General features: G+C 39.6%; 1 protein-coding gene across 3 annotated transcripts; it reads left to right on the top strand.

The window, feature by feature from the left end:
• The first annotated feature begins 41,581 nt into the window (after positions 1–41,581).
• Positions 41,582–65,301, top strand: VEGFA (vascular endothelial growth factor A). Of its 3 annotated transcripts, XM_015817949.1 has the most exons (9): positions 41,582–41,591; positions 42,833–42,980; positions 49,113–49,164; positions 55,077–55,273; positions 57,139–57,215; positions 58,504–58,536; positions 61,524–61,595; positions 62,730–62,861; positions 64,777–65,301. In XM_015817949.1, the coding sequence occupies exons 2-9, from the start codon at positions 42,915–42,917 to the stop codon at positions 64,796–64,798; spliced, it is 651 nt and encodes a 216-aa protein (XP_015673435.1). In that variant the 5' UTR covers positions 41,582–41,591; positions 42,833–42,914; the 3' UTR covers positions 64,799–65,301. The 3 variants fall into 3 exon arrangements, with proteins under 3 accessions (XP_015673435.1, XP_015673445.1, XP_015673452.1); XM_015817959.1 differs by lacking the exons at positions 41,582–41,591; positions 61,524–61,595 and having other exon boundaries at positions 42,813–42,980; XM_015817966.1 differs by lacking the exons at positions 41,582–41,591; positions 61,524–61,595; positions 62,730–62,861 and having other exon boundaries at positions 42,813–42,980.
• The last annotated feature ends 6,788 nt before the right edge of the window (positions 65,302–72,089 follow it).

The raw sequence follows: 72,089 nt of genomic DNA, 5'->3' as shown, positions 1-72,089 counted from the left end.
AAGAATGTTGAATTTATAGCCAAAGATCATCTGACGTTATTTTGCAGACATTATCCATTCTCCCAGGCACCTGATTAAACCACAGAAGAGTTGTGGTTTTGGAACTGAACTCATTGAGTGAAACAGTTTCTCTTTTAGGGAGATGTCAGTATGGAAGAAGGTGCATGCATGCAGTAATTGAAGAGATCAAGGCTGAGTACACTCCACTGACTGACAAAGCCAATTACTTTCCAGGAATTCCTACTTTTGAGACTCAGTGATCACAAAATTGTAATGATTTAAAAATTAACTATCGGAGGGATTGTTGTTGTTGCAGGATTTTCCCAGGCTTATCAAATACAAAATGCATCTACAATATACACAACAATCCCACTCTGATGCATTGCACATTGCTCTCCTCGATTCTTCAACTATATCAAGAGCTAATTATATATTGTAAAGTCTATTAAGTATCCAGTTTGGTTCCTGTAATAGTTTTAAGAAAATGATTCATTGGCCACATGAAATAAACTTGTGATTTCTAAGTTAAACAAGGGTGGGTACCAGCATATAAAGTATAGACAATGCAAAACCAAGTATGTTTCGTTAAAGAGAAAAAAGACTATTAGGCTTGCAAAAATTGTGTTTGCAGACATAGTAATGGCCCTGTTAGCACTGTACCAATGTCTATAATTAAAAATTGTCCAGATAGTCAATTTTTCAGATTTCCAGAAATAGTAAGGGAACTCTCCCCATCCCACATTTTGAGATCAGTAAAATCTTTAGAAGGAAGTACATGTAACTATGGGGCAAGAATGGCTTGTCTTTTAAAATCTAGCACCCAAGCCATGATGCATGATTAATCTCTCTTGCCAGTTTTCACACAGCTTAATTGCAGATGCTGAGTTAATGGATTAGTCCTCTTCGTGACAGATGCATTAAAATGCTTTCCCCCACTCATTGAGGTGACAGAGAAATATATTGGTGTATTTTGCACTGTCCCATTGCCAATTTCAATTCTGCCTCACTAATCAGCCCAGGGAAAGGTGTTGACCTTAAGGTTTTGATGCAGGACCAGTTAAGGGAAATAATTGGTGGGTTCCCCTGCATTTATCTTCCTTTCCACCAAGCATCACCAGTAGGTGAGAAGACTAATCATTCTCCCCAATATGGACTGGAGCTGAGATGAAGGCTGTGTCATGAGGATATTAATTTTAAAAATGGCTAAGAAGGCAGCATCTTCATGCTGCAATTAGAAAGATGTGCAGATGAGCCCAAAGACAAATAAAAGAAGGGCTAAGGCAGTCCTATGTTTTGTCTACTTTCAAGGTAACCTGGTTACCCTGATCCAGGGTGAGACATGTTCATACAGTATGTTCTCTTTTATCTCCAAAGCACATAGAAGGTGAGCTGGATAAACAAAGTTGAAAACATTTCATGGTAATAGACAGACCAGCTCTGTTTTGGGGATGGTAAATTCCCATCCTGGAGATTTCCAAACATCCAAAACTGTCTAAACTTGCACTGTTGGCAGCAGTTGGGGGGGAGGAGGGGAGAGAAATAGAGATAAGCATTTTTCTTTTCTTCTTGTTCAGTAGAAGACTCCTCTTCTTTTCTTGAGGGAAATGAAGCACACCAATTTCAGGTTTGGTATAATTCCTTCTGAGGGCAATTGAGGGCCATGCCCAGACCATCTAGGAATCTCCAAAATGCTTCCTTTTTGAAATGTGTAATGATTTAGTTCCAAAGTTCATAAACACACACACACTCTCTCTCTCACACACACACAAACACACTTTCACTGAAAAAAAACCTCACGCCCCCCCCAACTGTTCAGTTGCTGCCCAAGATACTTTGACTCATCTCTTTGGACTAATGACAGATAAATTATAAATTGCAGCTTGGACATTTTCTTGGCTCTGTAGATTTTGATGGTCTCATAATGAGCTGCCAAGATATCTTCCAAGTACAACATGTCAGTAACTGATTTCTGGAAATACAAACATTTTCAATTTGAATCCTGAACTTATTAACTTAATCAAATTAGCTAACTAAATTATTTGATTTTTTATAGCCACTTTGTAATTTTTTTTGTAAATTAAAACATAAAAATCATTAACATTAGACTTAATTAATTCCCTCTCCCTTGGTCAAAAGTTTACCCTCTTGTGGATCTGCCCCCCCCCAATAGAATATTCCCCTTTAGGTGGTATATTTTATTAATTCATTAGATTTGTATCGCACCTTTTCTCCATATACCTAGTTGGGTGGTGTACCTGCAGTTTCATTGCCATAATAATCTTGGAAGAGATGCTGGCTTGAGAGGTGGGGGACTAGCCAAAAGGGAGCTTCCATGTTTGAATATAACCTTGAACATGGATTTCCTTCAGCTCTAGTCGAAATATGCTAACTATTAAAACACACATGTATAGAAACCTGAAGAACAGAAGTTCTTTTTTTTTAATGACTTAAAACAAATTCCAGTCTTCTTAACCAAATTCAATTATTCTCAGGCCCTAAAGCCACTTATTCTTCAATCAAGTCAAGGTTAACTCCCTGCCAAATGGTTCTTAGAAACAGGATTCTACATCCAAAACCCTGAGCCTGCATATTTGGTTCCAAACCATGAGGTAAACTGGGTATGAAGTACAGCTGCACGTTGGATAATAAGCCTGGGTTAAAGCTGCTCCAAAGAGGTTACAAGGGTTGGCAAAGATGACATTACAACTGGAGGCAGGCAGTCAATGTCGCAGTCTTTATTGTTTTAACTCTAGCTTGTAGCAAATTTGATTGATTGTGTCATCAAATTGCTGACTGACAATTTAAAATATATAGTATGGTAATAATAAAAATGATAAAACCCCAAACTGCAGCTGATAAGTTTACATAAGAGATGATCGGACAGAGAAGAGAGACCTCCCTATGTCACTAAACACAGCAACTCCCCCTCCCCCCACCACAACATTTCCTAAGCAGTTATTTAAAATACAGCACTCAGTTACAGATGTGTGTTATGAACTGTCATTACTGGAGTTATTTAACCATTGATTTTGCATAGCCTTGCACTGCACTGAAAAGGACTACGGTATTTTTGCTTTAATGAAAGTTGAGATTCTTTCACAAGAGTTGCAGACAAAACTTACGTTTTTACAGCTATCTTCCCGTGCACCTTTTCTCTTTTAGAAATAACTGCTTTCTGCTCTCGAAGGAAGAATGCTTCAAGATGGCTCCCATATTAAACAGTCTCTGTCTTTTGTACTTCTCGCATCTTCTGCACCTTTTCCCTCTGTGGGGTATTTCTTCCATGCTACAAGGTCTCTACAGCTCTTTCTTGTGCAAATGTATTTGTTCAGAAAATATTTGCATTGTTGGGCAGTATGCACTGATTTGAAGCAGGAGATAAGAATTTGCTTGGGGCTCTTCCTGGCTAGGTAGCTATTTATTTTAAAATGTTATATCAGTGAACTGTGAACTCTATGGTGCTCATTCTCTGTTCTTTCCTTTTCCAACAAATTTTTCTGAGCTTGAAGGAGTTACCCATCAGACTGAATAGGTGCATCTTTGGCCAATGCAAAGAAAAAGTGAAACACAATATTTATTTATTTATTTTTCCAGCAAGGGAATCTTTTGGCAAAAGTTAAAGATCTCAGCACTCGAACCCCTTGCATTGTTGGTGATAGCACCAGTGCCCTTTAGCTCACATCTTGCTGGAGATTCTCAGTGCAATCATGTGTTAGACTAGCATATCCAACCCTGGGGATCTAACAATCAGTTGAACCAGAGGTTCTGCTATTATTACATACCAACTGTATGGAAATAAACACCATCCCCTCTTGCTCTTGTGCTTTTTAAACAGTTTGTATAGTTTTCAATAGTTGTTAATAATGACTGTTTTTTTTACATATTTATTAGTTTTCTTTTTCATAACTGTTGTGTGTTGCCCGGAGTCATGCTCTTGTGAAATGGGCGACCATACAAATATGATAAATTAAAAAAATAAAGAAGGAATCTATTAGATGTCATAAAAAGAGGCCCTTTTTATTCAGAAAACCAAACGCACCAGAAAATGCCTTTGATAGAGGGTGGATCCTGTTTCCTGCATTTTTACTTTTGTGGCCAGTCCCTAAACTGGGATCAGTATCAGATATTCTTTTAGGAATTGTTATGCTTTAGGAATTCTTTAAGAACCACTAGGGCCACAATTTACAAAGAACATCTGTGCTGCCTGTAATCATGGAGCTTGTGCTACTCAGCTCCTCTTTTCATCTTTCTATACTTCCCTCTTGAATGGGAAAGAAAGTAAAGCATGAGGATATGATCCTGTGGTCAGAAAGCGTCCCATTTCCACAATCCAAAGCTGCTCCCTTTGCTGATTACCCAATGTAATCAATGTAAGCAAATAACACAACTGGTCTTCAGAAATGTTACAAGTTTCCTATCTCCCTTTCTGTTGTAGAATCTGTGGCTTATAATTCACCAGCCTAGGGCACAGCTGGCCGTGGGAAGGTAAGTGGCATTCCTGATGACTTTTTAAAGGTAGATAATGGGCTTTACTATGCAGTTAAGAGCAATTTTAAATAGAAAAGCGGAATAGCCCTATGTTCATTCAAGATGGATATTAAATAAAAGCAACATGAAATTATAACCTTGGAGTGACTTTCTATGAGAAAAGAAAAATTGCTGAAAGGTGCCAATTTTCTTGGTGCAAATTGTTTATACTGTAATTCTTACTTGTCCTCTGAGCATGAAAATTATGCCATTATGCATGGGAAGAAGCCTGGTGACTTTTAAGTGCAACACGCAAAATACAGCTAGAAACTCAGGACTTGTGCCAAAGGAGAGAACAGGGCAGAAAACTGGAAAGCATTATTGTCTGCATTGTTTCCAGTAATGCAAAAGAGAAAAAAAAGAAGAAAGAAGCTCTTTCCATAGGTTCAACTTGTGCCAATGTGAGATTGGCTCTGTGCCCTTGTGTCTTACGATATTGGTGTTTTTCAGCAGCTGTTTTGCAGCTGAGCTAGTTAATTTCCAGCTCAGCTATGCTACAGGAAGAAAAGTTGTGAAGGTGGTTTGCAGAATGAATGCCAGACCTTCAAAGAGACTAGTTTCCCTTTGATAGGAACTTATGCTTTGCCCCATCTCTAAGCTCCCCTGGCTGTCTCCCTCTGTAGCTGGTAAGGCAAACTCAGTGACACAACACCAAGGATGGATGAACGACATTGGTACTCCCTGAGGTTTAGGGATATAGAGGTAGTCCTCGACTTACGACCACAATTGACCCCAAACTTTCTGTTGCTAAGTGAGACATTTCTTAAGTGAGTTTTACTCCATTTTACAAACTTTCTTGCCCTGGTTGTTAAGTGAATCGCTGCAGATGTTAAGTTAGTAACATGGCTGTTAAATGAATCTGGCTTCCCCATTGACTTTGCTTGTCAGAAGGTTGCAAGAAGGGATTACATTGACCCTAGGACACTGTAACCATCATAAATATGAGTCAGTTGCCAGGCATCTGAATTTTGATCACCTGACTATGGGGATGCTTCAACAGTCAAAAGTGTGAAAAACAATCATAAGACACTTTTTTCAGTGCCGTTGTAACTTTGAAAGGTCACTAAATAAACAGTTATAAGTCGAGCACTACCTGTATATTTGAAAGTTTTAAAAAACCGAATAAACATCAATTCAAACTAAGTAAGTAAGAAGGGAAAAAGAAAAAGGAAGAAATAGAGAAAGATAAAGTGCAAAAGAAAAAAAAGTCCTCTAAGCTTCAGACTCCATCCAGTGTCTATCTATCCTCTCCCCCACCCCACCTTTTTGCAGTGATGTTGCAATTTAGGTTTTAAGTCAGCTGTAGGAAGGGCTGGTTAGTTCTTGACAGATAGTGAGTATTGTGTGGAAACTAGTTTGTGAGAACACGTGCTGGGCAATGCAAAAAAGGTTTCTGAGGGTTTGGGATATGTGGGTGGAAATGGCCTGAATCAAAGCACGTATACAAGGTCTAGATTAATGAGTATGCTCTTCCCATTTTCTCTCTGCATTATGAATGAGGCATTGAGGCTGTCTAGGCAACTGCAGCATTAGTGAATCATATCAAATGCTGCTGAAGCAGTGGTCATCTCTTCCACAAACTGCCTTGGAGCCATGGGCAGCAGACAATAATATTTTTGTAACTGGAGCAATCAGCCCCTGGCTGGGACAGGAACAATTACTAGTCCAGCTATATACTTCAACACACACACACACACACACACACACACACACACACACACACACACGTTGTTCCAAAGCTGTTTTATGCCATATTTTGAATTGCTGCTTTGATTTAGGATTTTTGAGAGGCAATGAATCTTGACATGGGGTTTGTCTTAAACACCATGGAGACATAATGCTTTGGGGTTTTCCTAAAGTTGTGGTCAGTATCAACGTATTTGTAAATATAGCTGAGATTCTCAATTCAGGTATAAAAAGGCACTTTGTACTAATACTGCCCACTTAAGTTTGAGACTATTATGATACTTCCACCACCAAATTTTCATCTATTTAAACAATCCCATTCATATTAAATGGCAGAAGGAATTACTACTCAAGGTCATCCAGCTGGCTTCATGCCCAAAGTGGGACTAGAACTCAGTGTCCCAGTTCCGAGTCTGATACCCTAACCACTACACCAACTGGAAATGACAGACAGACAGATAGATATTTCATGATGTATTATCCAATATATATCCCACAATTATTCTATCAATTTTGCCTACTTGAGTTAAAAGTAATTGAATGCTAGCTATGCAAGAATCATTCAATGTTTTAAAAAGCCAGGCAACAGAAATTATCTGTACTGAAGGAATAATTTCAAAATGCAGTGGGTAATTGGCTAAGTACTTAAAATTGCAATGGGTTCTTAATTAAATTAAATACTTTTCATGATATAATTCAGATTAATCCAATAATATTAGACTGATCCAAAGAACAGAAGAAAACAGATACAAGAAGAAGAAATTGGGGTATTCCCTGGTTAGCAGGAGTCAGAAATTGGTGAATGAGTTATCACCCACCATTTTAATTTGCATAACGTAGGTTACTGAATCACTAGATCCAGACAGAACACACTCAAAATTTCTTGAACATCTCAAATGTGAGGTTGCTGACTTTCTAAGAAAATATGTAACTTTTCCCTTAAACTGTCATTTACTCTTGATGTCTAGAAATGTTCAATGTGACTACGTTTTAAAGAGGGATCATAGGAAGGTCATCAAGAATCATAGGTCAGTTAAATTTACATCTGTTCTGGGTTGATTAATGGAAAGTATTACTAAAGAGAAAATCATCAAACATCTAGAATAGTAATGAGCAATTTTTTTCCACACTGAGGGCCAAACTATACTTGGTCTTTTAGAAGTGGCTGAAAGCTGTTACCCATGAAGAAGATTCTAGAAGAACAAGTCTTGCTGAAGAAGAACCCTCATGGCATCTGCAAAGGTAAATCTTGTCTCACCATATTTCTAGTCCCTTCTGAGAGTGTCAATAAACATTTAGATGTGGTGACAAAATAGATGCTATATATTCAGTTTCAACAACCTTGTGCCAAAGTTAAGTCAGTAAAGAGAAGAACAAAGTGAGACCCACAAAAGATTACTGGGCTGGAGTTTTAAATGGCTGAAACCTGGACTTAGGCTTGAACAATGAGGGAGCAAGGCAAGACAACTTGATGGCATCAAGTTATTTAGTTTGTTAAAATAAGAAACAGATTGTGGAATATGCCAAAAGAATCTTTCCAATAGAAGACAATAATTGTAGGTCAGGATTGAAATGAAGGATTCTTAGTGCTCTCTGGGCTTGCAGACATTTCATTACCCAAACTAGGTAACATTATCAAGCACATCCAAATGGAGTAATTATCAAGACTGAGATAAGCAAATAAAGCACGATGCACATTTAAAGACATCTCTACTCCTGCAATTTTACACAAACAGTATTGGGATCATAATAGATGGCTTTACAAAATTTTCAACTTAGCTTCTCTAAGAAAGGGAAATCAATGTTAGGAATTACTGGCTAAGGGAAATAAAATAAAAATACCCTCCAATGAGTATTTTAATCCACGGTGCATTAACTGTAAGAATATTGTTTATGAAACCTGGCTTTTTAATAAGGCATGGAAGTGGGAACATTCTGGAGTGCTTCTGCCTGCAATATGGAGTTTAATAGAGCCGTACTCATTTTTGGTGATGTACTTTGTATTATATCCTTATTTGTGTTTTAGACTTTGTCTTCTTAACTTCAGGAGTGTAAATACACTGGGTAAACCATTCAGAGTTGGATTTGGCTAGAGCAGCATATAAGCCTTTTAAATAAATAGAATAAATACATAAGCTCTGATTACTGAATCTCAAAAAAAAGAAAAAAAAAGTTATTGAGTAGTGGAAAAGATGCAGAAAAGGGCACCAACATGATTAGACGGTAATTTTCATGTCTTGCTTGTTGGATTCCTGTGTTCATCTTTTAGTTAGCCACATTGTGATCAGTACTGGCCTACAAATATTTTTTCCAAACAGAGATATTTTTACTTTCTTACAGGGCAAAGCCAAGAGATGGAATAATACAGCATCACATCCAGTGAGACTAAATCACACCAGATAAATATCAAAGATAGACATGATCATTCGATTTTGGGCACTTCAGACCCATTCAAAATACTGTCTTCATTAAGACATAAGCTATATTAGATTATAATGAAGGCCTCTTGAAAGAGTTTAATCCTAAATTTGCCAGATCATAATCTTGAGAGCAGATCATAATCCTGGAGTTTCCTACATTAGAGTTTAAAATTTTAGATGGCACCTGTTCTTTTAGGGCAGGAGTGTCAAACTGGGCTGGATGTGTCATGCGTAGGCCACACCCACCCCAGCTCCACAAAGGCAAAAAACATCGTGATACGCCACGATACATCCTGTGACATGGTCAAGTTTGACACCCGTGTTTTAGGGGATACTCATAATACAGCAGATGCAGTTTTCTAACAAAATAGGAAGGATGTAAATAGCTTGTAGATATTAGGTCTAGAAAATGGATAGAAAGATAAAACAATTGCCTCAAATAGATTGAAGTAGGATTGTTCCAATACGTTGTTGCTTAAGGCAAAAGAGAAAATGGATGCTCTACAAGTAGTGCTTGACTTACAACAGTTTGGTTAGTGACTGTTCAAAGTTACAATGGCACTAAAAAAAGTGACTTACTACGGTTTTCAACACTTATGATCATTGTTGCATAATGTGATCAGAATTCAGACACTTGGCAACTGACTCATATCTATGATGGCTGCAGTGTCACCTTTTGCAACCTTCTGACAAGCAAAGTCAAATGTGGAAGCCAAATTCACTTAACAGCCATGTCACTAACTTAACAACTGCAGTGATTCTCTTAACAACTGTGGCAAGAAAGATCATAAAATGGGGCAAATTCACTTGACAAATGTCTCACTTAGCAACAATAATCTTTGGGTCAATTGTGGCCATGAGTCGAGGACTTGCCTGTATTTGATATACAGAAGCCAATAGATTGGTATTATTTTAGGCAGAGGTGGGATAATTTTTCAGGTCACACCTGGTTTTCCAGTGACATGTAGGGCTGCATTAGAAAAGGGGATAGGCATGGCTTATTTTAAAGTTCAGTAAGTTGACTATTTATGGTGGTTCTTCATGCACTGCTTTCTAATACAAGACAGCAGAAAAAGAAGCCTTACTGGGAATGCTCTTTCCCTCATAACTTTCAGCATCTTGCTCTCCTGATGTGATGATGGGTTTACACAGCCGAGTGAAAGAATTGGCCCTGATCCAGCCCTGGCTGAAGAGGCACGAGGTAGAGGAATGTCTGAGAAAAAGAGTGTGTCAGAAAGAAGGAAGGAGTGGATTTATTTCTCTTTAATGCCGATGATTAGCTCAGGGCACAGACTCAGTCAGTGTAATGCATGAAGAGACAAGAAAACCAAAATCAAATAATACCGGTATATACACCGAAAACTGAATCTAGTGAAAGATCACATATGCCCCTTTGGCCAAAATTTCTTCTGGTGTAAGTAGGTTGAACTCCACTGACCTCAACTAGTGAAAGATTTAACATGTCATAAGGTGGGCTTTTGTCTTCCTAGGAAAAGTGAATGTCAATGAATGGGATCTAGGCTGGATGAATTAGCTGCAGAAGGGGAGGAAGGGATCAACAAGAAAGAGTGAAGGCTGAAACCATGGAAACCATCATTCTGTCTGACCCCCTGCTCCACCTCTATCCCCTTCATTCCCCCCCCACTTTTCCTAGAATAGACAGTGAACTCTAGATTCTTTTGAAGAAGCAGACACCAAGATGAATGCAGCAGGGATAAAAGTGGTCAGTGAGGTAATCTAACCAGGGGAGACAGGCAGAGCATCAGACCTGCCCCTCTAAGCTGCTGTGCTATTCTCCAGGAAGGCAAAACTTATTATTTCCCACAATCCTACCAAATCAGAGGGGGAAAACAAACTGGGAAACAAATGTTCAAAATCTTCAATTTCCTACAGCCCATACTATCTTCATTTACCCTTTAAAATGAAACAATCTTTGGGGGTCTTTTTTTTTTTTAACAGGAAAATGAGATAGGGTTATTGTTCATATCTCACCCGAATCCCAATTTTTGAAGAATTTTTTTTTTTGCTCACTTGATATTTTTTATATGTTCTCTTATGGCAAGTCTTAGCTTGCACTACATGTGCAGTTTAAATTTAATCTTCCTGGGTAGAGTTTACTAAATTTGGCAAACAATAAATAAAATAATGTGTAGTCTGTCTGGCCCATCCAATTGTACAGTTTGGGAACAGTATTGACACATTGGTCAGCTGGAAGTTTAACATCCATTCACTTTTTTTGACTTAATGGTAATTTAGGACTTAATTTGACCAAAAATTCAGAGATCATCCTCATGGTCCCCTAACTGTGGCTCAAACTTTCCTTGGGACTCGGTATCCATTTTTAAATATTATGTCCTCATGAGGTTGCTTCATTTCATTCCCAATTCACAGAGGATGAGATTGAACATTATCTTAGCTACTTAAGGCAGAGCATTCTCATTCTCTTATTTAAAGCAGAGTATTTATTGTGGATCTAATCTAGCACACTTTATCAACATAAGGTCACCCAACTCCATACCAACTCTGTCCAATGTACAATAATCAAATCATTACCCAAAGGGTTATAAATAGAACCACAGGCATCCAGAAAAAGAGAATCCATTAATTCTAAAAATAATATAATTCACAGAATCCACAACTAAGTCTAATCCAGGTCCTGGGAGAAAGAACCAGGTTTTAAAAGTTCTTTTAAATGTTGTCGTGTGTACAGCACACAGACACACAAACACACTCACTCATTCAATCAATCAATCGATCAATCAATCAATCTCAGCCTAATTCCATCACCAAAGGATGAAGATCTCTTTGGCTGCTTTCTAATTGACACACTACAAGTCATTTTTCAGTTCACACCTTTGAACTGAGTACTGTATATCCTCCACTCAATATTTCTTTGCGCATTTTCTGGGTCTTTTAAGTTTGATCGGCATCTGTTTAGTATGTTGTGGACCAATATCAATTCGTTCATTGTGCACTATGAGCCTACCCATTGCCTTTTCTGTGAAGTTACTTACTTCATTATGTCACATTCTATAGTTCATCCTTCTGTATTGCTTTTGCATAAATGTGCAAGTTTTACAATCATGTACCAGTGCAGTGTATGCACAAAATTTTATATAATAATTTCAATAAAGAGCGTATTTTATTACAATTGTCAGTTCATAATCTATGTCTATAAGCAACTCATTTGTAAGTTGCAAGTAGCATCTGATCTTAAATTCACTCAGTAATTTAGGCTATAAAACCTAGGCAAATTATAAAACCTAGGTGAATCTAAGGAACTATGGGTTGAGGAGAGTCTTGTTACATTTTCAGATCCAAAATGCTTGAAACTCTCTGGAAAAGAGGAGAGAGATAATCAGAGCATCATTGAAATCACATGAAAATAAACACATTTTCAAGGCTTACTGGGAAGAAGATGAAACTGAGGAGCACTCCCTAGGCATATATGTTTGGCCAGTTATTGACATAAAGAAGATGCATCTTGGGATCCTTAGGGGCTGGCATTTCATTTAAGAGGCCTTGAAAGCATGTAGTCTTCTTTGTGTGTTGTGTGTGCCTCCAAGTCAATGATAACTCTCAGTGATGACTCTGACTGCCTGGACTAATCCCTGTAGCTTTTTGATGAGGCTTTTTGGAAGGCGTTTACCATTGCTTTCTTCCTAGGGTTGAGAGAGAGTGACTGGCCCAAGGTCACCCAACTGGCTTTGTATCTGAGGTGCGACTAGAACTCCCGTTCTCCCGGTTTCTAGTCTGGTGCCTTCACCACTATACCAAAGTGCCTCTTAATGATTGACAGTGATAATTGGTATTTACATCATACATGGAGGAGGAGGGGGAGGACGGAAGGGAATATTACTCATAAAAACATAGCAGGAACATTGGTATCAAGGGAGAGCTTCTTGAAGGGTGTGTTCCTCCAGGATTTTATGATGAAATTAAATGGGTCAGTCCTTTGTTTCATTATAAAATTTGGAATGATTTTGCACTGCAATTACATAAACAGGTATCATATTTGAAAGAACAGAACACCCTTTTTTTGTTTATCTCTTTGCATGTGTATTTGCGCACGCACCCTCTTGGATGCATATGTGCGAGGATAGAAATACTGAATAACTTTGTTTCTTTTCAAACAAAGGTTGATCCATGAGAACAGCTTTGCTCCTGACACTAGTAAGTATATCATTCACTCAGACCATTCTTTGACATGTTTGAAATAGTTTCTTTGCTAAAGCCTTGTGAGCAAAAATCATATAAAAATGCCCAGTGCATAAATTGAAACAAATTGTTCACAAAAGGCATGCAATATATATATATATATATTAGGGAAAGTTATACAAATAACACGGGTATTGAGGGAGAGTTTCTTGAAGGAGGGGTTTCTCAGGGTTTTTGTATGGATGCGTATGCACACATGCATGTATGTACACATACTTTGGGGAGGGAGAATGCAATAGGTTACAACTTCAGAAAGAAGCAAGAAGTAAAGGCTTTTACAATCCTAGCATTCCCTGCATTTTTCAAAAGTTATTTAAAAGACTTAATTAAAGTTTATTTCAAAACTTGCAGAGGAGAAACCAAACAAAAATAAAAGAGAAGCCTTATTAGAAAAGTAGTTTTTAAGAGAGGAGACATTTTTTTAAAAAAAATATTTTGAGACATAGTCTGCTTCCTCAGTGAAGTTAGCATCATTATGGGATTCTTCCCATTTTTTTTCCAGATTGATGGCTTTATTGAGCAACCTTTATCTATAACTTACAATTGTTCTTGTTTAGAAAGAAGATATCATCCCAGAAGTGCTTAAATTTCAGATGTCAGATATTTCCTGATTCTGAATTTATGCATTACGGGAATAGAATATAAGTCAAGAACAGCCAATTTCACTAGTTCAGGACAGCTTCCTAAACTTTGATTGTAGAGATCACACTGCAATTAAATAAGATTTGTGCACGTAATCTAATCCTCTGAATAAAATGTCAGAAGAACATAGTAGAATTAAGCAACTCATATTTCTTAAACAAAAAGAGACTCATACACGACATAATATGGATAAAACAGATAGTATGGATAAAAAGTCACCCCAAAACAAACTTCTTACAATTTTCTTTCAAGTTAAATGTGTTGTTCATTTGAAAGCATGATAAAAGAAATATGAAAACATGTATATGTCCTTCTGTGTCCTGGTATTAAGCCAGGCTAGGCCCTTCCTCTGTCCAACAACTGTTACCCTTTATATGATGTCATATGTCTAACCCAGTAGAAAGAACAAACAAAAAGATCACATCTTGAATTGTGTTCTTTAGAAATTCAGGTTTCCATCAGAAACCTAGGAATGATCCAAGTAATGTTGTAAGATACAACATGTGCCTAATGAAATGTTTTTCTTTATAAACCTCAGCTGATATAGCCAAAATATTTAACTCTTACAAAAATTTGTTTAATCTGTTACTATTTCACCTAATATGCCAATAACTATGGGGGATGTCTTTGCAAGATCTTTTCCATAATGTAACATTTTTTCTTACTTTAGCTCTATATTTTATATATTTTTCCTGAGGAAATTCATTTTCCTCATTTCTGCTGTTTTCAGATATTGCAATACCTACAGGCATTACTTTTTTTTTCTTTTCAGTCTCTTTATATTAAAAATCACATAAATGTTAATATTCTTATTTTCAATAATTTCCTCAATTTCATGATCAAACCACATTTGGGAAATTTGGAAATGACTATGCACAGAAACATATTTTTAATAATTTCTTGATTAGATTTTAATATTCATACTTTCTGTCACATTTTTATATAGAAGTTAAGATCTTAGAACTCCTGCCAAGTCCATCACCTGTGGTTGTTGGCTTAAATTCTACTTTTAAAGCCACTCTTGTTCTGAGCCACAGATAAACTTGATTTAAGATTGAAACATCCTGGAGTAGATAGATCACTGAAAGTTTTCTGCAAGGATTGGCTATTTGGGGCTATAGCAAATACCTTCCTACTTTATCTCTCTTAGACATCCAAAATGCTTGTCAGCATGGTTTTACAAGTAGGGCCTCATTCTTTGAATCTCACATAAAATCCATACTCTTATCTACAGATATGATCTAGCTGAGACATGCTAGGTCAATCTGGTCATGACCTTTCTATATGGTTAGTATACATGCACATAACAGTTTGTATTATCTCCTTCTACAACGTAGTGTCTCCAGGAAAATAGGATTGTTCTCATAAATAAATGAGCCACAAAGATTTGAACTGCTAGGAAAGCTGCAGTTTGCATACTCCCTGTATTAGCTTTATTTTAAACAAACAGAACATCCATACAGTTCGTTTACAGCCAGAGGAAGCTAAGAGAATATTGGCAAATCCATTTGTCTCATCTAATTCTATGCAGGGAGGTAAGGAACAGTTTTTTTTGTCCTTCCCATTTTAATCAATGGAAGGGGATTAAGTGTTCATGACTTTGTCTTGGCATCTTAATATTCACCAGTGAGTCATCCAAAAACATCCTTCCCCCCTTAATTTTATGAATAAGATCTGCAAAATATACAGTATGTGCTAACAGAGCAAGGGTGTTACCTGCTTTTGAACCTGATGTTAAACCCATCATCTTTCTCAGGCAGAGACAGGGGACCTCCATGCTCAGGCTGAACAGACAGAAACCATGGTTTCCAGCAACAGGCCTAGGGTGCTCACTGGTGAGAGAATATGAGAAGCAGGTAAATAAGTTCAGTGGGTGTGAGAAGAGACAGCCTAGTCCAGATGTGAGGCTATGGGAAGGAAGTGTTTCAATGAGATGTTGCCTTAACTGGCTTGCTATAAGTCCATCTGGGAAATCACTTTTACAATTTCCAAATTTAGATATGAATTTGTGAATTCCATATGGTTGTCATTTTCTTTGGGCTGGCAGCTACATGGGGCTTAATAACACCCTCACTATCTATGTCCCTGCTGGTCACCTCCCCTGAGAGAGAATGACCGGCCCAAAGTCACCCCGCCAGCTTTCATGCCTATGGTGGGACTAGAACTCACCATCTTCTATGTTCTAGCCTGGTGCCTTAACCAATAGACCAATTTGTCTCTAGGTTTTTTGATTTTTAATCCTCTGTGCTGTCTGGAGTCACTCTCATGAGAAGGGAAGCTATATACCTTGTATCAATCAATCAACCCATCAATCTACCAATCAAATTATCAGCACATTTCATTGGTCTTAGATTTGGCTGCTATAACAAAATAATACTTTTGCTTTCAGAATGAGTATCAAATTGTATAATGACAAATATTTTGTTACTTCTGCACAAAAGAAAGTAGAAAGTCCTCAAATGTCTCAGTTGCTTCCAGGATCCCTTATACAACAACATCCAAATGCTCTGGGATCAATAACATTTCTCTAATTTGACTGGCCAGGTGTTCTTGTCATTTTCAAATAGGATGGTGAACCAGGAGTAAGACAAGTAATTGCAATGAGAATAATATGGGGTGCTTGCAACACCGTGCTGTCTACCCTTACTGGTGATTAAAAAAAATCTGTAAAAAAATCTGGATCATTAGATGTGCAAACAAACTTCATTCCTGATAGGAGACAGTTTCAAATAGCTCTCACATTTCTTTTATCAGATCACACAAACCAAAGAGATTGTGTGCTCCTTATCCTGAAAGTAGTTTGGTTTTCTAACATACTTGTTGAGTACTTGAAAAGTTTTTCATTCCTTTCTTCTTCCCAGCCAAGTTGTCTCTCCTCTTAATAAATTGAGATACCATGGATTCCCCCCCCCACTTTTTCCCCTCCCTTTCTGTTTCTCCCTCTACAACTTTATTTCAGGTTTTGCAGTTGCTTTTATATAGAAATATGGTTGTGATGGGGGAAGCCAAAGCGAATATAATTTAGATATCCTGGATTTCATGCGTTCAGTCCTAAACTACAACAACAAACATCTTCATCTACATAATTTGAATTCTGTGCTTCAAAGGAGTCTGAATTTCTTTACACATATGCATTATTGAGTTTAACCAAATATGCATATTTCATGCATAATATATCCCGATTTTGCATAATTTAAGTTTTCTGGCCATATGAAAAAGGAAAAATAAAAATAGGACATTAAAGCTATAGCTATTACTGGAAACCCAACTGGACAAATCCCATTTGTTCTGGCATTTCATCACACACATTCAAGGACATCTATATACCGTAGCTATCTCTTAATGACTAGTAAGGTTTTTGAGGCTGACTTGAGAACTGAATTCTCTGTCTAATGTATGTTTTTTGCATCCTGAAAAATAAACAGAATGTACATAATGAAAATATAATAATTTTGTACACTATGTATGATGGGGAAAAATGGATGCCTGACAATGTAGCATATTTGTGGAGAAGAGTTTTCCGCCATATGTATATTGCACATCCCTGATTTCCTTCTAAAGCAAATAACTCTTTTAAAATTAAAACAGAACAAAAAAAAAGAAACCCAGAGTCTTGCTTTCCTGCAGATCTATTCAGGCACTCCCAAAGAACACCAGCTTGTCAGGTACAGACATAACAAATATTGCCAGCAATAGACACAAAGTTCCTTGTTATGTTCTTATTTTTGAAAATGCTGTTCTGAGATCTTGCATTTGATTTATCCTTCTAATCTTACATTTTCAGAAGTGGACAATTAAGAGCAATTCTAAATTGCTGTTTTTGTCTAGAAAATATACTGAAAGTGCTTAACATATTCAGAGTTGTGAAGAGGACAAAACAACGCATAATAAAGTTCAGAGTCACATCTGTCAGAAACAGTATAGGGTTAACTGAAGACTGTGTAGCTCATACTACTAAAACAACAGTATCTTCATCCTTCCTTGCTCAACCATTACTACAAGGGACAAAGTTGCAAATCTGTATTGAGACTGGGAACACTTGAGAACTTGACAAAATAACATAATAAAAATGTTGATGGACCGAATCAATGATCTATTTAGTTCCATATCTTTTTCCAACAGTGGCTAATCAAGCTCCTTTGGAAAATTTGCAGATACAGGCATAGTACAGGTAGTTCTCAACTTACAACAGTTGATTTAGTGACTGTTCAAAGTTACAACAGCATTGAAAAAAGTGACTTATGACCATTTTTAAAACTTATGACCATTGCAGCGTCACCATAGTCATATGATTTACCTCGGATGCTTGACAACTGACTCATATTTATGACAGTTGCAGTGTCCCAGAGTCATGTTACAACCTTCTGACAAGCAAAGTCAATGGGGAAACCAGATTCACTTAACAACCATGTTACTAATTTAACAACTTCAGTGATTCAGTTAACAACTGGGGCAAGAAAAGTCGTAAAATGAGGCAAAACTCACTTAACAAATGTCTCACTTAGCAACATAAATTTTGGGCTCAATTGTGGTCGTAAGTTGAAGACCACCTGTATTATCATTTCATTTATGCTTCTCTACAACTGGTAAAGAGAGGCAGATGACTCCTAACACTAGAAAATCCTTGTGATAAACAATCATTGATGTCTTCTTTTTCATACATTTCACTCTTTTCCTTTTTAAAATGGACACTTCCACTTCCCCATAATTTTTGCCTTCCAAGCCATAGAATTGCACTTGCAACACTGCACAAATATCCCCATGACTGCTGGCCAATGGGGGGCAGAACACAAAAATCAATGCTCAAAATAATGTGCTTTCTCATCATTGCCTTCTATGCTTTTGGGCAAGAAAAAAAGCCAAAACTGCCCCTAAGATACAACTGAGAGGATGAGGACTTAGTACAAGGGACCAAGGGAGAATCTGAATAGTTAGGTAGATGATAGATAGATGATAAATGGGTAGTTAGATAACTAGATAGCTAGATAGATGACAGTTAGATGAGAGAGAGAGGGAGAGAGAGAGAGAGAGATGATGGATGGATGGGTGGATGGATAGACAGATAGATATAGACAGACACACAGATAGATACATATAGACAGACATACAGATAGGCAGACAAACAAACAAACTGACTGATCGACAGGCAGATAGATATAGATCAGTTTTCTCCACAGTAGATTTCCCCAAGAGCAATGGTGACATGGTGACAGAAGAACATGATATTGGTCATGGATGAGTGCAACTGTATGTGTAATAGAGTCTATCTTATGATAGTAAGCCTTGCACTTTCACTAGGTGCCATTGAATAAATATTTGTCCTAAATGTCCCCCAACTGGACTAGCAGATGGTATGTTTTCTAAAGGGATACTTTTTCATCTCGTCATGTAACATTTTATACACCTCTATGAAATTTCCTTTTTTATGCATACATAATCTAACATGTACAGGGGTGTTGTTACAGCTTTTGGAGTAGCTCCATGCAAAAATGAAGTGGGGAAAGCAAAGGCTCAGAATGAACAAACACTTGCAACAGAAATCAAGAATAATAATAATAATAATAAAAAGTTTCTTTCAACATATTAACAACAACAAAAAGTCAAGGAAACTGTAGGTCCACTAAAGAGAGAAGATGGCAAGGAAATAACAGGCAACACCAGTCCAGGGCCCCTACCAAGAGTTCACCAAGCAGCACGGCTCCCAGGAGACCAACTGCAGCAGTACGGATTGCTGCAGGCTCTCTTAAATCGGCAGCGACCCATGGAAGCCCTTCCTTTCAAGCCCACGTTTGATGGTGACCCCGAGAAGCTAACTTTCTTCTTGAATCAAGTGCGTTCCCACATGAACTGGAATGCCAATGCCTATCCAAACCCTGCCAACATGGTCAATGTGGTAGCGGCAAACTTAGAGGGGGAGGCAGCGGAGTGGTTGAACAGCTTGTACAATGAGCAATCACCTGAACTATGGAACTTCAGCCTGTTTATCCAAGGACTAAGGACCAGGTTTGAAGATGGTTCCCTAGCCTTGCAAGCTGAAAAAGACATTCAGTGAATGTCAAGGAATATGTGTGTGAATTCTGGAAAGTGGCTGGCAGAATTGTGCAGCGGCCTGAGCGATCACTAGTTCATCATTTCAAGTCCGGATTGGATCCAGATCTGTTCCAGGCATGCGTCTACAGGGGGATCCCTGATCAACTCCATGAGTGGTATCGTTTGGCTGTGAATTTAGACATCGAGTTAAACTGCTACAGAAAGCCACTGGCCCCTGGACCTAGACCGAAACCAGATCTGGTGAGGCATCAGTTCCCACGACGAGCCCCACCGGCCATGACCACTGGAGCTCCAAAAACATCGGCTGGACCGCTGATCAAATGTTTTAGATGTGGCCAGCCAGGTCACTGAGCAGTTCCTTTCCCTCAGCCAAAAAGCGGTTCGACCACACCAGCAAAAACAAAAGGGAGCTCGCAATCCACCAGAGAAAAATCGAGTTGGATTAACCAAGAGCAAGCCACTCAAGTCACCTCCCCTACTCAAGAGAAACCCAGGGCCTCATACACGCAAAGCAAAGAGCTGCTTAACTCATATTTTGCATCAGTCTTCACACAAAAAGAAACTATAGCCCAACATACTAAAAAAAACCCATTGCAAAAGACAAACTAGAAACAAAAATTAAAATAAGCAAGAAAATGTAAAAGAATACCTATCCGACCTTGACAAATATAAATCCCTGGGACCCAACAGATTACATCCCACAGTTCTGAAGGAACTGGCAGATGTTATCTCAGAACCATTGCACCACACCTTTCATAAATCCTGGAGCACTGCGGAAGTACTTGAGGATGGGAAAAGGGCTGATGTGGTTCCCATCTTCAAGAAAGGGAAAAAAACGGATCCAGGAAACTACAGACCAATCGGTTTAACATCAATACATGGGCAGATCCTAGAAAAGATAATTAAAAAACAGATCTGCGAACAACTAGAAGCAAATAAAATTATAACTAGTAGCCAGCACGGGTTTGTTAAAAACAGATTTGTTTTTATTTCATTCTTTGATAAAGTGACTAAACTAGTAGACCAGCAAAATGCTGTGGATGTAATATACTTAGATTTCAGTAAGGTATTTGATAAATAGACCACAACCTACTCCTTGGTAAGCTAGAAAAAGTGAAATAACAACATCAACACCAGATGGATCTGTAGCTGGCTGGCAAATTATACTCAACGAGTAGTCCTCAATGGCACTACATCCACATGGAGAGAAGTAAGCAGTGGGGTACCACAAGGTTCTGTCTTAGGCCCAGTAGACTTATATATCTTCATCAGTGTCTTAAATGAGGGAATTGAAGGGGAACTCATCACATTTGCAGATGACACCAAACTGGCAGGAGTAGCCAACATTCCAGAAGACAAATTCAGGATCCAAAAAGATCTTGACAAACTTGAACAATAGGCCCTATCCAACAAATTGAGTTTCAATGTGGAGAAAAACAAAGTTTTACATTTAGGCAGGAAAAATCAAAGGTACAAGTACAGATTGGGTGAGACCTGGCTTAAAAACAGTAACTGTGAGAGGGACCTTGGAGTCCTAGTGGACGATTACTTGACTATAAGCCAGCAGTGTGCAGCAGCAGACAAATCCTGGGTTGTATAAACAGAGGCATAGTATTAAGATCACGCAAAGTATTAGTACTGCTTTATAAAACTGTAGTAAGACCACATCTGGAATACTGCAGACAATTTTGGTCACCATATCACAAAAAAGATGTTGAGAGTTTGGAAAAAATTCAGAGAATAGCAATAAGATGATTAAAAGCCTGGAGACTAAAACATATGAAGAACAACTGCAGGACTTGGGTTTGGCTAGTTTAAAGAAAAAAAGAAAGAGGGGAGACATGATAGCAGTATTCCAGTATTTGAGGGGCTGCCACCAAGAAGAGGGGGTCATGTTATTCACCAAAACACCAGAGGGAAGGACAAGAAACAATGGTTGGAAACTGACCAAAGAGAGAAGCAACCTGGAATTAAGGAGAAACTTTCTGAAAGTGAGGACAATTAACCTTGGAACAGCTTGCCTCCAGAAATCATGAGCACTCCATCACTGGAGATTTTTAAGAAGAGGCTGGACAGTCACTTGTCTGAGATGGTATAGGGTTTCCTGCTTGAGCAGGGGGCTGGACTAGAAGACCTCCAAGGTCCCTTCCAGCTCTATTCTATTCTCCAGACGCTTATCTTTAAAAAAAAGCCTGGAAAACAGAATATGTTCATAGACCCCAAGATTATTTAACAGCCACAAAGGATCCTTTTTGCAGTGGAAAGTTAAGATCTGGCTCACAGTATCACTAACTGTGCAATATATACAAAATAAATCAGTTGAATCAGTATACAAGCCTGTGGATTCTCATGAATTGATTCTGAAATCCAGATAAACTGTTGAGTCATTCCTCTATTCCTTTCCTCAGTTATTCCTGCTTGAATAAATCTTTTGGAGTTTCAGGTAGTCAACTCCTCCTATCTGATATCTAAATCCACTCTGAAAACCATGGGTCATTGTCACATACATTTGGGGAAAATATTAATTTCTTCTCCCCGCTGTTGAGTTTCTTGTGTGCCTGAACATATGGATTAGGAAAGAGCTCGGGATGAAGGAAGGTTCAGCCTTATTAGAAACTTACTCTCAGTGAGAATTTGTCAGTAAGGAATTCTGACACTAAGAAGGACATACCATTTTGTCACGCGACATAAAATTACTACAAGGTGTCTACTGGAGACATGGGCAAGGCCAAATATGTCTATAAAGACACTAAGAACTATGTCACTCGTAACAGAAATTCAGGCCTTGGGGTGCATCTGATATTTCACGAGATTAATGATCCCCCCCATATTTATCTGAAGTGTATCAAAGGATTGTTTGTTTGTTTTCTGTTTTTTCTTCAAATAGTGTGGGCATGACAGGCATGGTCTCCCAGGATTTCTCCCTTCTAGATGATGCCAAACATTTTCTTTTAATTCACAACTTGCAGCAGTATCTTCCTGGGAACAAAAGGTGGCTGGAGAGGCCAGGGCCAACCACTCTGAGGAGAAAATTATTAATGATCCTTATCTTCTGGAATTTGAATAGGTTTCACAGATTGGCTGTCCTGAGCAGAGAAATTACTTCTATCCTGCTGGTCTTGTCTTCATTTCATCTACCATTCAGTGTGATATGCTCAAATCCTTTGGGGAATGAAAGCCTAAGGCACAGAGAATGCAAACACAAGAGAATACAGTTACGCTCAGTGGCGTGTGAAGACTTTTCTTTATTTTTGAAGTGCAGGACAGTAATCAGATAAGATTAGTTTTTATAATGACTATTTACTTTCTTACTTCTTTTTTTTTTTAATATATATATGACAGGGAAGACTGAAGAAACAGAGCTATAAAGAGAAAACCTGAGCTTTAAGGCTACTTTTCTGTCTATGAGCAATTGCTTGGAATAATTATGTAAAAGTCCAGAAAAAGATGGGCTGGGGGCCAGAGGGATAGAACAGACAACCAGCAATTGTTCTTTATAAATGCAGTTTTTCTTTTCCAAGATACACATACCACATTATTTGAATCACTGTGTGTTCAACAAGTGATGTCAAATACGTTTAGCATAGCTTCAACTTCATGTGATGCTTAGAGGTAGCATAAAGGAAAGTAGTCTTAAATTGGGAAGTGGACAGGCTTTTGTATGTCTTTCTAAGATCTGGGCTATCTAAATAATGCACTTGAATTTGCTGTTGCCTCTAATTCATTCTCAGCCAATCTCACTGGGCTAGCTTGGTCAAGAGGCTTTATGTGATTTCCTCAGAGCAGCTAACCTTTCTTTCAGAGTGATTCCTCAGCTGGTGATGGAGAAAGTCACCTCCTTTGAACTACATGGATCACACTGGCTTCTCCACTTGCATGTCTCTTCACTGATCTCAGGGGCCTCACTATCATGCAGTTGGACACTAATGCTGCCCAGTGATCAGAGAGGGCCACAAGTGATGTGTTGGCAGCAATAATGTCCAGTGGGTCTAACAGCTCTGGCTATAGAAGGCCAGCTGCTATAAGGAAGCTATGTGGAGACTTATAAGTGGATTGATCTAGAGGTATTCATGATAACCGATTAAGGAGAAGCAGCAGCAAATACAGGTACATTGTGCAGATAACCTTTATGAGAAGAAAACGGTAGAAGTGATTGTGAGAGGAAGAGGATAATGGCAGGTTCTAGACCTAAATTCCCAATACCCATAGACTCAGGTTTTCATTATTTATAGTTTTGTAATGCACAGCTTTATACCGGAACAGAGCTCCTATGAATTACAGATATATACAAATAATATTCAATATCTGAAACCTAAATAGGATTGATTCTCAAAGATTCAATTGTTGGATGATTTCCTAGCCAGTATTTTATTCCAATTAGTGTTGAGTTGGTTTTTTCTTAATTAGCAAAAAGATTTCAGTTGCCTCTAACCTCAGACTACTGCTCATGCCCAGCTGTGGGCAAGCCAACTAAAAGAAAATAGCATCAAGCTATCAAACAATCTAGCATGAATTGTTCCCTTCATCTACACCAGGGATGTCAAACATGGCCCATGAGCCGGATGTGTCAAATGCAGGCCACGCCCACCCTGGCTCTGCAAAAGCAAAAAATGTCACGATATGTCACAATATGTCACATGACGTGATCAAGTTTGACACCTGTGATCTATATCATACTAAGGTTAATGGGCCTTAATCTCAAAGGTTCATTCACTTGTCAGTGGTGAAGTTTCTAACCACAATTAATGAATAAGTGCTTATTTTATAGTAAAACCTTCTAGAGCAGACATGTCAAACCTACAACATCACGTGATGTCATGCAACATATCGGAACCTTTTTCCCCATTGCAGGCAATGGGGTGGGCGCGGTTTCCTTGTGACGCATCTGGTCTGCGAGTTTGACGCCCCTGTTCTAGAGTATCTCAAGAAATATCATTAACATTAAACTATATAAAAGCCGAGCTCTAAGATACAAGTTTAATGTACTTAAAACAGATCTTGTTCCTTGTGATTGTATTAAATACTATGGATTCAAATGTTATGATTTTATTGACAACAACCATGGTTTGTAAACCACAGTGGAAAGCTTTACATAACATGTCAAATCAGATCTACCCAAATCTTACCTGCAAGATGCCAGATGACCACTAAATGACAGGAGCAAGACCTGAAAACTCTTCAACTCCTGGATTAATTACATTTTAGAGTCTTCCACAGTTCAACAGTCCAGATCTGGAAGCTTTAATCAAACAATATTGTGTCTTACCATGAAGTCTGAACCCTATGATATGGTCTTAAAACATAATAATCGAGTTCAAGCATTGTAAATCAAAAACCAAGTCTGGGAGACTTAGCACTTCCATGAAAGACTTTTTTTAAAAAAAAATGTAGATGTCCAACAAATCAGAAAAAAATATATGAAATTTCTGTCCCAGTGTGCCCCATTGTTCACTACCATGCTTCATACACTCTGAATGATGAAAAGGTTAATTTGTAAAAGGCACAGCTTGCTTGGCCACAAATAGATTGCTTGCCTTTGTTATAAACTACCACAATATTCAAATTCACATGATGACATTGGCAATAGCCCAAATCAAACAGTCTTATGAAATCAGATACAAAGATTTCTTTCCATGCTACCATTCAGGTAGGGTTATGGTAGGGTTGTGCCTGTGTATGTGCTTACATAAAATAAAATGCCAACTTTCTATTTGCTTCACTTCTGGTTCTTCGGAATGTGGAATATTGTTTGCTCCAACGGCGAGCAATTATTGCTATTTAAGAAGCCTAAAGAATGTTCTACTGGGGGTTTTGCTACTTCCTGCCGAGATTACACTTAATGTGGGATACTGTAATTATTTCTGCATTATTTCAATATCTATTTAGGCATTATGTAGTGGATTATTTAACTACAGGAAATATGTATTAATATGGAATACTTTGGTTAAACTATTAATATTTTTGTGGCTATTTAAATGTTGGGGACATGTCTAGCTATTATAAACACACTACTTTGAAATATTGTGATATTCATTTCTGGAATAAAAACTTTTTCTGATCTTATCATAAAATAGAACATAAATAATACTAAACTTTTTCAGGGTGACCCTGAAGATATAGAAAGCTCCTATTCTATAGGCATTCTGAAAACCAGTCAAAATTGGCTTGTTCCAGTGATTCTTGGTTAAATTTAGTGGTGCGTGCAATGCATTAGATTTCTATTATTGATATTTACAATTGATATATACTTTTTTAGTGTCCTGTTCTTGATTTGTGAGGAGTATTCAAAAATACAGAAATAGCTGACTGTAAAGCTATCTAAGTGATTCTGGGCCTACTTCATGGGGTTCTTGTGAGGAAAAGAGAAGGAGGAAGGAGTATTTTATATTTTACTGACTGTATAAACTACATAGTCAGTAAAACCTTACTCTGGGATTTTACTAATAAGTATCATATTTTTAAGAGAATAGCAACAAACACTACCCAAAATAAGACAAGAAAAGCAATTGGCTATCTCTATAAAATCCCCCCTTGCTTTATAATTTATGTCTTAATTCCCAGGCACAGGATTTGGAAAAAGAATAATGTCCATACTAGTTGTTTTAAGCAGCAAGCCTTTACATAGCTCTCCAATTCCTTTCCTCCCTTTTCATTATGTTGTTATAAATTTTTGTACCTTGTATTGTTTATACAATATTAACTGAAGATTATTGACATTCAGATAACTCAGGGCAGGGGTATCAAACTTGCAACGTCACGTGACACGTTGAGACATATTGCAACTTTTTTTCCATTGCCGGCAATGGGGTGGGCATGGTTTTGGCATGACGCATCCGGCCTGTAGGCTGGCAGTTTGACACCCCTAACTTAGGGTGTTAAAAAAGAAAAAAGTATTCTATTAATATTAATTACAATTTAGGATGTCTTTATTACAAGTATGAAATTATTTTACATTTTCATCCAAAGTTGACTGTATACTCCAGTTCATTAATAAATATGGAAGTAGAATAGTGTGGCCAAACTGTTGAAGAGAAAGAAAAATTATGGTCCATGAAGGATGTGCCATGAAAGGCAGCAAATATTGGTCCACCAAGACTGTCTATTAGAGAGATTGGCCTGGCGGTGTATTAATTAATAAATGAACTCTTTAAAAGCCAAATAAGTGGTCAGGCACTGTAGGATGTAAGATGTCAACTCCACACAAAAGTTAGAGTGATCCGAATGCTGTTTTCAAACCAATGGAAAAACTGAAACTTTTGTACTAGTTATACTTAACACAACCCCATTTTCAAAATGATGACCAGATTAAAAAAAAAAATTGACCATGAAGACCAAAGACAGGAGGAGAGAGTTGGTCTAGGTATATTAGGTGTCCTCAAGGGAAATTGCAGAGAGCAGGATTAAATTACTAGAATTTAGCAAATACCTCAAGTAGCAAAAGAAGTGAATTTATCAATATAATTCACGATGAGGTTAATTAAACTGTTTTCTGGTTGTTAGACTCATACAATATAATCTTAGCACATGAAGGAAAAGGAAAACAAATAGACACCTTGATATGCCTCTTTGGTATTATGTATCTAAAGTCCAAAGCAGTTGGCTTAAGGATGAAATATTATCTAAGAGTCCTTTATAAAACTATTCATGGGTTAACCAGAATATATTGACAGCTTCCATCCTTCCGAGGTTGGTAAAATGAGGACCCAGATTGTTGGGGGCATTATATACTGATTCTATAAACCACTTAGAGCAGGGGTCCCCAACCACGGTCCATGGACTGGGCTGCACAAACAAGCAAAGCCCCATCTGCGGGATGCAGGCAGCACATAAAATCATACACCCTCCGGGCCACAGAAAAACCTCTCTCCATGGAACCAGTCCCTGGGGACCTCTGTCTTAGAGAGGGCTGGAAAGAACTATGAAGCGGTATATAAGTCCAAGTCTATAGCTATTGCTATTTGTACAGAGCTACTGAACACACTGTAGATTCTGATACTTTTGCTTCTACCTGCTAAGTATTAATGTAGAAATACTTGGCTGGCCACTTCATGCTATAGGCTGAAAGTGGTTCCAAGAGAAGAATTGATAAAATGACATTAGGAGAAGCTAGGAGGTAAAAAGGCTACAAACCAGCCTTGTGCAGAAGCTGCCTTTTCAAAGAATGTGGCTGATGTTACAATTGTGTCTTTTAATCTGAAGGATAGATTGCTTTGATTATTGTAACATTCCAGCAATGATTCTAGTATTTTTTATTAAATTGTTTTATTAAATGTGTGAGGCGACTCAATTCTATAGCAATTCTGGGCAGCATACAATAAAACCAATAATAAAATACAAAGAAAACCCCCAAATATCCAGAAGAAGAACCAACAAATAAAACCATTGCAAATAGCAAAATCCCTAGGACCCAGACTTAACTCTAATTCAAACTTGGGGACGGACCCAGATTTTCATGGTTCTTTTAAACACAATCAGGATGGGGGCTGGATGAATCTCAGAGAAAATGGTGCTCTAGAGCAGGGGTCCTCAACCTTGGCAACTTTAAGACTTGTGGATTTCAACTCCCAGAATTCCTCAGCAAAGCTGGCTGAGGAATTCTGGGAGTTGAAGTCCACAAGTCTTAAAGTTGCCAAGATTGAGGACCCCTGCTCTAGAGGAGAGGTGGTGTAGTGGTCAAGGCACCCTTGCCCAGGTGCCTGCTTAAAATGGAGGTGATTTTTAGTCTTCCTACTCTGCCTGATCATAGTGGAAGGGCAGTGATGGTACCATAAGGGGGAAAAAGGGTCTGCACTACTGTCATAGGAACTACTGTGGGAAGCAGGGAAGGCATCCATAAGTGTAAACATGAGACAAACACCTGGCAGTATGGCTGCAGTATGGAAATTCAGTTCATTTTTCCAAGTGGATGGAATCAGACTGTTGCCCTGAGGAAGATGCAGTAGCCTGGCATCTTGCCACTAACCAGTCTCATGAATTTAATTCCAAATGTAAATTGATTTATGGTCTGTCCCCCCTCCCTCTCTCCAAATGTCCACTCAGAATGATTAGCACAAATGTTCTAAATAGATTATACAGCAATAAAGCAGCTATGAATTGGTGTTGCTGACATTTCCTCCAATTAAACTCTAAGCAGTAGCTAATTGAAAATGTGGTTTTAATGCCATTGTCTGCTCTACCACATAGCTCCCAAGCTGCCAATCAACTATTTGAGATGCAAAACAAGTTCACCAAACAGCTGATCGGCAGCTAGTAGCGACTCACAGTAAAGAAGAGGAGGCTCCCCCCACTTTATGGTACAACCCCCCCAGCTGCTGATTGGCTGCTCAGTGAGCTTGTTTTGACAGCGCTTTTAACATTTTGAAATCTGCTAAAGCCATAGTCAAAACAATGGCTGGAGCAGCTGGGCAGTAAAATGTGGGGTGCTGATTCTCTCAAAGTCTGAATTTTGATAGAGATGGTTCTCCTGCTTGACCATGAAGTTCCATCAGTCCACAAATCTGCTTCCTGGCAAGCTCTGGATGGGGTGTGTGTGGAAATGTGGTGGTAGACAACAATGCTTAGAATCTAAGGGCAGGCTGTGGGCCCGCAACAGTCTGAAGTGGTCTATAGGTGTCAGCTGTCCCCAATTTTATGGGCAGCACTGTCAATAGAATATCTGACAAAGTGCATCAGCTTTTTTTCTTCTTCTAAGTGTTGCTGAAGGGGGAAAACACTGTTTTAAGTTTGGAACAACTAAGAATCGCTGAAGCCTTTCTCACATACAGGTTGAGAATGAGATGAAAGCAGCATCATAGAAACTTGGCAGAATAGTTGCCAGGGCATGTTGGTAGCATGAATAGATGGCAAGTGAGGAAGCTGACTAATGTTCCTTGTGTGTTTGTCCAGTGCTCTTCTCTCCTTCCTCCACATATCCAAGTCACATTAATGTATTAGTTGTGGAGAACAAATAGACACAGTGAAAATACGATTTTCAAAGGGTAAGAAACTGATATTGAAATCAGGATGGCTGATCTCGAAATTGTGTTTCCGAAGTATATGTATAACTAAAAACACATTCATTGTTTCTGCCTACTTTTAACAAGTATGTACCTCCTCCTTCTAACTGGTTCAATTTCTGGTTGGGTCTGGAAACCTATGTGTATGTGTATTCCATAGAGCTTGTGAACATTGTCTAGTGGTAGCTCATTTATTCATCATGTTTCTATAAGTGCATTGCAAATGTGGAATAAAATCACCACTGCTCAGTGAGCACCACAGGTTCCCAGTAGGGTTCTGGGTGCAATTCAAGGTGCTGATTCTCACCTTGTAAAAGCCTACCTGGCCCAGGGCCAAGCTTTCAACCAACTGCCTATCTTTGATTGTGTCTGCTCATCCCATATTTTTAATGGGCTTAAAGCTCTTCTTTTCAAATTTTGTTGTTGGGTTTTCTATGTTGGCTTTTAATGTGTTCTTAGCCAACCAGAGGTATGGCAATGAGATGGGTGACATATAATAACAATATTATAACACATTACAATCAGTTATAAAATCACAGTGCAAAATACAGAGTCTATAGACTCAAGGTCCCATTATGTGTAATGTCAACATCTATGCATTAATATGGGAAATAGGTTAAAAAAACAAGTTGAAGGCTTCACAGGGGTAGAGAAATATATTAAAAAGATAAAATGAATATTTTTTTTATTTAATAAAAATGTTAAAGAAAAATATTAAACATATTTTTAATGTTTATTTAAACTTTGGGGGATCTGGGTTCACGTGTAATTTGGGAATTCAGAGGACCACAGCCAAGTGGGAAAAGTCTCTCAGCCACAACGTGGCCCTTCTTGTATGTGGCAGAACCAGCTCATCCTGGTCTAGTAGCCAGATCAAATGCACAGACTCATGAGCCACCATTGGGTCTTTCAAAGAATTGGGTTTGCTCATGTGCAGGGCACAGTGGATCAACAGCATTGGTATTTTGCATGAATATTAGGGAGGAGCAAAATAAAGAAGGCCGAGAACAGGAGGGACAGCAGCATTCTGGCCCCCACATGAGAGGGCAGAATGAGATTTCAGGTAACCTGACTATTGATTGCTACATTAGTCCAAGTATAACCCAATAATTGCTTGGTTGTTTTTAAAATAGGGAACCAATAGTTTGTGGTAACCTTCATCCAATGGAAATTACAGTTTTTGCTTTTAATAAAAGGCTTTAAGATATGCTTGTGTTGATTTACATTCCTTGGTCCCTCATGATCAAGGAGAGCTAAGGGGGACACTGGAAGGGAAGGGGGAGGAGGTTTAAGATGGAATATTTGGAAAGGCATTAAGGTTTTTAAAAAACTAACCTATCTTTCTTGTGAACAATTTGCTGTGTTTCTGATTTTGATACTGTAGTGCAGGAGCCTTCAAACGTGGCCCTTTTATGACTTGTGGACTTCAACTCCCAGAATTCCTCAGCCAGCGTGCCTGGCTGAGGAATTCTGGGAGTTGAAGTCCATAAGTCATAAAAGGGCCAAGTTTGAAGAGCCCTGCTGTAGTGTAACAGTCCCATAATAGGGTGGCTACCAAAAAACTAGTAACTAACTAAAGTCATCAAACCAGCCCTCCCCCAGTCCAATCTTTCAAGCAGAGAGACCATTCTTCTCAGGAAATTTTGGGGTTTTTCAGCAACCAGTAGGAGAGAATCCAGGAGTGGTGGCGCAAGCAAACCCCTCTGAGTGCCTGGACTGTGTGCTGTCCATTTTTTGTATACTGCTATTAAATAGATGGTGTGGAGGGATTTGAATCAGGTTGTAGGAGCCCTGTGGAGCTTCATACATGAGCTTGGGATAGTGGTGTTTCAAAAGATACCACCAGAGAGAAATGGTTCAAGCATATCTCAAGCGATGCTGTTCCCAAGATGGTTTGAGCACTGCAGCTACTACTTTTGTTACTGTAGGCACTCACTGCTGCTAGATTTGGGCTACAAAAATATTGAGGTCAAAAGGACACAGCACATTCTAACCCTGGTCTTGTTTGGATTCTTGAAGCTCAGGGCTGGTGGCCTTAAAAAACCCAGTAAAAATAAAAATAACTGTATTTTTGATACATTCCCCTTATATCCCTGTGATTTTTTTTTATAAGAAGGGGCTGTCCTGAAAAAAGGAAATTTCTGGTTTAAACTAATAGCTACTAGTTCAATTCCCAGCTTGAACTACAAGACATGGTCTGGAGAGGCTCCTGTGACCCTGTTTCCAGGAGTTAAATACAGAGTTAAAGGGAAATGGAATCATTTTTAAATATGTGTGATTCTCTGAGTCACTTGCCCAGGAATATCCAGTTTATTTCAGAGAGATTTGGAGGATTTTTTCCCCACGTTAGACAATTCTAAATCTGTCTGATTAAGCCGAGGATCAGGAGTTCAGATTTAATGCATACCTTATCAATTATTAGCTCACTAGCTGTCAGTGCTGAGAGGAGTAAGGGCTGCAACTTATATCAAATCCTATGCAGTAACAAAAGACTTTCAGTTTTTGGATCCTTTTATTTATTTATTTTTATAAGATTTTATTAATTTTTTCCATACATATAATAATTTTTAAACCAACATGCTGTCTGAGTTTAAATACGCTAATACATATTTAATTCCTAATCCTTTATTCTTTCCTCTAACCATTGGTAAAGTAAGTCCCAAATTTGATAATATTCTGTTTCTTCTTTTTCTTACAGTCTCATAGTCAATCTGTCCATCTCTGCGCATTCCAATATTTTTTTGATTATTTCTTCATCTGGTGGTATTCCTTCATTTTTCCAATATTGCGCAAATATTATTCTTGCTGCTGTTGTGATGTGTAAAATCAAATATTTGTTTGTTAATCTTTTCTGGCATTATATCTAATAAAAAAAGTTCAGGTTTAAAATCTACATATTCTCCCAACATCTTTTCTAACCAAGTGTGTATCTTTTTTCAATAATTCTTTGCTTTATCACGATAGTATGTGCCTAAGTTATGTTTACATTTCCAACATCTATCTGACATATTTTTAAACATTTTTGCTAATCTTGCTGGTGGCAAGTGCCATCTATAAAACATTTTATATAAATGTTCTTTATAAGAAGTTGACATTGTCAGTTTATAATTTCTTTCCCATAAATTTTGCCATTTTTCTAATTCTATGTTATATCCAAAGTTTTTTGCCCATCTTATCATTGTTTCTTTAACTTGTTCGCTTTCCATTTCCAAAATTAATAAGAAATTATACATTTTCTTAATTAGTTTTTCATCTGAAGTTAACAAAGTCTTATCAAATACCGTCTGTTCTTTACAAAATCCATACAGTTTAACGTCTTTTTCATATCTAGTTTGCATTTGTTAATGTGCCCACCACGATAAGTTGATCCCCTGATTTTCCATTTCTTGTTTAGTTTTTAAATTCCCTTCAGAATTTAGAATATCTCTATATGTCCAGATTTTTTCAAAGTCCACCAAATTTGGGTGTACAAACACTTTCATAGTTGACAACCACCCTGGAATTTTCAAATATATTTTACTTTTTATTTTTTCCTATACTATTAACAATGCATTTCTTATATAATGGTTTTGAAAATACTTATGAATCTTATTTTTCCCATACCATAAAAAGGCGTGCCACACCAATTGTAAATCATGCCCCTCCAGATATAACAACCTTTTATTTCTAAGAGTTATCCATTCTTTTACCCATGTTAAAACAGATGCTTGATAATTCTGGTAGCCCATTCTGGTAATCCAAATCCTCCATTTTCCTTAGCATCTTGTAATGTTTTCATCTTAATTGTAGTCTTCTTTCCTTGCCAAACAAATTTCAAAATTAATGAGTTTAAACCTCGAAAAAAAAATTTCTCTAGTTTTATGGGAATTGTTTGGAATAAAAATAAAATTTTCGGCAATACGTTCATATTGGTCTGTAGCAGTGATGGCGAACCTTTTAGAGACCGAGTGCCCAAACTTCAACCCAAAACCTACTTATGTATTGTGGGGTTCCAGGTGGGCATGGCCGCCGAATGGGCGTGGCTACAGTGGTCATGGCAGACAGGTGGGTGTGGCCAGGGTGGGCATAGCCAACTCGATGTTGCTCCTGGGGAGGGATGCCTGTGGGGGCCGGGCAGGGTTGGGGGAGATGCAGGGGTCTCTGAGGCTGGTTCTGCGGAGTGAGGCGAGGCAGGGCGGGGGTGCCATGTTGCAGGACAAGGCGAGGCAGGGGCCAGGGGGGTGCTGCCTGACATCATCGGCCCCCACACACAAAGGCCAGCAAGCGCATGGGTGTTGGGACGCATTCAGCCACATGGGACCTCAGCAAGTTAGCGGGTGGCTGGTTGAAGAAGACGGTTGCCCTCTCTGGGGCATGGTGCGTGTGCCCACAGAGAAGGCTCCGAGTGCCGCCTCTGGCACGCATGCCATAGGTTCGCCACCACTGGTCTGTAGTTTTTAATCTGTGTCAAATCTGAATCTTCTTTTGGTATTAAAGTAATGTTTGCTTCCATCCATGTGGCTGGGAGTTTAGCCTCCAGTAAAAGTCCATTACAGACGTCTTTCAATAGTTCACTTAGTATATCTTGTAGGGTTTTATATAACTCCGTCGGTAATCCATCTGGACCCGGTGATTTTTCATTTTGTTTGCCTTCTTATGGCTTCTGATATTTCCATCATTGTAATTTTTTCCTCTAACATAGTCTTAAATGTCTCTGGAATTTTTGGAAGATTATTTTCTTCTAGATATTGAATCGTTCTTTCTCTTGGAGTTTCTTCTATATCGTACAGTTTCTTGTAATATTCCTTAATTATCTTTTTTATTTCTTCATTTTTAAATTGTAAACATCCTTTTTCATCTACTAAGTTATGTATCATTTTCTTCTCTTTCTGTTTTTTAAGTTTATAAGGTAACCATCTTCCTGGTTTATTTGCATTTTTGAAGAAATTTTGTTTTGCTCTTTTTATATGCTGTATCAATTTTTCTGAATCCAACAAATTTTTATGTTTTATTAATTCCATTTCTCTTTTCAAAGTCTTTTTCTGCAGGTTTTTTTGTAATTCTAATTCTATCTTTCCAAATTTTTCTTTTAGTAGTACATATTGCTATCTTCTCTGTTTATTTTTCTTTGCCATGTATGTTATAGCTATACCTCTAAAATATGCTTTAGCTATATCCCATACATTTTGTAATGTTGTGTCTTTTTTGTTTTCTCTAAAGAAGAACTCCATTTCCTTTTTCGCTAATTCTACAAATTCTCTTTCTTTTAGTATAGACTGATTTAAAGTCCATCTTGGTCTTCTTTGTATTCCTCTCCATGTCAATTTTAAAGGGTTATGATCTGCCCATCTGCCTATTTCAATCTCAATTTCCTGTATGTTCAACCTCAATTCAGGTTTCATCCAAATCATATCAATTCTTGACCAGGATTTTTGACTATTTGAATAAAAAGTATATTGTAGTTTTTCTGGATTAATTTCCCTCCAAATATCTTGTATTCCAATTTCATCTATCATATTAAAGAATGACTTAGGTAGTCTTTTTCTTCCAGTTTTTTCCTATTTTACTGCTTTTATAGTCAATTGTCCCATCTACTATCGCATTAAAGTCTCCTACTAAACAAATATTTTGATACTCCATTTCTATTATTTTTCTATGGAGACTTTGGTAAAATTCTTCCTGGTTATTATTTGGTGCATAGATTACTACTAACAGTGTTTGTTTTTGATGTAAATATATGTCTACTGTCACAATTCTTCCTTCTTCATCTGAATAAACCATTTTAGAATCTATTGTCTCTTTAATATATACAGCAATACCTCTTTTTTTCTGGTATGCTGATGCATAATAAAGTTTCCCAATTTTTGGGTATTCCAGCAGTTTATGATGTTGTTTTTTATATGTGTCTCTTGCAAACAAATTATATCCTAAAATTTTTATTTCTTTTTGATGGTGAGTTTAGTCCATTTACATTCACTGAAAAAATTCCATTTTCTTTCTCCATTTCCATTATTTATATTTAGGTCTAGTCGCTCTCGTAGTCCTCTGCTCCTTGGCATTCCTTCGCTCTCTTGTTCCAGTTTCTCTTTCTGTTCTCCTATTTGTGTAGTTTCATCTTGGATTGTCTCTTCCATTTGTTTCTGTTCCATGGTCTCCTCTTGCCATTGTTGCACTTCTTCATCTAGAACTGCTCGATGTCTTAATAATAATAATAATAATAATAATAATAATAATAATAATAATAATAATAATAATAAAAAATTGGAAGGGACCTTGGAGGTCATCTAGTCCAACACCCTGCTCAGGCAGGAAACCCTATACCATTTCAGACAAATGGCTGTCCAGTCTCTTCTTAAAAACTTCCAGTGTTGGAGCATTCACCGTTTCTGGAGGCAGGTTAATTGTTCTAACTGTCAGGAAGTTTCTCCTTAGTTCTAGGTTGCTTCTCTCCTTGATTAGTTTCCATCTGTTGCTTCTTACTTCAAAGTCTTCTGCTTTCCAGATTGAATCCAGCCAATACCTTGTATTATTCCAGTTGATTAAAATGCCTTCTGGCATTAACCATCTAAAATTTATACCTTTTGCAATCAGCTTTGTGGTAATGTCTTCGGGTATCTCTCACTCTCTTATGTATCTGCTTTAAGACCACAATTTCTTTATTTTTGTATTGTAATGGCTCATCTCTCACTTTTCTTAGTACTTCATCTTTTGTTGTTGTTTTTTATGAATCTCACATGTACTTCTCTAGGCAATTTAGTTTTCCTTGTATAGCTTGAATTCATTCGAAATATTTCGTCTATCTCCATTTGCATCTCTGCTCTATCTGCTTTCAAGGCTTCTGCCAGAAGCTCAATGATCACAACTGCTATATTTTCTTCTCTGTCTTCAGGGATGTTTTGAAATCTCAAGTAATGTTCCGCCTTCTCCATTTCTAGGATCGCAACCACTCCTTCTAATTTTTCATTCTCTTGCAATAATATTTCCATTTTTTTATCCATATCATCTGATTTATCTTCCATTTTCTGAATTCTTTGTTCATTTTTGACAATCATTTGATGATGAAGTTCAAATTGTGCTTTTATATCCAAAATTTCTTCACTTAATTTCTCAGAATTGCTTTGTGTCTGTTCATGATTTCTTTGCATTGACTCTTGCATCAATTTTAGTGTGGCCTGTATTTCATTTTGGGCAGTGCTTATTTTCTCATGTTGCAACATTGTTTCAATAGATCCCTGAGTTGTTGGCTAGGTATTCCAACAGAGGGTGCAGAGGAAGTCTTCTTCATAAGTTTGGAAATATTTGATGTGCTCATTTTTCAACCAACAGTCTTAACGTAAAATCCAAAGTGTGAAACGGAGCCAGCTGTTTTAGGCCAAATCCACCTCCTCCAGTCAAGTCTGAGATGTAAAGTGTTCACTATAAAGCATTCACTGTCTCCAAATAGTTCCTGTTTAGTTATATCCAGAGTCAACAAATATAGTTATGAGAAATCTTTTCCATTGTAGACTTATGCCAAGGCACTTTGTTTACACCAAGTGTTGTTCAAGGTCAAATAATTCTAGAATTTTTTAGTATTTAATAATACTGTTATTTCTTCTTTTGCCACTAGATGTCCTTGTACACTCATGCCTGATTTTAGAAAGTTTTTGCAAGGTCTTTCTTTTAAAGTTCTTTATAAGTTATTTATCCTTAAGATTATATCTAGAAAGTTTTCACTTCTGTAGATTAGATAGTCAGTCCTTTGAATCAATCTGAATTCAATTTTTAAGAGTTATTTTAAATATCTTCCCCTTTTGTAGTTGCTCGCTGCTTTTAAATCTCAATCCTTCTGGGGGTCTTTGTTCTTTAGCTCTTCCCCATCAGGGGCTCAACAATTTGTAATCCACAAGGAAAAGAAAAAAAAACACACTGGCTCACCCAGTTTCAGCACGCTGTTGACAATCAACTGTTTAGCGGAGCGCTGGGGCTCCTCGCTTTCCTTCTGGCTGGAGATGACTTGGGCTGCCTTGGCTCATCTGGCAGCCTTTCCTCCGTCCTTTCAGAGGATTTCTTCAGTCTGCTCCGATTGGCTGCCGCCTGATCCAAGCTCCTGGAGTGTCCCTCCTTCTTCATTGCCCCTCCAGGGCAACTTTCTGACCCTTTTAGGGTCGTTGGGCAAAGTGAAATCGGGCTGAGAAGCGGAGCCCCTGCTTCTTTTACCCGTCTCATCGGCTGCCAAAAACCGGAAGTCCCACTTTAGACAATTCTAAAAGTCTGATTAAGCTCAGGATCAGGAGTCCAGATTTAATGCATACCTTATCAATTATTGGCTCACTAGCTGTCAGTGCTGAGGGGAGTAAGGGCTGCAACTTATATTGAATCCTATGCAGTAACAAAAGACTTTCAGTTTTTGGATCCTTTTAGCTATCTCAAGATTTATTTGCCTTAAAAACTTATTTTACTTTGTGCTTCTGAATATTAAAGAAGATGAAGCTGGGCTTCCATGAATTGATTGCTGAAAAAGAAAATGGCACTATATTTTTTACAGCCTTTAAAAAAAACTGTGGTGAAAAATTGAAGAGGAATATTTTAAGGATATGCCTTGCCTGGCATAGCACATTTCCTGGTCCAGGGCTGAGTAGGGATGATGGGATTTGTAGTCCAGAATATGAGAGGGCACTTGGGTAGGGAAATGTAACATTTATATTCCTTATCAGCAGCAAGACCAAAAACTATTTTCAAACATAATATTTAAATAATATTTTGTCCTACATACTGAATGCTAAAAGCATGAATGTATCTTTGATTTAAAAACAAGCTTGATTAATTTCTAGATTGCCTGAACAGGGCTGATACTAAACAAATATTAGGCAGAATAGTAATCTTAGCAGTGCCTAAGGTGATGTGCAAAGACGGGCAACACGTATAAATTTCACCCTAATGCTGGTGTTGCGACTTCAGTCCATGCATATTTATTTAGATGTCAAATACATCAAGTTCTGTGGACTTTATTCCTAATTTTCCATAGGATTACATCTAAAGCCTCTCACTGATGCTTCCTGTAAAGACAGTAATTGCCGAGTGTATTTCTACTTCTGTCACACCAGAGGGAGTGTTGGCAAAGCAATGTTGAAAAGAAACAGCCACTGTTTACAACATGTATGAGAGTTAAACTAAATGCTACCAGAGATCTTTCATCACTTGTAGTTAAGCATAGCACACATGCCCTGGCAACCACCTTTTTTCTGCTGTAGCTCCACAACATTACCTTTATCTCACCTACAACTTATTATTGACACAGGTTTAAGTCATCCTTGGATATACAGGTGTTAAAAGTTGAATTTCCCCCTTTATTCTAAAACTGTGCAAGCCATGTTCAAGATGTACAAAATCTACTAGACTTTGTTGTCTTGGAAGGAAGGAACTTAAGAAACTACACTTATTTAAACCCAGTAGGGACAGGATACAGACCAGGAGTCACTATAGCAAATTTGATACTGGTCTAGTTTTGTTTCTCAAAAATGCCTAGAAAGCACTTCAAAGCCAGCAGTAGGGAAAGGGTTTGCTGGAAATATAGAAGCTGAAAGCCGACACATCTGGAAGCCAGAGTACGGGAAGGCTGTGTTAACAGCAGGGCTGCATAGCAAATGAGCTAGAATTCCTTAGCATCATGACAGTGGGGGTAGGAGGGAGAAATTCATTTGTTCCCTTTCTGCTGCAATTCAGGTGAAAATTTCTTCCAAAGTTGCAGTTTATATTTCAAGGGAAGTTTCTGCTGATGTCAACTGTGGGTTTATCTGAAACGTAAACAGCAACATCAGAGAATCAACAGAATGGAAAACAGTTAAAGAAAGTGCCGGTGTCCCTTTTCAGCTCATAGATAGGCAACTTTGGAAACACTTTTTTTTGTGTGTGAAAGGATTAAAAAAACAAATAAATAACATCAACAAAAATTTAAAAACAATGAAAAGGACACAAGAGTTTATATGACAAAACAGATCTTATAAGACTGGAGTATTTTGTGAAATTTCTGCTATTTTAATTTTTTATAAAGGGGTTGCAAGTGCCATAGCATAAGCCCTGAATTTAAAGTATTTCTCTTCACTCCATGCTTGTGGCAGTTCAGGCTGCGTTATAATCTCCATTTACATAACAAAGAATATGCCTATTAATTGTGCTCATTACAAATCACGATCTCTTGTTTGTCCCAAATACCAGGTAAACACCCTTGCATCAGAAACAGGAATCCTCTCTGCTTGAGATGCTAAACTATGTTGGAGAAAAAGTCAAATCCAGCTGAGCTAAGGAAGAGACAGACATAGATGCAAGGAAAGATGCAAGCAAACCACCTGTGTTGGTTTGCAGCTGTTACACTAGGTCTGGTAGAGTTGTGGTGGTGAAGACTCTTTCTTCTTGCATCACTAACACTACCAGAATAGCGAGTCAGGAGAATGACCAGGTAAAACCACAGGTGGGAAAATAAGGCTATAAAATACATAGATACATAGATGCACAACTGGAAGCTACGTGTAGCTCCCAAAGACCTTGGATGCTGCTGCTTGACCACTTTCCAGACTGCCAGCAACTTATACATAACCCTGTTCCTAGTCTTGTTATGTCTGCAGGAGAATGAATGGGTGACTTTACAAGATGCTGGGGGGGGGGGGGCTTGTGAGATGGCATTTTAGTGCAGTGATATATGTATTACCAGCTGAATGGAAATTTCACTTTTTTACTACATGGAATTTTTTCTTGACTGGAGCAGTGACAAAAATATTATTGGAGTTCTCTTCCCTCCACTTTCTCCTACCTGCTGAGAAAGGACAGAATATTTTTCTCAAATTTCAAATTGCTACCACCAGGTTGTGCTACAACCCTTAGTGAGAGCTCTGTCCTTCTCCTTCCACCCTCAAATGCCTAGTAGTGCAAACTGCTTTCTAATGATATTTTCTTCCCATACACCAGCAATCTTGCCCACCCACTCTTAACAAACCTTCCCAATTTTCTTCAAGTATTAGTTTTCTTGGCTGAAGCTGGAACATGTGAAAGTTATTTATTTCCAGGATTTTTTTTTTTAAAAATAACAATTTTGGCAAATAAAATAATTTTTTGGGAGTGAAAAATTGCTTATGGCTTTGCAAAACCAAAGATGGCTTTGGAGAATCTAGTAAGTGGGAAAAAAAGGAAATCATGATTGTCATATTTTTGGCCAAAATATATTAGGAGATTTATTTGTATCCACAAAGAAGAATAAGAGTTTTGTTTGGGTCCTTCTCAGAATAAAGCTGTTCCTTGAGACAGTGCAACAACATAGTCCCACCCAGCTCCCTTGAGTTCTTTATATCTTTTCTGATGCCAAAAATGAGGGAGGGGGATCAATAGAGTGAGTTTTCCTCCATATAGTTGTAAAATCAGAAAAAGAAATACGAAGGAGGCCCATCAGAATTCAATCAGTGTGGTCTAGTTGTTAAAATTTGGCCTGGGATAACCAAGTTCAAGTCTGCATTTGACCTCAGGGTAAGTTTGGGATAGTCACTCTCAACCAACCCATATCAAGGGGCTAAGGATAGGGGATATTTTATGGGGATAAAATTAGGAGAGGATGGCCATCCATGCCATTTGGGAGTTTTCAGAAAAAACAGGGATCTAAAAGTCCCTTTCCTTTTCCATTACAATATTTGTTTTTCTAGAGCCGTGGTGGCGAACCTATGGTACGCATGCCACGGGTGGCACGAAGAGCCCTCTATGGACACGCGGGCCGTCGCCCCTATCCTAGGCCTTCAGCTGGGTTTTATAAAACCTTTTCGCTTTAGGCCTCCGCCGCCATGTGCAAAAAAAAAAAAAAAGTTCAATCAATTTCAACTTCTCGCAGGAAAAAAAAAATCTCACAAAGTTGGAATTGATTGATTGAACTTTTTAGTCCCACCCAGTCTGCCATTACCACCACAGCCATGCCCACCTAATGGGCCACATCCACCCCAATGGGCCATGGCCACCCAATGGGCCACACCCACCAATGGGCCACACCTACCTGGCTCCCCATCATACATAAGTGGGTTTTGGGTTGCAGTTTGGGCACTCCGGTCTCTAAAAGGTTCGTCATCACTGTTCTAGAGCAAGTATCATTAATGGGGGGGGGGGGGAGCTTGCTACTCTAGGAAGGCATCTGTGATTAATTGTACAAATTTCTGCATTGAAATTATAGATATGGCTAACACGGTTCAAAAGGAATCCTTTTTTTTTTAAAATTTGCTGCCCATTTGTTCTCCAGAGAAAGAGAGCCTAGAGAAAAAAAAAAATACATCCCGCTCTTATTCTCATTATAAACCTACGGGGTAGGTGGGATGTTTAATTGAGAGGTACTGAGTAGGAGGAGTGACGAGAGGGAGGAGGCGGAGGAGGGACTACGAACCCTGAAAAGCTTGAGAGTGCCATAGCTTAAGAGAACGGGAGACAGCGCTACCCGGAGCAGGCTGCACTTCCACTACTCCGCCTAACCTTCGGGAGAGCGAGAGCCGAGAGGGATCGAGACCGGAGACGTTCATTTGGCATAAAAGTGAAGACGTTCTCTCGGTTTAAACAAATAATAATAATAATAATAAGGAAGCGAGATCGAGCAGGGAAACGAGAGCCAGAGTTCTTCCTTCTCTCCCTTTACGCTCTGAGAATCTGCGATTCATTCTTCTACTTGCCCATTATTTATTCCCCCTTCCCCTGATCCGCCGAGAAATTTCTTCGCTTAAAGAACTTGGATTTTGCCCTTTTTGGTGGAAGAAGAAAAAAAAAAAAAAAAAAGGAGGGAGGGAAGTTTTTTTTAAAGCCAAGAAGAAGGGGCCCGAATCGAACCGGGCTGAATGAAGCGTTCTTCCTCAAACTGCTGTTAAAACAAACCCAACCATCTCAACTTCAGCTGGGAAGCAGCGAGTCATAGCAGCTGTAAGATCCGAGACCTTGGAAAAGGGGGAGAAAAAAAAAATGCACTGAAAGTTTTGGCAAACTTTTCTTCTTCGTCTCGGTTTCTCTTTTTTTCCCTTTTTGCCCCGGTTGCTTGTGCGGTGGTGAGAGCGAGCGTGCTCGCGTGGGGTGTTTTGCCACCGAGGGCTGGAGTGTGTGCCTGGAGAGAGGGGGAAGAGGAAAATCGGTTACTATTCGCCGTGCTGCTGGGGAATTTGTTCTGGAGAAGCTCCGGATCGGAACCGAGCTGAGCCGAAGACCCCGAGCGCGCGGCAAAGCGAGGACAAACTACGTCTCTGGGGCCTCGGGAGAGCCGAGCTTATGGACGGGTGAAACCAGAGTCTAATATTCTCCCCCCCCCTCCCCCTTCAACCCCTTCAGCTTGATCACAGCGACCGCCGAGCAAAGGAGAGAAGGCTTAAGAGAACCCGACTCGAGCCAAGCCACCCTCGCTCCTGGAATCATGAACTTTCTGCTCACTTGGATCCATTGGGGGTTGGCGGCGCTGCTTTATTTCCACAACGCCAAGGTAAAGGGGGCGGGCGGGAGGATCTGGGGCGGCGGGGAAGCCTTCCTCCTTCCTCCTCCTCCTCCTCCTCCGCGTGGCCTGTTCGCCGCATGTTACGCTGAACGTGCGTGGCGAGCGCGAGGTGATAGCGGGGGGCCCCCCAAAGGGAGCCCACACACACACACACACACACACGCGTCGGATGAGCGGATCCGGAGGCGCCAGACAGACCCTCCGGTCGGGTTGCTCGCGCTCAGCCCGCCGGGGCTTGGTTGACCTTGTGAGGGCACGCGGCTAACCTCGGCTCGGCGGCTCTTGGGGGCTGCCGACAAAAGACCGGCCGCCCGACCCTTTTTGAGCCGAGCGAGCGAGCGAGCGAGCAAAGCCCTACGTTGTGTGCCTGCGCTGCCTGCGTGGGGCCTGCGCGTGCGATCGCAGGGCTGGGGAAAAAAAATAAAATAAAAGAGAGTAGAAGATCAGAAGCTTGTTTGCCCACCCTGGCAGGTCTGGCTTCCTTCTTGCCGTGTTGCCTAGGCTTAGAGACCGTTCCGACTAGGTTTCCTTCTCTTCCTGTCTGGGGAGCCTGGGTAGTTTGGAAACCTGGGTTTTGAAGGACGCCCTACGGAGGAGGCACGGCTCTGCGTCGTCACTGATCGGAGCATATAGGCCAGGGGTAGGCAACCTTGGCTCTTTTATGACTCGGGGACTTCAACTCCCAGAATTCCTGAGCCAGCTGCGCTGGCTCAGGAATTCTGGGAGTTGAAGTCCCCGAGTCATAAAAGAGCCAAGGTTGCCTACCTCTGATATAGGCTGACTTCTTGTAACAGCGGCAGCGCACGCTGCGCTCTCTCCCTCCCTCCCCCCCCCCTGCTCCTCCTGACATTGCAAAAGCGGTGTTTTTGGCTTGTTTGCTTTAGTTAGGCAGGTTTACTGACCGGAGTTCAAAATTCCTGGCTTGCAAAAGCAAACAGAGATCAAAAGACCGCCAAATGAATTCTGTGGCTCTTCCAGATTGATTTACAGATGGAACGACCCTGCTGAGTTTCCATAAATAAGAGCCCCCTTCTCTATACGGGTTTCCCGCTTCTAAACTCCTCTCATCTTCTTTATTCGGTTCCTTATTATAAAAAGTACGGGAAAGGCCGTTACCCGAAGACCCCACTAGCAGGAGCTTTTTGACTTGCTCCTTAAAGGAATCAAATAAGTTGGATGGGTGTAGCGTTTGTTTGGGTTTAGCTCCTGTTTGCTGTTAGGTAGTTAGTTGATTCCCAAGAAAGAAAGGGGATGCGGGTTAATTTTCCATGGTGGTTTTGCCTTTGGAAATTTAAGGGAGAGAAGTGAAGTCTTAAAACCCCCACTTCAAATGCAGGCATGCTGCCCTTTGCCACTTTTCATGTGTCTTGGAACAAAATCTTGTCGTCTATAGCCCATAGTCACTTGGTGGCATCAAAGTTAAACAAGAGTGTAGAAAAAGTTATAACTTTTTTTCCCCCAGCCGTAGATGTAAGATATCTGCCATTTCAGATTTGTCTGGTTAGATGTCACAAGCGTTCCAAGCTAATTTGTTCAAGTCCAGCTTTGCTGCGAGTGACAGCAGCACATTTAACTGAACAGGACAGGAGGTGTTTTTGAGGAAAACGTGTGAACAGGTTAATCTGAGATGGCCATGCTTGCTTTTTAAAATGATCCTCAGGTTATACGGTTTTACCAAGCTTACTCAGCCTGGGTTTACAGATTCTGTCATCCTAAACAATCTGGCCAGTGATAGGAGATTTCCACCAGCACGTTCAGATGTCACTAGATTAAGAAATCTGATTAATGCATGAAGTACTGTGGAGACAAGTAAAAACAGAATATAAAAAAAATACAGAGAGGGAGAATAGATGGAATGATCAGAAATATAGATGACTTTCCCCCCCAAATAAGTAGAGAGAGGATCCTCAACTCTTATGAACCCACCATCATTTGGGTAAATTGCTAGGTGCCATATTATAATATTATATATTACCAAGCCAAAGCAGATACAGTATATTAAGTATGAATCTCTGGGGAGCCCAAAATGAATGCATTTGCACTTCTTGACCTTAGTAAGTTTTGAAACAGCTTAAACTATATTGGAAACATGGAAGGAAAAAAACTGTTGGTAAGAAGAGAGTTAAGTTATTCTGTGCGGTGTGGCACCTTAAGGGAGCGTGGAAGACGAGTCTAATCTTTTGCTGAAAGTGAGATAGCATTAATGTAAGTTATTAGGGACTACTAATCTCTATTAATATATAATGCAAACTGATTTCATAGCTTTAATGCTTTTTTATTAATTATAAGGTAATGGTATTAGGAGCTGATTGTTTTATTTGTTTTACTGCTTTATTGGATTGCTTTTCACTGCCCAGAGTTGCTTTTGGTGAAATGGGCAGTTGTCTAAAATTGATAAATAAATAAAATATATCCAGCCTTGACTTGTTGAATAAAGTCATAGTTAACTTGTTTTATATATTATGTGAAGTTTTAACCCATGGTTGACACACCATAGTGGCTGGATTCAAAAAAAGCAATCGGTCAAAGCCAGACAAGTCACAGTATAGCTTAATGTAAGTTGTGAGCTCATAACTCAGGTGATGGAAATGCAGGCATTGATTTCCTCTTAACAGTTCATCTGTTGGCTGTAATAATGGTGCAGTGCCCCCCCCCCAGTGATTAATCACTTTTGAAAGTGTTACCCTTGGAGTGAAGCATGTGTTATTGGTGAGAAGACCCATGGATGAAAAGACTGAAGATCCAATCCAAAACCTGCCTGCCTTTAGTTTTGCTACATTGGCAATACTTAGTCCCCTGATGTAATCCTTTGTCATACCGGTACTAAGTTTGTTGCAGTGAGCAAGTCCTGGGGCTCCCTCTCAAGACATCTTTCTGGTAGGACTGAGCAAAGATCAAACAGTAAAGGGTGGAAACACGAGCGTGTGACCAGACTGCTAATGATCTCACAGCCATCATCAGCCTTTTGCTCAGGCCACACTGGGGCTCCTGCTTACGGCCCAGCTGCTGCTTCTAAGGGTCACCTTCCTCCTTTTAGCTATGCAGCTGAAGGTGGAAATCTTCTTCCCGATACAAAGTGGATGTTGCAGCCCTCTTTGGATGTATCCTAGTCATTTTCTGAACTCGTTTTCTCTCTCCTTTGTGCCATGTCAGAAATCCCTCCCTTATTGGGCCATTGCGCTTTCTTTCTCCTTAGAGTGCATAGCAGGGGGAGGAGGAGAGGGAGAACTGCAGCATTTAGGCAGAAAAAATTAGAGGAGGTTTTCTCTCCCCCCCCAGCACCTAGGATGGCATGGGTTTTTAACTCTAGTCCCAGGGGCCCTCCCAAAGTGGCTGGATTGTTTGCTCCAGTCCAAAACAGTTACAAAGCTCTTTTAATGAGGCTGCTGAGATTAAGGGGAGGGGGAGGAGAAAGCTAGAGAAAGAATGGTTTTGATGTGAAAGAATAGGAAGTATGTGTGTTTGTGTGTGTATGTGTGTGTGTGTGTAGAAGCAATGTACTGAGTTAACCTTTTACTTGCTTCGTATAGGAATGAGTAGGATATAAGAATAGAATTGCCAGCTCCCTGCCAACTTGCTGTTGCTCAAGCCTTAAAAGAGATATTTCTCCTACTGTCTGTGCTGCTGAAAACTCCTAAAAGGAGACCATTAAGTGTCTTAATGGGGAAACAATGAGTAAAACCTCAGGCCAGGGAAAAAGAGATGGGTACAAGCAATGTGACCTTCAAACGGGCACTTGTCCCTTGAGAAGAAAAGTTTGTTTTGTCCTTCCTTTGATGGGAACAGGGAACATTTAGACCCTTCATCTAAGCCCTGATACTTGGGTTAACGGAGACTGTCAGCGTTGGCCAGAGCAAATGTAATTCATCAGCATGGGAGCAGAGAAGAACCTTCAGATTTCTCAAATGGATTCAAGGTGACTCTGCTGTATAAATAGCTCCTAGATTCAAAGGCAAACGGCATGAGCAATGGTGTGAATAGATTGTACGTGATGGCTAATGGGGTTCCTTTTCCTTGTCTGATTGGTGAATATACTGCTTCCAGTTTCTGCTAATCGGGAAATAGTAGTCTAGCCTTGACAGGCAGTTTGAAAGAGAAAAAAAAGAGACAGATGGACACAGACCATACCAAGTCCCTATTTGCGATCTGGAATCTCTTCTAGTGATTTTTCAGGTCTCTTTCCTAAATACACACACACAGAGAGGCTTTGAGAGAAAGAGAGAAGGAGAAAGCTGTTTTGGACAAGGTGAAGAAGCAGCAGCAAGAAGTACCTCGGGGGCAACTTTAGGCCAGAAGTAAGGAACAGTTTCTAGACTGATGCCGCAGGACCCAAGCAGGGCTTTGAAGAATGAGAGCTGGGGGTGTCTCCTTCCCCAGAGCCCTGACCAAGTTATGGCAGGGCCGCATGCTTAGCTGCTCAGTCAGGGCACTTGCGGGCAGCATGTTTGCCACAGTCTCATCCTGCAGATGGAGGAATCCCAGGACAGCCTGCCACAGCCTGCTGGCTCATAAAGACTACGTGCTCTACGCGATGCTAGAGAAATGGGCGGACACCTGCCTGTCAAGGAGCTGTGGCAACTTGCCACCTCACCAGAGAGCTGCCTGTCTGAAGCGTCTTTCAGATGCAACAGAGGCTGTGCTCAGAACTGATTGTGGCAGCTTGCTGGCCCATGAAGGCCTTAGTGATTAAATTTTGACTCCCCCCTACCTTGTTTGTAAAGTTGCTGTGACCTTCACCCAGAGATAGAAAAATCTTGTCAGCTTAAAAAGGAACATTGTCACCTGTGTGCTGCTAGACTCCTGTCTCTGCAGATCCAAGTGATTCTATCTGTTGGGCCATCCAATAGATCAATCCTCCCAACTCCTGGAGTTCCTAGTCATTGGCCACGTGGGCTGGGAGTTCTTGGAAATGTCATCCCAAATCAGGTAGGGGATACCAGGCAACAAATAGATGAGCAGCATTGCATTCTTAACCTCTGTTACCTGTTGCTGACAGCCTAGTGAACCAGCTGGATTGCTCTTGAAATCCACTGGCTGATTCCAGACTCCATAATTTGCAGATCAGAAGGGCCTGATGGTTCTTCCTCTCTGCTGAAACTGTGGTAATGACCTTGGCTAAGTACCCCAGAGGTATGAAACACTGACATTCAGATTCCTTGTCATGTCATTTTTAGAATGTCACCAATATTGTTTTCTCTTTTGCCAGTCACCTCCCCTGTTCAGGTTTGTGTTGTAGATTTTAATCTTAATAATAATAAATGCTTTAAAGCAGATCATTCCGCTGCTTAGAAAAGTGAGAGTGCTATCCGAGAAAACTTTTTGAGTTCTCCTTTCTGTCCCATGTGCAGAAAGCAGACATACAAGCTAAATTGATTCTTACTAAATAGAGATCTTGCTTTCTCACATTTATATCCCAGGGGAATCTTCCTTGTCTAGAGTATGATAATAGCTTAAATCTACTTTTTCTTACATACTTAGAAAACGACAATTCAGTGTTTTGCTAGTGTAAAATCTCTATTTCCCCAATGTCTCAGTATATTTCTTAGCTGCCTTTTAGGCACTGAAAGTTCTGTGATATCTTTCTATAGTATCTTCCCCTGTAAAATAGCTCCATTAGCACTGAATCATAAAAGCAACTTAAATGTAGTCAGCCAGATAAAATGCAATTTCAAAAGTCAATGATTATTTAACCTTTTAGACAACAGGTAAGCCACAGTTTGCCAACTTGGCACTTTCCAGGTGTATGGAATCAAAGTGGGGATGCTGGCATGGCATACAACATTTTTAAAAGTAGCTGGACATGGAATCTGGCCATGTACAGTATATTTTATAGACCACCACCGAAACAAGCAAAAAAGTCTCCATTAAGTTCCATATTTCCAAGAAATGTTTGGTTCACAATTCAGGTGCATTTTCCTTCGGATTTTCTGCAGAGAAATGGGTATTAGAACATAATTGGCATATGCTGTTTTTGGTTTCCTTTTGTATTCTGCAAAGTACAACAGATTCTGACCTTTATTACTCAAACCTACAAAGTGACTAAGATCGAAAAAGACTTCAGGGTTTGTAGGCTGAGGACACCGGATTTGTGTTCTGATTAGTTCTATGTTGGTTTTTCAGGTGTTGCAGGCTGCTCCTGCCCAGGGGGATGGAGACAGGCAACAAGGTGAAGGTAAGTGCTGATAAATTCCCTGATAAATATAATGGTCCCTTTAAGAAAGTGTTGATGATTTGAAGAGGAGGAGATGAACTGGCACCAGTCCATTAGCTGGACCGCTGGGGAGGGAATCCTCACTTACGTTGCTAACATTTGGAAAATGAATTTATGGGAGGGTGTGGGATGAAGGTGGTGTTGGATTGTAATTCTGTGGACAGAAACAATGGAAGTGACTTCACTAACTGGAGTGAAGTAGACTAAAGATTTCCAGCATGACTACACTGAAAATGTTTAAGTGAAGACAGTGGGGGATTCTTAGTTGCCAGGTTTGACATATTGAGTTTCAAGATTTCCCAGGATTTTTTTTTTATTAAGCAGCTGCAGTTATGCACAACAGTATTTTGCTCTAAAGGAGAAATGAGATAACACCATGTTTTTATTAAACTTCAAAGAACAACCTTATCAACCCAGATGTGTTAAGCGTACAGCTGCAGATCACACAGGCTGTGAATGGCAGGAGTTCAATCTACATGGAGACTATCCAACTAAAGAAGCTTGTCAGGGAGAATATATTGGACTGGAATGTTGGCATTTTAGTCTTTTTTAAACCTTACTTAAAACTAAGATCAGACATCTCAGCAACTCTGGGAATAATAGTTGGAGGAATTTACCATGATTTTCAAAGTGAAGTCACTTTGAAAATTTCCTGTCTCTCATCTTTTTGCTGACAGACCTTTGACCCATGTTGTTTTGCTCAGACACAAAATAAAGTTACCAAACTATCAGTGCTTAAGTTTCCAAGGATCATGGCACTGGCCAACTGAAAAGATAATTTTCAGAAACAATTATGAGAAGGTTGATCCATCTTTTAAAAGGCCACAGTGCTACATGCCTACAGGGAAATATGCCCTACTGAAAGTAATGGTGATTTCTTCTGCATAAATATGTGCAGCATTTGCTGTTGGTGTGTTCAGAAGAATTGCCTGCACCTTAAGAGAGTCTGGGAGCATTTTTGCAAATAGGCCATTTATAACCAACTGCACTTGCTGCATTGTTGGACATTTTATTTGAGTATGTCAAAAAATGGAGTAGAATGGAAGCTCCATTGTACTTTTAAAATTTTAGATCAGCCATGTCCTGAATCTGCATCTGTGGAAATGATTGCCCACACTGGATGGGGATTATGGAAGCTGCAGTTGGGAAGCTATCAGGTTGAAGTAGGTTGTTACAAAAAATTCTGTTATGTCTGGAGCCAGGATCCTCTGATTTTGGCAGCGTGGGTCTAAATGCATTTGTCTTTTAGCCAAACGCTTATTAGACTTGGGTCTTGCAAGAAATTTCTCAGAAAGAAATTCCTCAGCAAAAACATAATTTGTGAAAATATTTAGCAACCTTCAAATCTTATACAGTCCTTTGCAAAAATATGTGGCAGGAAGGAAGGAAAGGAGGAGATGTAGAAATCAGGCATACTACAGTAAAGAAATTGAGAGGGATTCAGGGAATAAGCTACTGGCAAGAGGGTAGCACCTATTGTTTCACAGTACAGAGAGCACCAGTTTAAACTTAGTATCAATCCTCACAGCCTTTGAAGCTTCAGGCAGTAGAAGTTCACCTAACCTGGGAGATTCCACAGAAAACAACTTGCTTTCCACAGTGTGAAATTCTGCTGTGGAATCTCTTTAGTTTGGGGCATTCAGGGAGTGGCACTTGCTGCTGTTCTTAGAGCTAGACAGCAGCAGGGGGCGCCCTTTTCTCTTACCACGGTTAGTTTCAGTTGCAATCAGGTTTTTTGGCCTGGTGAACTTGGAGGAGTGTTGTCAGAGTCTCAGGGGAGCATAACTTTGTAAGAGCACACCCTTATATTGTGATCTAATTGCTGTTCTGCTTTTAACATTTTTTTGCCCTGAAAATGAATACATGGTGGTTCCTTTTCCTGTGTATGTGAGAAAACAACTTCATGGCAGGTTGATCTTTAAACTGCTTGGCCCTTTATCTTGAACTGCCAATGCATGAATAACATTCAAGCATTGGCTTGTATTTTGTGGTGTTAGTCTGTCACAAAGGAGTTGTTTGGATTTCTTTGAGCTCCGGGACTGATACAAACTCTGCGGAATGCAGTATTTCAGAAAAGGCCAGCAAGGGTTTTGCAGGTTATCATAATTACATTTTTCCTTCTGCTTAAAGGTTAGGCGTTATGTCACCTAGTCAACCAGTAGCCAGATAAAACCAGGCTTTCTGACTGAGTCCTGATCTGATTGACATAATTGAATATCAAGAGATGTGATTAGCAAGCAACTGCAAAACAGTTGCTGCAGTAACGTTGCACAACTAGGTATAAAGATCTGAGGTTTCTGCGGGACCATAGAATAGCTTATTGGGGGGACTCATAGTGAAGCTTTAAAGATGCAGATGATCAAGTTGCACTATTTAAGACTTCACATTTTATTACATGCTAAACTGCAAATGAGAAGGCCAGCAACCGAGTAATTGTCTCTTTCTGCTGTGTATCAGTGACCAGTCTCTCTTAAATAGAGGTTGACAAATATCTCTTAATTTCTCTTGTTCTTGCATTTGTATCTTAAAAGTTAGAATAGTTAGAGTACTCTGTTATTTTGCACCATTTTTCTTGTTTGAATATCATTCATATGAAAGGATAGAATATAGAATAGAGCTGGAAGGGTCCTTGGAGGTCTTCTAGTCCAGCCCACTGCTCGAGCAGGAGAAGCTATACCATTTCAGACAAGTGACTGTCTAGTCTCTTCTTAAAAACCTCCAATGATGGAGCACCCATGATTTCTGGAAAGCAACAAAGCAATTTCTTACCTTTTTTCTGCTGTTGTGGCTGCATTGAGTCTGCTTTTGTAGTGTTCTGTTGCTAACAGATTGGCAAGTTAAGAACGTTACTTCCAAATGAGGCAGAAGAATAATGCTTTTTTCTAGAATTATCTTAATGGAGTGTGCCGGCAATGGAGTTTACTATTCTAGGTATATTCTAGGAGGCATTCTGTGTTTGATATCATTGAGATACTAACCTAAATTTCATGTAATTCATAATTACATAAGAAATAGGCAAAGAACTCAGAAATAAGAAGGTGCCTCTATTCACTTTTCATATCATTATAATTATCAGTTTTTAGAAGTTGATAATTCTCCCACTGTCCTTCCCCCTTCTCATATTTATACATTTGAAAGTGATGAAGCAAAAATAAAAACTCTGTAGAAGATTCTAAATGTCTGCCAGCTATTATGTGGAGATAGGATGCATCTCTTTGGATGATCCACAGATTATAAAAAAAAAAATCCTAAATCATTTAGGACAGCCATTTAGTTATCTTTAGATAGGTGGCGAGATGGGCGGTACGTAAATTTAATAAATAAATAGTTTGTGATGAAGTTAAAAGGTAAATTAGTTGCTCAGGCAAAGACAATAGGTACCCCACGATTTTCATACTGAGCTCTATTTGGGGATACATCCCCTGCAGTGTGTACGTGGGTCGTAAGATTTCATTACATGGAAAAAAAAACTGTTGAATTTGTTTCACAGCATGAGAGTCAAGTGTTTGAGATGCTCAGTCTTTGTCTTTGTCCATTAGTTTTCTTCTGAATGCAGATGCATAAGGAGGTAGATAATAATGCTTTCAACTCAGCGTTATTATGACAAAGTTTCTTGTGTTCTTAATGCTCAGAAAGAAGTGAATAATCAGCAAGGTGTTACATGTCTGGCTATGTGCCGACAAGTTTTCCCAGACACTAAATTGTTTAATTCTCCAGTTTATAGATAGCTGCATTTTAAGGTTAAGGTCAACCTGAAGGGGAATAAGGAAGAGTTGGCCCACACTAATCCCACATGTCTTGCTAGAGCTTGGACTGGACAGAAGTTTGCTGTGGATGGAAGTACTCCTTTTGAGCTGGAGATCGCCCATCACTACACATTTTCTCTCTCTGAGCAACTGTCTCTTTAAATAGGCACTTAGGCTGGGCAGCCGGTAGAAATCCCGGGCAGGCTTCTCCTCAGATGGTGGCCCTCTCAGTCCCACATGACCAAGAATTAACTTTCCGCAATTATCAAGAGCACTCTGTCTCTCCTTCCCTCTCCCCACCCCCAGCACGTGCCTGCGCTTCAGTGGAGCAACCTTTATGCTGGTTTGTCACAGGTTCAGGACTGTTCAAAACGCTTACTGGTTTCTGTTTTTTCCATGATGCAAGCAATTTGTGCTTTTTATCACACTGGGTTATCAACGTAGACACTGCAGGCCTTGGAAGGCAAAAAAACACTTAGGTCGAACAGTAATCTCCTGCCTCTCTAAGGGACTCCATTAGCTACTTCTAATGTGCTTGTTGGAGGAACAGGCAGAAGCCCGTGTTTTGTTTAAAAGATCTCTTATTTTGTTTGGAAGACAGATTTTGTACTCTTGTATTGAGCCATGCGTCTCTATCTCCTGCTTCAGTTTTGCAATGAATCATTAGTTTTAGCCTAGTCACGGTAGGATTGTGTGTGTGTGTTTGTATGTATGTATAAAGGCTGGGGGCCTTGCATTCTCTCCCCCCCCCCCCAATGTTGCATAAAAAAATTGGACTGGAGTGATTTTTAGTTTCATGCACCTTTTCCTGCATATTTGGATCAGCCTTTCTCAACGCTAACTGTGGGCTGTCCAGATGCTTTGGACATGACAGCTAGAATTTCAGCCATTAGCCATGCTGGCTGGTAACTGATGAAGGCTGAGCTGATGTTGGTGGCTGGGCTGGAATAAAATACATAATTTCTCTGGTAGAACCTCCCCCGCTTTATTGAAGAAGGTAATCTATTCTAAACGCCTTTCTAACATTAGAACTTAATAATAAATATCATAACGAGGTAGATCTGGAATAAATAAGGCCCACTGAAGTTCTTTTGAACTTAGTTTCAATTGGATTGTACCTCAGTCCAATCCAGAATTACTCATATCAAATTCTACAATAATTGAAGCAAATGATGAGGCCCTTTGTGTAAATATGAAATTATGAAAATGTTTTGCTAGCCAGCCAGAGTGCACAACCCAGAATGGTGACAACATTTTTGGAGGGAGTAAGGTGATTGTTTGCTCCTTGTAGTTTACAAACATGAATGAGGGGCATTTCTGTGCTGGAGTAAAACTAAAACTAAAACATTTTGGAGAGGGTCAGGAAATGGTATGGCGTGGGTTTATGGAAGGGAGCAGGGCCTTCCCTCCCATTAAGTTCCTTGATTTTTGTGCTGAAAACTGCATGACTAGAGTCTAGAATGAGCTTCTGCTTCTTCTCTGGCTACTTTTTGTATAGTCTTGGCAGTAGCATAGGGCCAGAAGTTAAAGGAAGAAGCATATTTTCCAGCTACATGGCACTGTGTGACGATTCCTGGAAAATGTGATATCCCCACTGCAGAAAATTTTCTGAGGAAATTGAATCTGTTAGGCTAACATCAAATAGGAGCTGAGGTATTTTACATGTGAAGGGACACTGTGTTGGAACCTCTGGGTTTGTGAAATGACCAGGTTCTGTGTCCATTCACTTCAGGGTAAAGTGTCTCTAACAAGCTGCCACCATGCCATGAGATTCGTGGTCTTGTGAATCATTTTTATTTCCCTCTTGCAAATGCATTCAATGTCTAGCTGGTTAAAATTCAGACAAGACAGATGCTAAACTTGTCAGTGATTCATCATATCTTGCTCATCCACAATCCCTATAGTCTGCCTTCTTAGGCTTTAAGTACATTTTAAGTAGGCTAATGCATTACTGAGAGCCTGTATTTTGCTGAGCCTGTTGGGTAAGAATCCAGTAGAAGGGGCAGACTTAGTGGTCCTTGTGTCTTAAGTCTATGTGTATACTATATTGTAATGTTAATGTTAGACTTCACAAAATAAGTGTAACTAATCCCTCCTTTTCCTTTCTCCCTTCCCTTTGTTTTCTAGTTATCCCATTTATGACCGTCTATGAGCGCAGTGTCTGCAGGCCAATTGAGACCATGGTAGATATTTTCCAGGAGTATCCTGATGAGGTGGAATACATCTTGAAACCACCCTGTGTGGCCCTGATGAGATGTGGAGGATGCTGTAATGACGAAGCGCTAGAATGTGTGCCTACAGAGCTGTACAATGTCACCATGGAGGTGAGACTGTGGTTAAACAGTCAAGGCGACTTTTGACCTGCAGTTTTGTCTTGTTTTCTTTAATAAATTCCACTATGGATGGTTTTTATAATTTGGGAAGGATCAACTGGTGGTCTTGGACCACATCCAGCTCCTAATATAACCACTTGTATCTGTTGGGTGTGGAAAGAATAGAGAAGGATGAATCATAGAATTATAGGACTGGAAGGGACACAGAAGTCTTCCAGTCTAACTCCTAGCTCAAGGCAGGAGCCTTATCTTATCCCAGTTAAATGGTAAATGTCCAGTCTATTGAAAACCTCTAGTGATAGAGCACCCACAGCACCAGGCGGTGAGGTATTCCATTGATTAATTGTTCTCACTGTCAGAAAATTTCTTCTTACTTCTAGGTTGCATCTCTCTTTAACAAGCTTACATCCATTACTTCCTGCCCTTAGAGAATAAATAAATCCCCTCTTCTTCGTGACAGCTCCTCAAATAGTAAAGACTGTTATTATGTCCTCTCCCCCCTCCCCCCAATCCTTCTTTTCAATAAGCTAGACATGCCTAGCTTTTACCTATTTTTAACGTGACCAGAGTAACGTGACTAGGTCATGTTGTTCCTGGGCAATATGAGTAGGTCAGAAGTGCTTCCTGAGATTATAAAAAGTGCGGCCTAAATATAAAAACAAAAACAAAAGTACCCCCCCCCCAACAAAACAGAACAGAAAAGTAATTGCCCTGGTGGCCTTTGTTATTTCAAGAACTATAAATGTGGCCTTGGCTACTGTGATGCTCTCATGTTCTCCAAAGGGAATGATTGTGAAGTGAAGTGATGCTTTATACACATTAATTTAAACCTGAATATAATTTCCCCTGAAAATTCAGAGACCACTTTTTGCCTATACTTCTATATACATATGTACACACAGAGAGACATATAGATTATATACTCATGTAATAACAACCTACATTTCAAGTTTCCGTTTCCTGTGTGTGCTTCACTTTCTAACCATTTTAAAAGGTAGTTTGCCTGATAAACTAAATAGACAGATTACTTGCCCCAGATCTGTTGTTCTATATATACCTTGCTTAATTCTCTTTAAATAACATCCACATTTTAGAATCTATATACCGGTATCAAAGGATCTGTGTGAGTTAGCCAAGACCACTTCGTAAGGCAATCTGTTTTGATGAGCAGGGCAAAAAAAATCTTTTAACCTTTAAACTTGTGGACATGAGGCCTATTTAGGAAGTAGTCCTTGTTGAATGACTGCCTCATTTAGTGATTGTTTGCAGGTACTATAGGGATGAAAAAGTAACTTTATAACCAATCTAATTTGCGGGTTTGTAAAGCAAAGGAAAACTGAAGCAAGATAATAAACATAGTCATGGTTTCACCTAATGACCGATTTGATTAACAACCAATTTGCTAAACCCAATTGTGATTGCTAAATGAAGACTAATTGTACTTTTTTTTGGCATGGTGATTCATATCAGGAATTTGGCATTTCTTACTGCTTTTGAGCATTTTCCAATACATTCCTGCTCAAAACTGAGTCCCATGAGTTTAGAGCAGTGTTTCTTACACTTTTAAGATGTATGGATTTTAACTCCCAGCATGGCTGGCTGGGGAATTTTGGTAGTTGAAATCCACATATCCTAAAGTTGCCAAGTTTAAGAAATACTGGTTTAGAAGGTAAAATGAGGATAGGATGGCAACGTAAGAATGCTAACTCATCTAGCCTTCATTTTGCCCCCTCTGTTTTACTGCGTTATTTTGCTTATTTGTTTTGTGAGATGGCTGTTGAACATTACCCATTTGGGAATGCAACTCACTGTCCCTCTTTTTTCTTTCTCCCTTCTATTGCATTCTTTCCTTCTAGATCATGAAACTCAAACCCTATCAGAGCCAGCATATACATCCAATGAGCTTCCAGCAGCACAGTAAATGTGAATGCAGGTGAGGACAGAGAGCTTTTCTGATTGAATTTGGAGAAGGATTATACAATTATACCAATAGTACCCAGCTGGTCACCTGTATCCACCTATTCACCCAAAATCTTGTGGTCTTATTCTGTATTGGGAAGGGTTTTTTCCTTGCTAGCCATAGGCTTGGTAATTTAATCTATATTGATTGACAGATGATGTACATTTACTGTCCAGTAACGGGAGGGCTTTAACTTTTCTTCTTTAGAAACCTCAGTTACATCAACATTGCTTCAGCAAGAGAAGCATTCCTTATGGGTCTGCATCTGTGTCATAAAATGAATGTGTGGGTATCTGGTGTGTTTACATGCTCTCAATCTCTGTCATGGAAATTTCACTGGCTGCTTGGTACATTCTTTGGGTAGGTGCAATTGAGAACCAGCAGCTAGTTAAGAAACATTGTATTGCTGTTTTGCTCCAACTGAGTAAACAGGTGGTTAGGTTTTGCCTATGTCCCTAGGTGCTCTGATCCCTTAGCCCCCAACCTTTGTATTATAAGTTTACATGATCACGAAAACATGATTACAATCAAGAGAGCTACTTTGGTTTAATGGTGCAATGGCTAAAGTGCTGGACTAGAATCCCAGAGACTGCAAGTTCTAGTCCTCTCTTAGGTGTGAAAGTGAGTTCAGTGACTTTGGGCCAGTCACTCTCTGCAACCTAAATCACCATACAGGTTTACTATGGGAAAAATAGAAGGCAGAAACATTGTATATTTTGCCTTGAGTTGTACAAAATAACAGTGGGATATAAATCTAATAATAAATAGATCCGTATAAGGCAGAGCTCTTATACGGATCTATTATTTTCATGTCAATATGTACAAAATCTCCCTTCAGATTTTGCTATTTAGTCAAATGTTGGGCAAAGGGAAATAGAGCTGGGGATATTGGGGGCAAGGCCAAAAGATATGACTTTTTAATGCATAGATTTAGGCATAACATCTGAACAGTGTTTTAATTTGATCAGAAAGAAATGTGCTTTCTTTTCTGGCCTTGGCTGTCATAATTAAGGCCAACTTCAACAACCAGATGATCCTATGGTGTTTTAAGCTTGTGCTGCCAGATAACATTGCCAGTGGACAAGGATAATGGAACTGGTAGTCTGGAACATTTGGAAGGCTGAAACAGGCAGTGCTGGAAGGCAGAAGAGCATCCTTTATTAAGTTTTCTGCTGAAAGTGGGGTGGTAAAGCGTGGATGTGATCTTTATATTTATTGCTAGTTCTCTTCTAATCCTGCTTTTTCTTTTCTTCCGTTGTAGACCAAAGAAAGAAACCAGAATTATACAAGAAAAGTAAGTGACTTGGATTATATCCCTCCCCTAAGTTGGTGCTGGTGATCTTCCTCCTTTCTTTCTTAGATCACTACAAATAAGAATTGGTTGTTGCTGTTCTTTAAAGAAATCAAGTGTTCATCTAAAGAATTATATCTTGAATCCATTCCTCTTAGCTACAGTCACACATGTAGCTTTGACAGCTGTGGTTCCTTTATGCTTTGAGGCCATTTTGAAACTGTTTACTTATAAAAATATGTCAGGAACAGCATGGAATTAACCGAAAGCTTTTATCCCTTTTCAACTGGATTCTAGCTGAAATTTTCCTTCACATGCATTTGACCCCATTGCCCTCCCATCTCTTTGCTGCTTTGATGAAAACTTGCTGATGTTTACAGCAACTTTCATAGATACCTAACATTAAGGCTGTGCATGGAAGCTCTGCTATCTCACTTAGAACAAGGGAGTTTTGCCCTTTCACGAACCAAAAGTCATGTACGCCCAGTCAAAGAGTGGGTACGGTTCTGATGTGAATTAACTTCGCATATCAATCATGGAAGGTGGAATAAAGAGAGTCATTTTATCGCCAGCACTCCCCAGCATGGTGCCTTTTATAGTGCTTTTGGAATATCTATCCCAGGCTATTGGTGTTGCAGTCTGGGGCCAAGCAGATAGTAGTTCAAAGCATCTGGAAATACTGCATTGTGGTGACTGTAGATGAGTTGTGTGTGGGAATGGAAGTAGCTGATCTTGTAATGTGAAACTGACATCTACCTTGAGACTTGTGTAGTATTATTGAATGATAAAATAGAATTCTTCCCTGTACATTAGCCAGCCTAATCAAATATGGATATACTTTTTCAATTTCTAGCTTAAAAATAAATGCATGTATCCACTGTGAGGGTATATTAAGATGGTTTATGGTCTGCGAGTTGGCTTGGAAGCTGGGGGAGAAAGAGAGAGAGAGAGAGAGAGAGAGAGAGAGAGAGAGAGAGAGAGAGAGAGAGAGATAATGGGGATTGGGGAGGATATTTTTAGTTAGTTGTGCTGTTTTCATACATGTCCTAGCTTAATTGAATTCTCATGAATTCACATTGTGGAGCCATCAGTGGATTGCCCGGGGAAATACTGCTAGCTTGGCTTATACCCTTCTGGTGCACATGTTATTCAGCTGAATGGCAGAGTGACTCAGAGATGTAAGAGTGTTGTGATTGAGTGAGCACCGTGGCCACAGTCTTCCCTCTGGGACTATAGCTTTCCACTCCTTCAGGTGGCTTACTTTGCTCTGCAAATCTCCATATCGGTATCGGGTTCCTCTGGTTTGGGTTAAGCTGAAATTCCTCTTAATGCTTGATGCCTTTTTTCATGGTGTGCCTCTGGATGAATGTGGCATTAATGAATGTAAAACTTTGTGAAAGTTTCCTGACGTAAACATGCTTCCTCTGCCCTGCTAGTAATTTCTGTGTTCTTGTGATGCTTACTTTGCTTGTGGTTAGGAGAGAAAAACTGATGCCAACCAAGAGGCTTGAACAAGATCCACGGCACATCCTGTCCATTAACCTCAGGGACTTCCTCCTTTATTACAGCAACTCCTTCTTCTAAAGTTTAAATAAGCTGTTAATTCTAGGAAGAAAGGAGTACTTTTTGTATTAGGTTTTGTCCCAAGAATATTGCGTTTTTCCACGTGCATTTCTCTCAGAGTCTACTGCTGGAGCAGTAGGTGCTAAGTTTCACCTGATTTTCTCCTTGGCTGGGATTGCTGCTCTAGGTCTGTGCACATTATCAAAAGTACACAGGAAGACCTTAATGTGTGTGGGTAGGAATTTGCCTTGCAGAACGTCCCAGGGTTTTTCTAGGCAGAGCTGAGAAATCACTTGCCTGACTTTGGCGCATAGCGTAGACAATATTAAATTAGATGAACTGGCAGACTGTTCAGTACAGTTGGTTTCTTAGGATCACCGTTTTTAATGAAAGGGTGGAAAACCAAACCTATACATTACTTTCTCTGGCATTTGCAGCAGGGAAGGGGGCTCAGATTCTCTGTTAAAAAATACCGTTGTGTTATCTTCCAAGGAATGATAGTTAGATTAGCCCCATTGCCTTACCTCACAGTGTAGAAGTTGGATATATTTTAAACCTCTAGTAGCAGCAAGTGGGAGGGATCAGAGTTCATCTGCCTGTATGTAGTAGCTCACAGAGTTCTTGGATGTTAGTGATAACCCCTATAATAATGGGGTTCAGACGGGCCATAGTTATCTTATGTTCCAAGAGCAGAGCAGAGCAGAGCAATTGAGGCTCAACTGCGTATTAGTAGCTTACCTCCTTTTTCATAGAATGCAGAATTACCTCCCCATCTTTCGCTGTTATCTGCCTATAGGTGGACAGCTCAAAGGAGCTTTCTGATGGTTCCAGTGGGAATTCTCAGAAATAATTTGCTGAGGGTAAAGCTTGTGCATGTCAAAATGAAAAGGATAAAACAAGGAGGTGCAACACGGAGGCACATTTGTCCGTTGTTAAGTGTTGCCCACTTTCTTCCTTCCTTCCTTCCTTCCTTACTGAGGTTGGAGAGCCCATTCTCTCTGGGGAGCAGAGAACTGACTTTTAGGGCCCATACTGGAGCCAAAATAAGGCATTTCATTTTCTTAAGAAAGGAGCAGAGTTTTGTAGGCTGGGTCATATTTGAAGTGAGACATGCCTATCTGTAACTGGAAGGGAAGTTGAGAGTCTTATCAGGTTTCAACTTTTGATAGAGTTGTGTGAAGTACAGAAACAAATTTATTTATTTAAAAGATTTATACGGCCACCCATCTTAAAAAAAACCCCAATAACTCAACAGCAAGAAAGAAGAAATGCCTCAACTCCAAGGACTTCTACAGTTTAGATGCTTATGCTTTAGCTAAGTGCATATGGTAGCTTCTCCTTCTTTTTCTTCCTTTTTTCTCTCCCCTGTGCACTTTCTCTCTCTCTCTCTCTCTCTCTCTCTCTTGCTTGTTTTGTTTTTCTTCCAGAAAATCAAAGCGAGAAAAGGGGAAGGGTCAAAAAAGAAAGCGCAAGAGAGGCCGGTATAAACCACAGAATTTGTACGTTTTTGCATCATGTGCTTTTAGACTCTGCCCTTTATCCATTTCCTTCTATTCACCCCTCAAATCAAAACTCCTGCTTGCATTACATCTAATTAAACAATCAAAGGAGCAAATAATTTTCACTCACATCTCCAAATCACTTGTTATTGTGGTTGCACTATATAGTTTGGGGACATTGGGGAGCATATAGAAGCTGTGGTCCTTTTTTTTGTTTTTTCTTTGCTTGGGATTATTCTGGTTGTTTGAAGGCACAGTGACCTTAAAGGGACAGGCAAATTTCTCTTATTTCCACTCTTGCTTTTCCCCTAGAATGCTCTTACATGATTTCCCCCAACCCATTTCCATTAATTTCCTCTCGGCCTTCACTTGTAAACCTGTTGGTGTGGCAACAAGAGCTTCATTCTTTGTCTTTCATGCATGTTTGCCTGTGTGTGAGTGTATGGAGTCTGATGGAAACTACTAACCATTACCAGAGGGGAGCTAGAGGATTCTGGGAAAATTGGGGATTGTTCTCTCTTTCTCTCTCTGCTGGAATTGGGAGCCTTGTCTCTTTCTCTGTCTTTTCTGTATCTCAATTCACCAAATCCTGCATTTCCAGCAATTCTCAGTTGGTGGGGTGATGCAGGTGTGTGTGTGGGGGGGGATTTCAAGAGCTGCTGTTTTGATTCAATCCGTATGGAAAACAACACAACTTGAATAGGAGCAGCTGGGTTCTGAAGTCTGTTTCCTCTCTCTCTCTCTTTTTTTAAGACGGGGGTTTCTCTGTAGAAAAAAAGAGTTGCCCTTGAGTATTTTTTATTTATTTTTTGCTATTGGCTCAGAGACCTCAGTTAACAATAAGGAGGCTCTCCTTTCCACTGCAAATTGGACTAATGCAGGATTTGTGGATTGTGCAGTTGCAGAGAGCCCATTTCTGCCTTTTAAAAAGCTATTGCAAGTAAGTGTTGGAATGCCTTTGGGAGTGTCCAACCCCCCCCCCCCGCAGTGCTCTAGACGTGCAGTGTTGGGAGCGGGGGGGTGGGGTAAGGGGTGGGGGCAAGGGTTGCTTCAATGTGGTAGGGTGTTGCATGTGTACATTTCTTCTCGCTAAAGCGCTGTAGCTTAGACCTCTTTCCTTTTGCCTTTTTGCAGTCACTGTGAACCTTGCTCAGAAAGGAGAAAGCACTTGTACAAACAAGATCCCCTGACCTGTAAATGTTCCTGCAAATTCACAGACTCACGTTGCAAGTCGAAGCAGCTTGAGTTAAACGAGCGCACTTGCAGGTTTGTGTCCTAAAGAATGAAAAACAGCAAATAAACCCCACATACTACTCTCTCAGACATACTCATTCAATACACACACACACAGACACACAGACAGAGAGAGAGAGAGAGAGAGACAGACAGACAGACAGACAGACAGAGAAAGGAATTAGCTTTTGCTGGTTTCTAGTGCCATTATTCTTCTTTTCTTCTGCTTGGCCAGTCGGGCAAGAGGGAAAGAGATGGTGTAATCTGCCTAAAGTTTAAAACTTCCCTTGTTCTGGCAGAGTTGAACTGAACTGTCTGTCAGTAGGGTGATGATAGATAATCTAGAATACATCTCTTAGGGAACAAGGTGGCTCCTTCCACATTGCTAGCGCTCAGGAGAAATCCTCAAAAGACTTTTATGCAGTCCTTGTATAATGCAACTGGCTGTTTTAATGAGATTGCCAGTCTTTTTTTTGCCTCAAAACAAAGATTTTGTCTCTAAATCCATTTTTAGAGACAAAAGACCTGCAATGGATTAAATCTATGTGGGACTGAGTCATAAATCCAGACATGCATTCTTTCCTGCACCTCTCTTTTACCCTAGAGTGTGTGTTTTTTTTAAGAAGAGTGCATGCTTAGCCCTTTCCTTCTCTGTATTATTTCTGTGTGTTCAGAAGAGTGAATTGCCTGGAAAAAATACCTTGGCTAAAGCTCAGGTGGTCAAAGTAAAAACTCAGGATATCTATCCCAGATGGATACCTTACCCGGTGTCGGGCAGATGGCATACTGTCATCTGAGTTACCTGCTTTGTGGCTGCAAATGTCAGCCTACCCGCCCCTAAGTATGGTTCTGAAAAGGCAGAACACATTTGCTGTGACTAGATTAGATCTCTGAGAATATTGCATGAGGCTCTACCTTTCCTAGAACATCAGAAATGCTCACCTAGAGCCAGGCTGATGGTGCTAGGCTTTATACGTGTATAGATATCATGAAGCTCAGTTCTCTGCCTGGGCAAGGACTTGAGACATGGCTGCATGTGTAGAGGAAACATGTGAAGATCTGTAATCTGAGTGTGGATGCCTAGTACCGCAGCGTGAAGAGAGCCAGCACTTCTTGAGTTACAGTCCACCGTGCAGAAGTAGCCCCTGGAGAGAAACCAGACAGTTGTCTGACCTTGACCTTTATAGTATCCCCTCAAATTAACCAATGAGAAGTTTGAAATAATCCTTGAAGTAAGTGCCATGCTATTCCCAAGGGAAGAAGGGGGGGGGGGAAGGAATGGCTGATTAAGAAATTGCCCCAGCGTAGGACCAAGGCCAGCATTCAGGTTGCCCTCGAGGAGTGCCAGACGATAGGTTGGATTGTTTTGGCTTTGGCAGCTGCTGGGTTGCTTCAAATGAACTCTTCACTGCAGGGAGGAAATCTGGACTCAGAAGGCACAGCTGGCTCTTCGTTTCCTGGTTTTTGCACAGCTGCTGGGGTTGCTGCTGTGTTTTTAGGCACTAATCTCTGCCTCTGCAAGCAGCGGAATTTAAGCTCTTTGTTTCTCCCCCTTTTGCTGGCACAGGGCACCCCGGCTTGCTTTGACTGCACCTCTTTAAACACACAGCAAAAAGAGGTTAGTGTGGTGAACAGGGTAGGCAATCTCTATGTAGGTACGAGAGAGAGAGTTATGCCAGGATGTAAAAAAAAATCAACCTTGGAGATGCAGGAGTTCTTAATAGTATTCTTATCTGTGGGGAGAAAACTGGAGCAAATGCAGTGGCTTTTTCTTTTTTTTTTAAAAGAGCAAGTCCTGTTGGTCCCTATATAGGATTTTGATCTATTCTGTGGCAAAACACTTTCGCCAATCTTTTAACCCAAGAGGTTCCTTCTCACCTGTTAATGCCGTATCTGTTTGGAGACTCCCACATAACCTCTCTCCTCCCTTCTCTCTTCTCCTTCACAGATGTGAAAAACCAAGGCGGTGAGCAGCAGGGGAAGAAAGGGAGTGCGGGAGCAGCCTTGGTTCTGGAGCCTGACATCTCACCTGGTCAGAAATTGAAAACAAACACTAATCCAAATGAACACTAAAAATGAAGGATCAGCAGCGCACAGCACTTTTGAGTATGGACGATAGACTCTGGAAGGAACATTCCCTGAGGACCCGCGCAGGATTCACCTTTCGGTTTTGAACTGGTTTTACAGAAAAACTTTCCTTCTCATGCTGCTAAGATATAGAGCCAGGGAGAGTGGAGTGATATATGCTTGGGACTCCCCATACACATGAAGTATATGTATATGTATATGAATATGTATGTGTATATGTATATATACTGAATTTCTAAAACATTGCTAACATTATTGGTGTCTTCACTGGATATACTCAACTGCTGTGGACACAAGTGGGCTATTTGGGACATAAGAAAGAAACTACGACTGGACTCCAGTCAATACTGCTCAATATATTCTTCATATTCTTCCTGACCCTCTAAAGCCTGCTGGTCTCATTTCCTCTCCCCACTCTCCTGCCCCAGTCCCGTGCGGTGAAACATTTGTGCGAAAAAAGAGATGGCAGGGGATTCTCAAAATGGCACCTTGGAATACTGTGGGTCAAAAGGTCAAGGAAATAACTCTTTAAATGCTGGAATCAATGAATCAATCAAATTCTCTTCTTCTTGAAAATCTCTTCTGAATCTGGCTCACAATCTGCTGGCTTCACTGAGGCGTTGGTGTATATTTTTGTATTGACTTGCTGCAGGAACATTTTGCCACAGATAACGTGTTTTGGCCTTAATGATGGGAAATGGCTGACGTTTGGACTTGTCAGCTCAAGGAGGCGTCCCTGGAAACCTGCCATCCCTGTTGGCTACTTAAATAATGGATGTTATTTTGGCAGAAGGAGACAGAGGAAAGAAGGGGGGAGTAACAGAGAGCCGGGCAGTTGAACCAGCACTGTCAACCATCATTATGCACAGAGCTGCCACTGAAGATACTTCTGGAACTTCTCTGGAAAGGGATATTAATCTAAAGTATATATGCGCAATAGACAGGACGTGTGAGTGTGTGTGAGTGAGGGGGTATATACATACAACTGTATAGGTTTTTTTTGTGCCTAATAAGTTTAAAATTGGCTTGTTACATTTTGGGCCTTTGAGGGAAAAGCTGGCGAGAGCTTACTCTTTAGCATTGTAAATTTATTATTCTCAGTCATGTACCGTGAATTATATTAAGACACAGTGTTCTTTGCTGGACTTGTGATGTAGGACTTATTCCACCACAAAAAAAAAATAGCATAGAGTCTCCCCACTGTCAATAATATCTGGATAATTTGGCCCATCCATCCAGATATGACTTGCGTGAAGGGTCAGTGGGGCTCTACACTGAATTCCAGAGTTACTCTGCTCCCCGTGTTGACAGAAGAACTTCTGAATTAAAGAGGGACCTTGTGTTGCATTCTAAAGCAACCCTCATGACTTCCTCACTTAAGAAGATTCTACAGTTAAGTTAACAGATAATATGGGGAATGGGAGGAGCAGAGTGATTTTGGGGCAGTTCTAAAGGTGTTGTCCAGTTATTCACTGCATGAGCTGAAATAATATTAAATAACACTGCTATGAAGCAGATTTAAGAAGGAAGACAAAACCACCATACTTCCCTCTGCCCTTAAAGTTGTACCTATTCCCAAATTAGGCAATTCACCTTGACTTTTTGACCTTTACTTTTGAAGTGCCCATTGTAGACATTACAAAGTGTGATTGTTTTACCCAGTTTCCCCATTGACCTATACAGACCAGCAATGTAGGCTTTTGGTTAGCCTCCCTCAATCCAAGCCTTTCCGTAGCTGTTAGACTTCAGAGCCAATATTCCGAATCAGCAAGGCAAATAGGTTGAGAAAAGTGGGAATTGCTGTTGAATAGTTCTCGAAGGTAGCAGATTGGGGAAGGCTATCAAGCTTTTTCTGTTAAGTTTCTTGAATGGTTGATTGCTGTGTTATTCTGGTAACAGTTTGGGATCTAGTTGAATAGCCTTAAGTGCTTCTATGCAAAAAGATTTAAGTTCAGGTGCATACAGAATCTGATCTAAGTCCCGGGGTTAATAGCATTTTAACATGCTTGGATTTTGATTCATCACCAAAAATCTAAGCCAGTGTAAATCTGACGAAAGGGGGAGAAATGATGGTTTTCTTTTTTGCATATAGATCCAAAATAAGTGTTTTTATAACTGTAACCAAGGCAGTCTACAGTATATGTAACTTTCCAAGACATTAGACAAAGCTCTGATACCAGGCAATTGGCAAGATTCCATTTAACTCTGGTTTGAAAATGTCCTTTGAACAATGTTTCTCAAATTGGCAACTTTTAAATATGTGGACTTTTAACTTCCAGAATTCCTCAGTCATGGGAGATTCTGGCAGTTGAAGTCACACAACTTAAAGTTGTCAGGATTGAGAAACACTGCCTTAGAATATGGGACTTGGACCAGCCAATCTTGATTTGTTGAGATTCAGTTTTAGCAATCAATAATTGTTCTTGGGGAATCAAGCTATAATTCTCAGTGCCTTGCATATAAACACTTGAAACACCAAAGCATCTCCCAGGTCAACAGGCATTTAATAGGTATTTGGACAGTAGGTGATAGGGCGGATTTTTTAAAGGCATCTATGCATGTCTGAAGTGATTTGACTTGTCCAAAGATTACATGGCTTCATCTTGCTTTGCTGGGAAATGCAAAATGATACCGGTTGACAACCTCTGAGTACCATTCTCAGTTAAACTTTCTGCATTCCCAGATCAAATACATAAGGAGCATTGAGGCTGCTGGACGCCACTGAATCTGCAAGGACAGGATTCCCATTTTTCTTCCTGCATGGAACTTTGTTGGGCTATCACCAGGCAGCACGCCATACAGCTACTTTAATTTCAGATCAGCATTGCTGCCATGGGAAGGCTATTGCTGTATGGTGTATATGTGATGCTTCCGTAGGTTTTTGGTTGCTATGAAGTTAGTGAATCAACTCTGAAGAGGATGACTCTGTATATGTTTGAGGGGTGTATGGGACAGAATCCCAGCATCTTTCCCTACCAGTGCGAGATCCTCCTTGCCCTTCTCCTTCTCCTTCCCCATCTTTCTCTTCCTGTCCCTCTCTTTCCTTAAGACATGTAATGTTGTCTGGCCATCTGTTTGGCATTGTCAGAACATTTATCAATCCATTATTGGAGACTGATTGCATAGCTGCGTCTGCAAATGTAGAGCATTAATCTGGGTACCTGGAAAGTTGTGTCTCATTGCCTTCATTGGACTGGAATGTGTGCCTGCTTCTCAGTCTCTGGGTTTTTTTTTTGGGGGGGGTACTATACTTGGTCCATGTCAGAATCCTGCCAAATGCTTGTCTGTTTACAGAAAAGCAAGAAAAACTGGCCTTAAATCAGCCTTTGATGAGTGTTTATTAACCACTATAAAATCCCCCTCTAGCTGATAGAAATCTGGTATGCATTCAGTTTGTATGTGTGTGTGTCTGTGTGGGGATGTGTGTGCGTGTGCACACATGTATAACTGAAATGTATATATTCATGCTGTGTGAGGCGACGTTCTATATACTTGTTTAATATCCCTTTAAAATTAGAAATTAAAAAGTAATAATAATTTAAATTAGGTATTTTTCAGTATTCTTTGTTTAATATTTAATTTTACTATTTATAAGTTGTACCTCTTTTTTTGTACTGTTATGTATAAATTTTTAACTCTTCTGTTTCAACCAATCTTCCCCAATTGTTGAGAAAGTGAATAGCATGATCAGTTATTTAATTAATATCTTAACACTCATCCCTACACATTCCTTTTCAGCAAAGTTTATACATCTACATATATATATATATATATATATATATATATATATATATATATATATATATATATATATATATATATATATATATATATATATATATATATATATATATATATATATATATATATATATATATATATATATATATATGTTTATGTATATGAGTGATTAATTAGACACTACATTTTTTATATATGTAAACTTTTCTTCTGCCCCAGATTATAGAAAATTTAACTATCATTTTATTTATTGGTGCTACTGTTTTTGTGTACTGTGGCTAGAAAAAAATCAGTAGCCACACTGGCTAATCTCAAGATTCCATAAAAAAATATTTATTTTTAGACAAAAATATCTTTAAAAAAAACACCATCTATGTTTTTTTTGTTTTTTCCTTTTTTTTGTAATAAAGAATTTAATTCACACTTGTTTTCTTTTTTTCTCCTCCCCTCTCCCATTTTGCATGAATTTTTCTGTTTGACGTTTTGGTTTTGCTAATTGGCTGCAAGGGTGGAAAAAAGCCCAAACACGCTTAGGAACCATCAGAATATATTACCAGAAAGGAGGATAATTCTTAATGCAAGTTGAAACAGGTTGTTCCCTGCAACCCCTTTAAGAAAAAAATTAACTTCTCTTATAGAGAACGTACTGTATAGATGTAACTTGCTATAACACCATGCCTTCTATGCAGAATGTACATTCATTTGAGTGAGTAGTATCAGTTTGAACAGGCATTCTCACTGGGCACTCGAAAGCCCTACAACTAAATTAACTGATGACTTTCATAAAGCAGTGTCTTTGGTTTAACCATGCGGAAATGCATCTCCCTGTTACCATACCTGCATTTGGGCTCCTAATCTGCACTTGAGATTTGAGGTGTTTGTAGAAGGAGGATGCTTGGCTGGAGGGTGCTGGAATGCCGAGGGAACCAAAAGTCTTCTCTGAGGAGTAGATTCATTGGTACAATGTTGGACCTTCCATAAGATACACACCGAAGCTGCAAATGGAAAGGTTGTTTTCCCCCCCCACAAAAGGAATATAATTCTAGGCAGGAATGGCTTTTCAAAACTCATAGAGGAAAACAGACATCAATTTAAAATGAAAGTGCATGTCCTTTCATAAGGCAATTGCTTCATGACATAAAACAATTCTAAATAGGATTTCTTTAGCTGTATGATGACGGAACTGTTTTCTGTGGCTTTGCAAGATGAAAAAATATTGTGCCCCTCACCTCCCTGTCAGTCTAAGGGTTGTATATCGAGCTGCCCAGAATCACTTTGGATAGCAAATAGATGATAGATAGATAGATAGATAGATAGATAGATAGATAGATAGATAGATAGATTAGATTAGATTAGATAGATAGATAGATAGATGATAGATAGATAGATAGATAGATAGATAGATAGATAGATAGATTAGATTAGATTAGATAGATAGATAGATAGATAGATAGATAGATAGATAGATAGATAGATAGATAGATAGATAGATAGATAGATAGATAGATAGATGATAGAGGTCTTCTGGGAATTGATGCACATGTTGGTTACATGTGCTTAGAATCTGATCCCAAGGTGTCTTCTTGATCATGTGTGGACGAATACCGGTTTTACCAAGAGTAGCTTATCAAGTCACAGGTCATAGTCACCCATTCAATTGTTTTGCCTCAACAAATTACAAATTAGAAATGAACCCAGTGGAGGGACTTAAGCATACAGGAACTGTGTTCATCTGAAAGCTCTGAACCTACAATGCATCTGGTAAAAAATTGATAAGTCATGGGTGGAATGTGGCCGTCCGCGTATTACAGAATTATGGTTCTCAGCATCTCTCACTATTGGTCAGGCTGACCAAGAGTGTTGGAAATATCCATCCTGTAATGACTAGAGTGAACACTGACAGAAATCAGGCAAGCTTCTGTGCGTGTTGAATTATGTTATTCTGAAACTAAGATTTAATGACCAGAGTTTGAAATAGCTTTTTCCAGCAGAAAATAGAAATGATGAGAGCTGCTAGGGTTTTGCCTGTGATGGAAGTAAAAGTTGGACATTTGGAGAAACAGAATAGAAAAAATATTGATGCTTTGAAGTTTGAAAATACTGTGGATGGTCAAGAAAAAGAACAAATAAACCAGCAAACAAATTAAGCCAGAGTTATTACTTGAAGCAGAAACAATCAGGCTCATATTATAATTTGGATGTTATTTGAAGAATACTGTTGGGAAACATGGCAAGAAAGAGACAAAGAGCTCAACAGCAAGATGGGTGGACTCAGTTACAAGGGCAACGGGTGAAACCATTGGAAGACTTGAAGGATGAGGCTGAGGACAAATCCATTGGGAGAAAATCTTTGTGATTGCTAAGAGTTGATATCAACTTGATCATACAATTAATCAATCAATCAAAGTTTTCTTGTGCTGCAAGTGGTTGATAAAAGTGAGCATCACAGTTGCAATCAGACTTCTTGCAGTTAATGTTGATGGAAAAAGAGCAACATTACAGGCTCTAGGAGATGGAGATGAAAAGGCAGCCATCACACTTTTGATTTAAGTTCAGAATGATGTACTAAAACACCCAGATCTCTTATATATATAAAAATTGCTAGACCAGGTTTTCCTCATTCTGTATGTATGCCTTTCATTCTTTCTTCTCCCCTTGCAGGATTTTACATTTGTTGTTAAACTTCATACAGTTTGTTTTAACCCAGTATTCAAACATGTCTAGCTGATTTTGATTTTTTCTCTTTCTATTCTACCATGTTAGTCCCTTCTCCTCATTCTGTGTTATCTGAGACAGGGCTTTTCAACCAGTGGTACGGGTACCACCTGTGGTACATTGGCACCTGGCAGGTGGTTCGCGACCATCCTAGAAAAGTGGTAGCGGGGGAAGGGAATGAGCTGAACCGGAGGCAGCACCGCACAAGCCTGAGTGAGAGATGGCTGGAGCTGCAGGGCTGTCAGGGCTCAGCGGAAGCGCCAGGATCAGCCCCAGGCTCCAGCTGGAGCTTGGCACTGATCCTGGTGCTTCTGCTGAGCCCAGAAGAAGAGCCGATCAGCTGGAATGTTGCAGCATCTCCAGGGTCGTGATTTACATTCAGATGCTCGGCAACTGATTCATATTTATGATGGTCACAGTGTCCCAGGGTCATGTGAAGTGACCAAAACCTGCTGCAACCACCCAGCAGACGGGGGGAATAAAAACCAAACACCCCCCCACCCCCACTGCCAATCCTCAACAGAAATGCTCACAACAATGAAAACCTCAGACAGGAGGAAGAGCGCCACTGAGTGGGCAGGCAGGTGTCTTGCTCGGCTGTGGCTTGGGGGGCACTTTTTTCAGTGCTATTGTAACTTAGAACAGTCTCTAAGTGAACTGTTGTAAGTCGAGGACTATCTGTACTTTATCACTTTTTCCTTTTTTGGTGGGGGTGTC

Source organism: Protobothrops mucrosquamatus, unplaced genomic scaffold, assembly GCF_001527695.2.
Source record: "Protobothrops mucrosquamatus isolate PMUCROS unplaced genomic scaffold, P.Mucros_1.0 scaffold_133, whole genome shotgun sequence".
Lineage (NCBI taxonomy): Eukaryota > Metazoa > Chordata > Lepidosauria > Squamata > Viperidae > Protobothrops > Protobothrops mucrosquamatus.
This window is presented reverse-complemented; position numbering and strand designations above follow the sequence as displayed.

Bases quoted from the DNA above. Each gene is read 5' to 3' on its own strand.
- VEGFA (XM_015817949.1), top strand. From the start codon at position 42,915: ATGAACTTTCTGCTCACTTGGATCCATTGGGGGTTGGCGGCGCTGCTT. The intron at 49,165-55,076 runs GTAAGTGCTGAT...TTTGTTTTCTAG, and splicing joins AGACAGGCAACAAGGTGAAG to TTATCCCATTTATGACCGTC. The intron at 61,596-62,729 runs GTACGTTTTTGC...GCCTTTTTGCAG, and splicing joins CGGTATAAACCACAGAATTT to TCACTGTGAACCTTGCTCAG.